Here is a 68,869-nt window from a genome sequence, read left to right as displayed (position 1 = left end):
GCTATTCTCTTTTCTTTCTGCCCGAATGCGGTCAATTGGCACTTGCCAAAGCAAGGTTTCCCAGCACAAACTACAAAGCAGCAGCTCTCTCCTGGCAGAGGAAATCCCATGCAGTGTTGCCCTGGCGAGATAGTGTTGCTACAGTGAGGCCCAGGGAAAACACACTGCCTAGAGAAATCCTAGCAAAGCCCTGTGTTTCCCCACAGGAATGTATGTCCGTTTCAGTTCTTTGCCAGCAACGGAGCTCAGAGGCAACGTCAGATTGTGTGTATCTCAGTGAGAGAAAGAATACTGTGACTTCCCCCGTTCCTCTGACGAAAGCAGTTAGAGGGAGAAAAGCGTCCTTTGCTTTCGCTTTCCCGCAATGAGCTCGACAGATCTGCCCTTCGCGAAGGGCCGTTTTCCCCCGGAGAACTGCCTCGCGGTAGCCCTGTTCTGGAAGTGGAACGAGTATGCAGTGTTAGCGTTCAGCTAATGTGAAGGCTCGCTTTGGCCCAGGGCAAACGAAGCGCCGGGGGAAATCTTAGCAGAGCCCGGCGCCTTTCCAAGGTTCAAAGCGTGGAACTGCAGACTCTTTTGCAAAGAAGAGAGCGCCCAGGCAACAGCAGCCTGCACGTTTCTCAGTGAAAGGGAGAACTCCCTGACTTCATCCAGTCCTCTGAGCAAAGCAGGCAGAAGGAGAGAAACTTTCTTTCCTTCCTCTTTCCTGCAACGAATTCCTCATTTGCTCTTGCAAACGCAAGGCTTCTTCTGAAAAACTACGTCACGGTGCAGGGATCCTTCCAGAGGAGCAACGACATAGTTTTAGCCGGAAGGGCTTGACAGAGCAGCCGGAGAGAAAAGGCCTCTTGCTATTCTCTTTTCTTTCTGCCCGAATGCGGTCAATTGGCACTTGCCAAAGCAAGGTTTCCCAGCACAAACTACAAAGCAGCAGCTCTCTCCTGGCAGAGGAAATCCCATGCAGTGTTGCCCTGGCGAGATAGTGTTGCTACAGTGAGGCCCAGGGAAAACACACTGCCTAGAGAAATCCTAGCAAAGCCCTGTGTTTCCCCACAGGAATGTATGTCCGTTTCAGTTCTTTGCCAGCAACGGAGCTCAGAGGCAACGTCAGATTGTGTGTATCTCAGTGAGAGAAAGAACACTGTGACTTCCCCCGTTCCTCTGACGAAAGCAGTTAGAGGGAGAAAAGCGTCCTTTGCTTTCGCTTTCCCGCAATGAGCTCGACAGATCTGCCCTTCGCGAAGGGCCATTTTCCCCCGGAGAACTGCCTCGCGGTAGCCCTGTTCTGGAAGTGGAACGAGTATGCAGTGTTAGCGTTCAGCTAATGTGAAGGCTCGCTTTGGCCCAGGGCAAACGAAGCGCCGGGGGAAATCTTAGCAGAGCCCGGCGCCTTTCCACGGTTCAAAGCGTGGAACTGCAGACTCTTTTGCAAAGAAGAGAGCGCCCAGGCAACAGCAGCCTGCACGTTTCTCAGTGAAAGGGAGAACTCCCTGACTTCATCCAGTCCTCTGAGCAAAGCAGGCAGAAGGAGAGAAACTTTCTTTCCTTCCTCTTTCCTGCAACGAATTCCTCATTTGCTCTTGCAAATGCAAGGCTTCTTCTGAAAAGCTACGTCACGTTGCAGGGATTCTTCCAGAGGAGCAACGACATAGTTTTAGCCGGAAGGGCTTGGCAGAGCAGCCGGAGAGAAAAGGCCTCTTGCTATTCTCTTTTCTTTCTGCCCGAATGCGGTCAATTGGCACTTGCCAAAGCAAGGTTTCCCAGCACAAACTACAAAGCAGCAGCTCTCTCCTGGCAGAGGAAATCCCATGCAGTGTTGCCCTGGCGAGATAGTGTTGCTACAGTGAGGCCCAGGGAAAACACACTGCCTAGAGAAATCCTAGCAAAGCCCTGTGTTTCCCCACAGGAATGTATGTCCGTTTCAGTTCTTTGCCAGCAACGGAGCTCAGAGGCAACGTCAGATTGTGTGTATCTCAGTGAGAGAAAGAACACTGTGACTTCCCCCGTTCCTCTGACGAAAGCAGTTAGAGGGAGAAAAGCGTCCTTTGCTTTCGCTTTCCCGCAATGAGCTCGACAGATCTGCCCTTCGCGAAGGGCCGTTTTCCCCCGGAGAACTGCCTCGCGGTAGCCCTGTTCTGGAAGTGGAACGAGTATGCAGTGTTAGCGTTCAGCTAATGTGAAGGCTCGCTTTGGCCCAGGGCAAACGAAGCGCCGGGGGAAATCTTAGCAGAGCCCGGCGCCTTTCCACGGTTCAAAGCGTGGAACTGCAGACTCTTTTGCAAAGAAGAGAGCGCCCAGGCAACAGCAGCCTGCACGTTTCTCAGTGAAAGGGAGAACTCCCTGACTTCATCCAGTCCTCTGAGCAAAGCAGGCAGAAGGAGAGAAACTTTCTTTCCTTCCTCTTTCCTGCAACGAATTCCTCATTTGCTCTTGCAAACGCAAGGCTTCTTCTGAAAAACTACGTCACGGTGCAGGGATCCTTCCAGAGGAGCAACGACATAGTTTTAGCCGGAAGGGCTTGGCAGAGCAGCCGGGGAGAAAAGGCCTCTTGCTATTCTCTTTTCTTTCTGCCCGAATGCGGTCAATTGGCACTTGCCAAAGCAAGGTTTCCCAGCACAAACTACAAAGCAGCAGCTCTCTCCTGGCAGAGGAAATCCCATGCAGTGTTGCCCTGGCGAGATAGTGTTGCTACAGTGAAGCCCAGGGAAAACACACTGCCTAGAGAAATCCTAGCAAAGCCCTGTGTTTCCCCACAGGAATGTATGTCCGTTTCAGTTCTTTGCCAGCAACGGAGCTCAGAGGCAACGTCAGATTGTGTGTATCTCAGTGAGAGAAAGAACACTGTGACTTCCCCCGTTCCTCTGACGAAAGCAGTTAGAGGGAGAAAAGCGTCCTTTGCTTTCGCTTTCCCGCAATGAGCTCCACAGATCTGCCCTTCGCGAAGGGCCGTTTTCCCCCGGAGAACTGCCTCGCGGTAGCCCTGTTCTGGAAGTGGAACGAGTATGCAGTGTTAGCGTTCAGCTAATGTGAAGGCTCGCTTTGGCCCAGGGCAAACGAAGCGCTGGGGAAATCTTAGCAGAGCCCGGCGCCTTTCCAAGGTTCAAAGCGTGGAACTGCAGACTCTTTTGCAAAGAAGAGAGCGCCCAGGCAACAGCAGCCTGCACGTTTCTCAGTGAAAGGGAGAACTCCCTGACTTCATCCAGTCCTCTGAGCAAAGCAGGCAGAAGGAGAGAAACTTTCTTTCCTTCCTCTTTCCTGCAACGAATTCCTCTATTGCTCTTGCAAACGCAAGACTTCTTCTGAAAAACTACGTCACGGTGCAGGGATTCTTCCAGAGGAGCAACGACATAGTTTTAGCTGGAAGGGCTTGGCAGAGCAGCCGGGGAGAAAAGGCCTCTTGCTATTCTCTTTTCTTTCTGCCCGAATGCGGTCAATTGGCACTTGCCAAAGCAAGGTTTCCCAGCACAAACTACAAAGCAGCAGCTCTCTCCTGGCAGAGGAAATCCCATGCAGTGTTGCCCTGGCGAGATAGTGTTGCTACAGTGAGGCCCAGGGAAAACACACTGCCTAGAGAAATCCTAGCAAAGCCCTGTGTTTCCCCACAGGAATGTATGTCCGTTTCAGTTCTTTGCCAGCAACGGAGCTCAGAGGCAACGTCAGATTGTGTGTATCTCAGTGAGAGAAAGAATACTGTGACTTCCCCCGTTCCTCTGACGAAAGCAGTTAGAGGGAGAAAAGCGTCCTTTGCTTTCGCTTTCCCGCAATGAGCTCGACAGATCTGCCCTTCGCGAAGGGCCGTTTTCCCCCGGAGAACTGCCTCGCCGTAGCCCTGTTCTGGAAGTGGAACGAGTATGCAGTGTTAGCGTTCAGCTAATGTGAAGGCTCGCTTTGGCCCAGGGCAAACGAAGCGCCGGGGGAAATCTTAGCAGAGCCCGGCGCCTTTCCAAGGTTCAAAGCGTGGAACTGCAGACTCTTTTGCAAAGAAGAGAGCGCCCAGGCAACAGCAGCCTGCACGTTTCTCAGTGAAAGGGAGAACTCCCTGACTTCATCCAGTCCTCTGAGCAAAGCAGGCAGAAGGAGAGAAACTTTCTTTCCTTCCTCTTTCCTGCAACGAATTCCTCATTTGCTCTTGCAAACGCAAGGCTTCTTCTGAAAAACTACGTCACGGTGCAGGGATCCTTCCAGAGGAGCAACGACATAGTTTTAGCCGGAAGGGCTTGGCAGAGCAGCCGGAGAGAAAAGGCCTCTTGCTATTCTCTTTTCTTTCTGCCCGAATGCGGTCAATTGGCACTTGCCAAAGCAAGGTTTCCCAGCACAAACTACAAAGCAGCAGCTCTCTCCTGGCAGAGGAAATCCCATGCAGTGTTGCCCTGGCGAGATAGTGTTGCTACAGTGAGGCCCAGGGAAAACACACTGCCTAGAGAAATCCTAGCAAAGCCCTGTGTTTCCCCACAGGAATGTATGTCCGTTTCAGTTCTTTGCCAGCAACGGAGCTCAGAGGCAACGTCAGATTGTGTGTATCTCAGTGAGAGAAAGAACACTGTGACTTCCCCCGTTCCTCTGACGAAAGCAGTTAGAGGGAGAAAAGCGTCCTTTGCTTTCGCTTTCCCGCAATGAGCTCCACAGATCTGCCCTTCGCGAAGGGCCATTTTCCCCCGGAGAACTGCCTCGCGGTAGCCCTGTTCTGGAAGTGGAACGAGTATGCAGTGTTAGCGTTCAGCTAATGTGAAGGCTCGCTTTGGCCCAGGGCAAACGAAGCGCCGGGGGAAATCTTAGCAGAGCCCGGCGCCTTTCCACGGTTCAAAGCGTGGAACTGCAGACTCTTTTGCAAAGAAGAGAGCGCCCAGGCAACAGCAGCCTGCACGTTTCTCAGTGAAAGGGAGAACTCCCTGACTTCATCCAGTCCTCTGAGCAAAGCAGGCAGAAGGAGAGAAACTTTCTTTCCTTCCTCTTTCCTGCAACGAATTCCTCATTTGCTCTTGCAAACGCAAGGCTTCTTCTGAAAAACTACGTCACGGTGCAGGGATCCTTCCAGAGGAGCAACGACATAGTTTTAGCCGGAAGGGCTTGGCAGAGCAGCCGGGGAGAAAAGGCCTCTTGCTATTCTCTTTTCTTTCTGCCCGAATGCGGTCAATTGGCACTTGCCAAAGCAAGGTTTCCCAGCACAAACTACAAAGCAGCAGCTCTCTCCTGGCAGAGGAAATCCCATGCAGTGTTGCCCTGGCGAGATAGTGTTGCTACAGTGAGGCCCAGGGAAAACACACTGCCTAGAGAAATCCTAGCAAAGCCCTGTGTTTCCCCACAGGAATGTATGTCCGTTTCAGTTCTTTGCCAGCAACGGAGCTCAGAGGCAACGTCAGATTGTGTGTATCTCAGTGAGAGAAAGAACACTGTGACTTCCCCCGTTCCTCTGACGAAAGCAGTTAGAGGGAGAAAAGCGTCCTTTGCTTTCGCTTTCCCGCAATGAGCTCGACAGATCTGCCCTTCGCGAAGGGCCGTTTTCCCCCGGAGAACTGCCTCGCGGTAGCCCTGTTCTGGAAGTGGAACGAGTATGCAGTGTTAGCGTTCAGCTAATGTGAAGGCTCGCTTTGGCCCAGGGCAAACGAAGCGCCGGGGGAAATCTTAGCAGAGCCCGGCGCCTTTCCACGGTTCAAAGCGTGGAACTGCAGACTCTTTTGCAAAGAAGAGAGCGCCCAGGCAACAGCAGCCTGCACGTTTCTCAGTGAAAGGGAGAACTCCCTGACTTCATCCAGTCCTCTGAGCAAAGCAGGCAGAAGGAGAGAAACTTTCTTTCCTTCCTCTTTCCTGCAACGAATTCCTCATTTGCTCTTGCAAACGCAAGGCTTCTTCTGAAAAACTACGTCACGGTGCAGGGATCCTTCCAGAGGAGCAACGACATAGTTTTAGCCGGAAGGGCTTGGCAGAGCAGCCGGGGAGAAAAGGCCTCTTGCTATTCTCTTTTCTTTCTGCCCGAATGCGGTCAATTGGCACTTGCCAAAGCAAGGTTTCCCAGCACAAACTACAAAGCAGCAGCTCTCTCCTGGCAGAGGAAATCCCATGCAGTGTTGCCCTGGCGAGATAGTGTTGCTACAGTGAGGCCCAGGGAAAACACACTGCCTAGAGAAATCCTAGCAAAGCCCTGTGTTTCCCCACAGGAATGTATGTCCGTTTCAGTTCTTTGCCAGCAACGGAGCTCAGAGGCAACGTCAGATTGTGTGTATCTCAGTGAGAGAAAGAATACTGTGACTTCCCCCGTTCCTCTGACGAAAGCAGTTAGAGGGAGAAAAGCGTCCTTTGCTTTCGCTTTCCCGCAATGAGCTCGACAGATCTGCCCTTCGCGAAGGGCCGTTTTCCCCCGGAGAACTGCCTCGCCGTAGCCCTGTTCTGGAAGTGGAACGAGTATGCAGTGTTAGCGTTCAGCTAATGTGAAGGCTCGCTTTGGCCCAGGGCAAACGAAGCGCCGGGGGAAATCTTAGCAGAGCCCGGCGCCTTTCCAAGGTTCAAAGCGTGGAACTGCAGACTCTTTTGCAAAGAAGAGAGCGCCCAGGCAACAGCAGCCTGCACGTTTCTCAGTGAAAGGGAGAACTCCCTGACTTCATCCAGTCCTCTGAGCAAAGCAGGCAGAAGGAGAGAAACTTTCTTTCCTTCCTCTTTCCTGCAACGAATTCCTCATTTGCTCTTGCAAACGCAAGGCTTCTTCTGAAAAACTACGTCACGGTGCAGGGATCCTTCCAGAGGAGCAACGACATAGTTTTAGCCGGAAGGGCTTGACAGAGCAGCCGGAGAGAAAAGGCCTCTTGCTATTCTCTTTTCTTTCTGCCCGAATGCGGTCAATTGGCACTTGCCAAAGCAAGGTTTCCCAGCACAAACTACAAAGCAGCAGCTCTCTCCTGGCAGAGGAAATCCCATGCAGTGTTGCCCTGGCGAGATAGTGTTGCTACAGTGAGGCCCAGGGAAAACACACTGCCTAGAGAAATCCTAGCAAAGCCCTGTGTTTCCCCACAGGAATGTATGTCCGTTTCAGTTCTTTGCCAGCAACGGAGCTCAGAGGCAACGTCAGATTGTGTGTATCTCAGTGAGAGAAAGAACACTGTGACTTCCCCCGTTCCTCTGACGAAAGCAGTTAGAGGGAGAAAAGCGTCCTTTGCTTTCGCTTTCCCGCAATGAGCTCCACAGATCTGCCCTTCGCGAAGGGCCATTTTCCCCCGGAGAACTGCCTCGCGGTAGCCCTGTTCTGGAAGTGGAACGAGTATGCAGTGTTAGCGTTCAGCTAATGTGAAGGCTCGCTTTGGCCCAGGGCAAACGAAGCGCCGGGGGAAATCTTAGCAGAGCCCGGCGCCTTTCCACGGTTCAAAGCGTGGAACTGCAGACTCTTTTGCAAAGAAGAGAGCGCCCAGGCAACAGCAGCCTGCACGTTTCTCAGTGAAAGGGAGAACTCCCTGACTTCATCCAGTCCTCTGAGCAAAGCAGGCAGAAGGAGAGAAACTTTCTTTCCTTCCTCTTTCCTGCAACGAATTCCTCATTTGCTCTTGCAAATGCAAGGCTTCTTCTGAAAAGCTACGTCACGTTGCAGGGATTCTTCCAGAGGAGCAACGACATAGTTTTAGCCGGAAGGGCTTGGCAGAGCAGCCGGAGAGAAAAGGCCTCTTGCTATTCTCTTTTCTTTCTGCCCGAATGCGGTCAATTGGCACTTGCCAAAGCAAGGTTTCCCAGCACAAACTACAAAGCAGCAGCTCTCTCCTGGCAGAGGAAATCCCATGCAGTGTTGCCCTGGCGAGATAGTGTTGCTACAGTGAGGCCCAGGGAAAACACACTGCCTAGAGAAATCCTAGCAAAGCCCTGTGTTTCCCCACAGGAATGTATGTCCGTTTCAGTTCTTTGCCAGCAACGGAGCTCAGAGGCAACGTCAGATTGTGTGTATCTCAGTGAGAGAAAGAATACTGTGACTTCCCCCGTTCCTCTGACGAAAGCAGTTAGAGGGAGAAAAGCGTCCTTTGCTTTCGCTTTCCCGCAATGAGCTCGACAGATCTGCCCTTCGCGAAGGGCCGTTTTCCCCCGGAGAACTGCCTCGCCGTAGCCCTGTTCTGGAAGTGGAACGAGTATGCAGTGTTAGCGTTCAGCTAATGTGAAGGCTCGCTTTGGCCCAGGGCAAACGAAGCGCCGGGGGAAATCTTAGCAGAGCCCGGCGCCTTTCCAAGGTTCAAAGCGTGGAACTGCAGACTCTTTTGCAAAGAAGAGAGCGCCCAGGCAACAGCAGCCTGCACGTTTCTCAGTGAAAGGGAGAACTCCCTGACTTCATCCAGTCCTCTGAGCAAAGCAGGCAGAAGGAGAGAAACTTTCTTTCCTTCCTCTTTCCTGCAACGAATTCCTCATTTGCTCTTGCAAACGCAAGGCTTCTTCTGAAAAACTACGTCACGGTGCAGGGATCCTTCCAGAGGAGCAACGACATAGTTTTAGCCGGAAGGGCTTGACAGAGCAGCCGGAGAGAAAAGGCCTCTTGCTATTCTCTTTTCTTTCTGCCCGAATGCGGTCAATTGGCACTTGCCAAAGCAAGGTTTCCCAGCACAAACTACAAAGCAGCAGCTCTCTCCTGGCAGAGGAAATCCCATGCAGTGTTGCCCTGGCGAGATAGTGTTGCTACAGTGAGGCCCAGGGAAAACACACTGCCTAGAGAAATCCTAGCAAAGCCCTGTGTTTCCCCACAGGAATGTATGTCCGTTTCAGTTCTTTGCCAGCAACGGAGCTCAGAGGCAACGTCAGATTGTGTGTATCTCAGTGAGAGAAAGAACACTGTGACTTCCCCCGTTCCTCTGACGAAAGCAGTTAGAGGGAGAAAAGCGTCCTTTGCTTTCGCTTTCCCGCAATGAGCTCCACAGATCTGCCCTTCGCGAAGGGCCATTTTCCCCCGGAGAACTGCCTCGCGGTAGCCCTGTTCTGGAAGTGGAACGAGTATGCAGTGTTAGCGTTCAGCTAATGTGAAGGCTCGCTTTGGCCCAGGGCAAACGAAGCGCCGGGGGAAATCTTAGCAGAGCCCGGCGCCTTTCCACGGTTCAAAGCGTGGAACTGCAGACTCTTTTGCAAAGAAGAGAGCGCCCAGGCAACAGCAGCCTGCACGTTTCTCAGTGAAAGGGAGAACTCCCTGACTTCATCCAGTCCTCTGAGCAAAGCAGGCAGAAGGAGAGAAACTTTCTTTCCTTCCTCTTTCCTGCAACGAATTCCTCATTTGCTCTTGCAAACGCAAGGCTTCTTCTGAAAAACTACGTCACGGTGCAGGGATCCTTCCAGAGGAGCAACGACATAGTTTTAGCCGGAAGGGCTTGGCAGAGCAGCCGGGGAGAAAAGGCCTCTTGCTATTCTCTTTTCTTTCTGCCCGAATGCGGTCAATTGGCACTTGCCAAAGCAAGGTTTCCCAGCACAAACTACAAAGCAGCAGCTCTCTCCTGGCAGAGGAAATCCCATGCAGTGTTGCCCTGGCGAGATAGTGTTGCTACAGTGAGGCCCAGGGAAAACACACTGCCTAGAGAAATCCTAGCAAAGCCCTGTGTTTCCCCACAGGAATGTATGTCCGTTTCAGTTCTTTGCCAGCAACGGAGCTCAGAGGCAACGTCAGATTGTGTGTATCTCAGTGAGAGAAAGAACACTGTGACTTCCCCCGTTCCTCTGACGAAAGCAGTTAGAGGGAGAAAAGCGTCCTTTGCTTTCGCTTTCCCGCAATGAGCTCGACAGATCTGCCCTTCGCGAAGGGCCGTTTTCCCCCGGAGAACTGCCTCGCGGTAGCCCTGTTCTGGAAGTGGAACGAGTATGCAGTGTTAGCGTTCAGCTAATGTGAAGGCTCGCTTTGGCCCAGGGCAAACGAAGCGCCGGGGGAAATCTTAGCAGAGCCCGGCGCCTTTCCACGGTTCAAAGCGTGGAACTGCAGACTCTTTTGCAAAGAAGAGAGCGCCCAGGCAACAGCAGCCTGCACGTTTCTCAGTGAAAGGGAGAACTCCCTGACTTCATCCAGTCCTCTGAGCAAAGCAGGCAGAAGGAGAGAAACTTTCTTTCCTTCCTCTTTCCTGCAACGAATTCCTCATTTGCTCTTGCAAACGCAAGGCTTCTTCTGAAAAACTACGTCACGGTGCAGGGATCCTTCCAGAGGAGCAACGACATAGTTTTAGCCGGAAGGGCTTGGCAGAGCAGCCGGGGAGAAAAGGCCTCTTGCTATTCTCTTTTCTTTCTGCCCGAATGCGGTCAATTGGCACTTGCCAAAGCAAGGTTTCCCAGCACAAACTACAAAGCAGCAGCTCTCTCCTGGCAGAGGAAATCCCATGCAGTGTTGCCCTGGCGAGATAGTGTTGCTACAGTGAGGCCCAGGGAAAACACACTGCCTAGAGAAATCCTAGCAAAGCCCTGTGTTTCCCCACAGGAATGTATGTCCGTTTCAGTTCTTTGCCAGCAACGGAGCTCAGAGGCAACGTCAGATTGTGTGTATCTCAGTGAGAGAAAGAACACTGTGACTTCCCCCGTTCCTCTGACGAAAGCAGTTAGAGGGAGAAAAGCGTCCTTTGCTTTCGCTTTCCCGCAATGAGCTCCACAGATCTGCCCTTCGCGAAGGGCCGTTTTCCCCCGGAGAACTGCCTCGCGGTAGCCCTGTTCTGGAAGTGGAACGAGTATGCAGTGTTAGCGTTCAGCTAATGTGAAGGCTCGCTTTGGCCCAGGGCAAACGAAGCGCCGGGGGAAATCTTAGCAGAGCCCGGCGCCTTTCCACGGTTCAAAGCGTGGAACTGCAGACTCTTTTGCAAAGAAGAGAGCGCCCAGGCAACAGCAGCCTGCACGTTTCTCAGTGAAAGGGAGAACTCCCTGACTTCATCCAGTCCTCTGAGCAAAGCAGGCAGAAGGAGAGAAACTTTCTTTCCTTCCTCTTTCCTGCAACGAATTCCTCATTTGCTCTTGCAAACGCAAGGCTTCTTCTGAAAAACTACGTCACGGTGCAGGGATCCTTCCAGAGGAGCAACGACATAGTTTTAGCCGGAAGGGCTTGGCAGAGCAGCCGGGGAGAAAAGGCCTCTTGCTATTCTCTTTTCTTTCTGCCCGAATGCGGTCAATTGGCACTTGCCAAAGCAAGGTTTCCCAGCACAAACTACAAAGCAGCAGCTCTCTCCTGGCAGAGGAAATCCCATGCAGTGTTGCCCTGGCGAGATAGTGTTGCTACAGTGAAGCCCAGGGAAAACACACTGCCTAGAGAAATCCTAGCAAAGCCCTGTGTTTCCCCACAGGAATGTATGTCCGTTTCAGTTCTTTGCCAGCAACGGAGCTCAGAGGCAACGTCAGATTGTGTGTATCTCAGTGAGAGAAAGAACACTGTGACTTCCCCCGTTCCTCTGACGAAAGCAGTTAGAGGGAGAAAAGCGTCCTTTGCTTTCGCTTTCCCGCAATGAGCTCGACAGATCTGCCCTTCGCGAAGGGCCGTTTTCCCCCGGAGAACTGCCTCGCGGTAGCCCTGTTCTGGAAGTGGAACGAGTATGCAGTGTTAGCGTTCAGCTAATGTGAAGGCTCGCTTTGGCCCAGGGCAAACGAAGCGCCGGGGGAAATCTTAGCAGAGCCCGGCGCCTTTCCAAGGTTCAAAGCGTGGAACTGCAGACTCTTTTGCAAAGAAGAGAGCGCCCAGGCAACAGCAGCCTGCACGTTTCTCAGTGAAAGGGAGAACTCCCTGACTTCATCCAGTCCTCTGAGCAAAGCAGGCAGAAGGAGAGAAACTTTCTTTCCTTCCTCTTTCCTGCAACGAATTCCTCTATTGCTCTTGCAAACGCAAGACTTCTTCTGAAAAACTACGTCACGGTGCAGGGATTCTTCCAGAGGAGCAACGACATAGTTTTAGCTGGAAGGGCTTGGCAGAGCAGCCGGGGAGAAAAGGCCTCTTGCTATTCTCTTTTCTTTCTGCCCGAATGCGGTCAATTGGCACTTGCCAAAGCAAGGTTTCCCAGCACAAACTACAAAGCAGCAGCTCTCTCCTGGCAGAGGAAATCCCATGCAGTGTTGCCCTGGCGAGATAGTGTTGCTACAGTGAGGCCCAGGGAAAACACACTGCCTAGAGAAATCCTAGCAAAGCCCTGTGTTTCCCCACAGGAATGTATGTCCGTTTCAGTTCTTTGCCAGCAACGGAGCTCAGAGGCAACGTCAGATTGTGTGTATCTCAGTGAGAGAAAGAATACTGTGACTTCCCCCGTTCCTCTGACGAAAGCAGTTAGAGGGAGAAAAGCGTCCTTTGCTTTCGCTTTCCCGCAATGAGCTCGACAGATCTGCCCTTCGCGAAGGGCCGTTTTCCCCCGGAGAACTGCCTCGCCGTAGCCCTGTTCTGGAAGTGGAACGAGTATGCAGTGTTAGCGTTCAGCTAATGTGAAGGCTCGCTTTGGCCCAGGGCAAACGAAGCGCCGGGGGAAATCTTAGCAGAGCCCGGCGCCTTTCCAAGGTTCAAAGCGTGGAACTGCAGACTCTTTTGCAAAGAAGAGAGCGCCCAGGCAACAGCAGCCTGCACGTTTCTCAGTGAAAGGGAGAACTCCCTGACTTCATCCAGTCCTCTGAGCAAAGCAGGCAGAAGGAGAGAAACTTTCTTTCCTTCCTCTTTCCTGCAACGAATTCCTCATTTGCTCTTGCAAACGCAAGGCTTCTTCTGAAAAACTACGTCACGGTGCAGGGATCCTTCCAGAGGAGCAACGACATAGTTTTAGCCGGAAGGGCTTGACAGAGCAGCCGGAGAGAAAAGGCCTCTTGCTATTCTCTTTTCTTTCTGCCCGAATGCGGTCAATTGGCACTTGCCAAAGCAAGGTTTCCCAGCACAAACTACAAAGCAGCAGCTCTCTCCTGGCAGAGGAAATCCCATGCAGTGTTGCCCTGGCGAGATAGTGTTGCTACAGTGAGGCCCAGGGAAAACACACTGCCTAGAGAAATCCTAGCAAAGCCCTGTGTTTCCCCACAGGAATGTATGTCCGTTTCAGTTCTTTGCCAGCAACGGAGCTCAGAGGCAACGTCAGATTGTGTGTATCTCAGTGAGAGAAAGAACACTGTGACTTCCCCCGTTCCTCTGACGAAAGCAGTTAGAGGGAGAAAAGCGTCCTTTGCTTTCGCTTTCCCGCAATGAGCTCCACAGATCTGCCCTTCGCGAAGGGCCATTTTCCCCCGGAGAACTGCCTCGCGGTAGCCCTGTTCTGGAAGTGGAACGAGTATGCAGTGTTAGCGTTCAGCTAATGTGAAGGCTCGCTTTGGCCCAGGGCAAACGAAGCGCCGGGGGAAATCTTAGCAGAGCCCGGCGCCTTTCCACGGTTCAAAGCGTGGAACTGCAGACTCTTTTGCAAAGAAGAGAGCGCCCAGGCAACAGCAGCCTGCACGTTTCTCAGTGAAAGGGAGAACTCCCTGACTTCATCCAGTCCTCTGAGCAAAGCAGGCAGAAGGAGAGAAACTTTCTTTCCTTCCTCTTTCCTGCAACGAATTCCTCATTTGCTCTTGCAAACGCAAGGCTTCTTCTGAAAAACTACGTCACGGTGCAGGGATCCTTCCAGAGGAGCAACGACATAGTTTTAGCCGGAAGGGCTTGACAGAGCAGCCGGAGAGAAAAGGCCTCTTGCTATTCTCTTTTCTTTCTGCCCGAATGCGGTCAATTGGCACTTGCCAAAGCAAGGTTTCCCAGCACAAACTACAAAGCAGCAGCTCTCTCCTGGCAGAGGAAATCCCATGCAGTGTTGCCCTGGCGAGATAGTGTTGCTACAGTGAGGCCCAGGGAAAACACACTGCCTAGAGAAATCCTAGCAAAGCCCTGTGTTTCCCCACAGGAATGTATGTCCGTTTCAGTTCTTTGCCAGCAACGGAGCTCAGAGGCAACGTCAGATTGTGTGTATCTCAGTGAGAGAAAGAACACTGTGACTTCCCCCGTTCCTCTGACGAAAGCAGTTAGAGGGAGAAAAGCGTCCTTTGCTTTCGCTTTCCCGCAATGAGCTCCACAGATCTGCCCTTCGCGAAGGGCCGTTTTCCCCCGGAGAACTGCCTCGCGGTAGCCCTGTTCTGGAAGTGGAACGAGTATGCAGTGTTAGCGTTCAGCTAATGTGAAGGCTCGCTTTGGCCCAGGGCAAACGAAGCGCCGGGGGAAATCTTAGCAGAGCCCGGCGCCTTTCCACGGTTCAAAGCGTGGAACTGCAGACTCTTTTGCAAAGAAGAGAGCGCCCAGGCAACAGCAGCCTGCACGTTTCTCAGTGAAAGGGAGAACTCCCTGACTTCATCCAGTCCTCTGAGCAAAGCAGGCAGAAGGAGAGAAACTTTCTTTCCTTCCTCTTTCCTGCAACAAATTCCTCATTTGCTCTTGCAAACGCAAGGCTTCTTCTGAAAAACTACGTCACGGTGCAGGGATCCTTCCAGAGGAGCAACGACATAGTTTTAGCTGGAAGGGCTTGGCAGAGCAGCCTGGGAGAAAAGGCCTCTTGCTATTCTCTTTTGTTTCTGCCCGAATGCGGTCAATTGGCACTTGCCAAAGCAAGGTTTCCCAGCACAAACTACAAAGCAGCAGCTCTCTCCTGGCAGAGGAAATCCCATGCAGTGTTGCCCTGGCGAGATAGTGTTGCTACAGTGAGGCCCAGGGAAAACACACTGCCTAGAGAAATCCTAGCAAAGCCCTGTGTTTCCCCACAGGAATGTATGTCCGTTTCAGTTCTTTGCCAGCAACGGAGCTCAGAGGCAACGTCAGATTGTGTGTATCTCAGTGAGAGAAAGAATACTGTGACTTCCCCCGTTCCTCTGACGAAAGCAGTTAGAGGGAGAAAAGCGTCCTTTGCTTTCGCTTTCCCGCAATGAGCTCGACAGATCTGCCCTTCGCGAAGGGCCGTTTTCCCCCGGAGAACTGCCTCGCCGTAGCCCTGTTCTGGAAGTGGAACGAGTATGCAGTGTTAGCGTTCAGCTAATGTGAAGGCTCGCTTTGGCCCAGGGCAAACGAAGCGCCGGGGGAAATCTTAGCAGAGCCCGGCGCCTTTCCAAGGTTCAAAGCGTGGAACTGCAGACTCTTTTGCAAAGAAGAGAGCGCCCAGGCAACAGCAGCCTGCACGTTTCTCAGTGAAAGGGAGAACTCCCTGACTTCATCCAGTCCTCTGAGCAAAGCAGGCAGAAGGAGAGAAACTTTCTTTCCTTCCTCTTTCCTGCAACGAATTCCTCATTTGCTCTTGCAAACGCAAGGCTTCTTCTGAAAAACTACGTCACGGTGCAGGGATCCTTCCAGAGGAGCAACGACATAGTTTTAGCCGGAAGGGCTTGACAGAGCAGCCGGAGAGAAAAGGCCTCTTGCTATTCTCTTTTCTTTCTGCCCGAATGCGGTCAATTGGCACTTGCCAAAGCAAGGTTTCCCAGCACAAACTACAAAGCAGCAGCTCTCTCCTGGCAGAGGAAATCCCATGCAGTGTTGCCCTGGCGAGATAGTGTTGCTACAGTGAGGCCCAGGGAAAACACACTGCCTAGAGAAATCCTAGCAAAGCCCTGTGTTTCCCCACAGGAATGTATGTCCGTTTCAGTTCTTTGCCAGCAACGGAGCTCAGAGGCAACGTCAGATTGTGTGTATCTCAGTGAGAGAAAGAACACTGTGACTTCCCCCGTTCCTCTGACGAAAGCAGTTAGAGGGAGAAAAGCGTCCTTTGCTTTCGCTTTCCCGCAATGAGCTCCACAGATCTGCCCTTCGCGAAGGGCCATTTTCCCCCGGAGAACTGCCTCGCGGTAGCCCTGTTCTGGAAGTGGAACGAGTATGCAGTGTTAGCGTTCAGCTAATGTGAAGGCTCGCTTTGGCCCAGGGCAAACGAAGCGCCGGGGGAAATCTTAGCAGAGCCCGGCGCCTTTCCACGGTTCAAAGCGTGGAACTGCAGACTCTTTTGCAAAGAAGAGAGCGCCCAGGCAACAGCAGCCTGCACGTTTCTCAGTGAAAGGGAGAACTCCCTGACTTCATCCAGTCCTCTGAGCAAAGCAGGCAGAAGGAGAGAAACTTTCTTTCCTTCCTCTTTCCTGCAACGAATTCCTCATTTGCTCTTGCAAACGCAAGGCTTCTTCTGAAAAACTACGTCACGGTGCAGGGATCCTTCCAGAGGAGCAACGACATAGTTTTAGCCGGAAGGGCTTGACAGAGCAGCCGGAGAGAAAAGGCCTCTTGCTATTCTCTTTTCTTTCTGCCCGAATGCGGTCAATTGGCACTTGCCAAAGCAAGGTTTCCCAGCACAAACTACAAAGCAGCAGCTCTCTCCTGGCAGAGGAAATCCCATGCAGTGTTGCCCTGGCGAGATAGTGTTGCTACAGTGAGGCCCAGGGAAAACACACTGCCTAGAGAAATCCTAGCAAAGCCCTGTGTTTCCCCACAGGAATGTATGTCCGTTTCAGTTCTTTGCCAGCAACGGAGCTCAGAGGCAACGTCAGATTGTGTGTATCTCAGTGAGAGAAAGAACACTGTGACTTCCCCCGTTCCTCTGACGAAAGCAGTTAGAGGGAGAAAAGCGTCCTTTGCTTTCGCTTTCCCGCAATGAGCTCCACAGATCTGCCCTTCGCGAAGGGCCGTTTTCCCCCGGAGAACTGCCTCGCGGTAGCCCTGTTCTGGAAGTGGAACGAGTATGCAGTGTTAGCGTTCAGCTAATGTGAAGGCTCGCTTTGGCCCAGGGCAAACGAAGCGCCGGGGGAAATCTTAGCAGAGCCCGGCGCCTTTCCACGGTTCAAAGCGTGGAACTGCAGACTCTTTTGCAAAGAAGAGAGCGCCCAGGCAACAGCAGCCTGCACGTTTCTCAGTGAAAGGGAGAACTCCCTGACTTCATCCAGTCCTCTGAGCAAAGCAGGCAGAAGGAGAGAAACTTTCTTTCCTTCCTCTTTCCTGCAACAAATTCCTCATTTGCTCTTGCAAACGCAAGGCTTCTTCTGAAAAACTACGTCACGGTGCAGGGATCCTTCCAGAGGAGCAACGACATAGTTTTAGCTGGAAGGGCTTGGCAGAGCAGCCTGGGAGAAAAGGCCTCTTGCTATTCTCTTTTGTTTCTGCCCGAATGCGGTCAATTGGCACTTGCCAAAGCAAGGTTTCCCAGCACAAACTACAAAGCAGCAGCTCTCTCCTGGCAGAGGAAATCCCATGCAGTGTTGCCCTGGCGAGATAGTGTTGCTACAGTGAGGCCCAGGGAAAACACACTGCCTAGAGAAATCCTAGCAAAGCCCTGTGTTTCCCCACAGGAATGTATGTCCGTTTCAGTTCTTTGCCAGCAACGGAGCTCAGAGGCAACGTCAGATTGTGTGTATCTCAGTGAGAGAAAGAACACTGTGACTTCCCCCGTTCCTCTGACGAAAGCAGTTAGAGGGAGAAAAGCGTCCTTTGCTTTCGCTTTCCCGCAATGAGCTCGACAGATCTGCCCTTCGCGAAGGGCCGTTTTCCCCCGGAGAACTGCCTCGCGGTAGCCCTGTTCTGGAAGTGGAACGAGTATGCAGTGTTAGCGTTCAGCTAATGTGAAGGCTCGCTTTGGCCCAGGGCAAACGAAGCGCTGGGGAAATCTTAGCAGAGCCCGGCGCCTTTCCAAGGTTCAAAGCGTGGAACTGCAGACTCTTTTGCAAAGAAGAGAGCGCCCAGGCAACAGCAGCCTGCACGTTTCTCAGTGAAAGGGAGAACTCCCTGACTTCATCCAGTCCTCTGAGCAAAGCAGGCAGAAGGAGAGAAACTTTCTTTCCTTCCTCTTTCCTGCAACGAATTCCTCATTTGCTCTTGCAAACGCAAGGCTTCTTCTGAAAAACTACGTCACGGTGCAGGGATCCTTCCAGAGGAGCAACGACATAGTTTTAGCCGGAAGGGCTTGACAGAGCAGCCGGAGAGAAAAGGCCTCTTGCTATTCTCTTTTCTTTCTGCCCGAATGCGGTCAATTGGCACTTGCCAAAGCAAGGTTTCCCAGCACAAACTACAAAGCAGCAGCTCTCTCCTGGCAGAGGAAATCCCATGCAGTGTTGCCCTGGCGAGATAGTGTTGCTACAGTGAGGCCCAGGGAAAACACACTGCCTAGAGAAATCCTAGCAAAGCCCTGTGTTTCCCCACAGGAATGTATGTCCGTTTCAGTTCTTTGCCAGCAACGGAGCTCAGAGGCAACGTCAGATTGTGTGTATCTCAGTGAGAGAAAGAACACTGTGACTTCCCCCGTTCCTCTGACGAAAGCAGTTAGAGGGAGAAAAGCGTCCTTTGCTTTCGCTTTCCCGCAATGAGCTCCACAGATCTGCCCTTCGCGAAGGGCCGTTTTCCCCCGGAGAACTGCCTCGCGGTAGCCCTGTTCTGGAAGTGGAACGAGTATGCAGTGTTAGCGTTCAGCTAATGTGAAGGCTCGCTTTGGCCCAGGGCAAACGAAGCGCTGGGGAAATCTTAGCAGAGCCCGGCGCCTTTCCAAGGTTCAAAGCGTGGAACTGCAGACTCTTTTGCAAAGAAGAGAGCGCCCAGGCAACAGCAGCCTGCACGTTTCTCAGTGAAAGGGAGAACTCCCTGACTTCATCCAGTCCTCTGAGCAAAGCAGGCAGAAGGAGAGAAACTTTCTTTCCTTCCTCTTTCCTGCAACGAATTCCTCTATTGCTCTTGCAAACGCAAGGCTTCTTCTGAAAAACTACGTCACGGTGCAGGGATTCTTCCAGAGGAGCAACGACATAGTTTTAGCCGGAAGGGCTTGGCAGAGCAGCCGGGGAGAAAAGGCCTCTTGCTATTCTCTTTTCTTTCTGCCCGAATGCGGTCAATTGGCACTTGCCAAAGCAAGGTTTCCCAGCACAAACTACAAAGCAGCAGCTCTCTCCTGGCAGAGGAAATCCCATGCAGTGTTGCCCTGGCGAGATAGTGTTGCTACAGTGAGGCCCAGGGAAAACACACTGCCTAGAGAAATCCTAGCAAAGCCCTGTGTTTCCCCACAGGAATGTATGTCCGTTTCAGTTCTTTGCCAGCAACGGAGCTCAGAGGCAACGTCAGATTGTGTGTATCTCAGTGAGAGAAAGAATACTGTGACTTCCCCCGTTCCTCTGACGAAAGCAGTTAGAGGGAGAAAAGCGTCCTTTGCTTTCGCTTTCCCGCAATGAGCTCCACAGATCTGCCCTTCGCGAAGGGCCGTTTTCCCCCGGAGAACTGCCTCGCGGTAGCCCTGTTCTGGAAGTGGAACGAGTATGCAGTGTTAGCGTTCAGCTAATGTGAAGGCTCGCTTTGGCCCAGGGCAAACGAAGCGCCGGGGGAAATCTTAGCAGAGCCCGGCGCCTTTCCACGGTTCAAAGCGTGGAACTGCAGACTCTTTTGCAAAGAAGAGAGCGCCCAGGCAACAGCAGCCTGCACGTTTCTCAGTGAAAGGGAGAACTCCCTGACTTCATCCAGTCCTCTGAGCAAAGCAGGCAGAAGGAGAGAAACTTTCTTTCCTTCCTCTTTCCTGCAACAAATTCCTCATTTGCTCTTGCAAACGCAAGGCTTCTTCTGAAAAACTACGTCACGGTGCAGGGATCCTTCCAGAGGAGCAACGACATAGTTTTAGCTGGAAGGGCTTGGCAGAGCAGCCTGGGAGAAAAGGCCTCTTGCTATTCTCTTTTGTTTCTGCCCGAATGCGGTCAATTGGCACTTGCCAAAGCAAGGTTTCCCAGCACAAACTACAAAGCAGCAGCTCTCTCCTGGCAGAGGAAATCCCATGCAGTGTTGCCCTGGCGAGATAGTGTTGCTACAGTGAGGCCCAGGGAAAACACACTGCCTAGAGAAATCCTAGCAAAGCCCTGTGTTTCCCCACAGGAATGTATGTCCGTTTCAGTTCTTTGCCAGCAACGGAGCTCAGAGGCAACGTCAGATTGTGTGTATCTCAGTGAGAGAAAGAACACTGTGACTTCCCCCGTTCCTCTGACGAAAGCAGTTAGAGGGAGAAAAGCGTCCTTTGCTTTCGCTTTCCCGCAATGAGCTCGACAGATCTGCCCTTCGCGAAGGGCCGTTTTCCCCCGGAGAACTGCCTCGCGGTAGCCCTGTTCTGGAAGTGGAACGAGTATGCAGTGTTAGCGTTCAGCTAATGTGAAGGCTCGCTTTGGCCCAGGGCAAACGAAGCGCTGGGGAAATCTTAGCAGAGCCCGGCGCCTTTCCAAGGTTCAAAGCGTGGAACTGCAGACTCTTTTGCAAAGAAGAGAGCGCCCAGGCAACAGCAGCCTGCACGTTTCTCAGTGAAAGGGAGAACTCCCTGACTTCATCCAGTCCTCTGAGCAAAGCAGGCAGAAGGAGAGAAACTTTCTTTCCTTCCTCTTTCCTGCAACGAATTCCTCATTTGCTCTTGCAAACGCAAGGCTTCTTCTGAAAAACTACGTCACGGTGCAGGGATCCTTCCAGAGGAGCAACGACATAGTTTTAGCCGGAAGGGCTTGACAGAGCAGCCGGAGAGAAAAGGCCTCTTGCTATTCTCTTTTCTTTCTGCCCGAATGCGGTCAATTGGCACTTGCCAAAGCAAGGTTTCCCAGCACAAACTACAAAGCAGCAGCTCTCTCCTGGCAGAGGAAATCCCATGCAGTGTTGCCCTGGCGAGATAGTGTTGCTACAGTGAGGCCCAGGGAAAACACACTGCCTAGAGAAATCCTAGCAAAGCCCTGTGTTTCCCCACAGGAATGTATGTCCGTTTCAGTTCTTTGCCAGCAACGGAGCTCAGAGGCAACGTCAGATTGTGTGTATCTCAGTGAGAGAAAGAACACTGTGACTTCCCCCGTTCCTCTGACGAAAGCAGTTAGAGGGAGAAAAGCGTCCTTTGCTTTCGCTTTCCCGCAATGAGCTCCACAGATCTGCCCTTCGCGAAGGGCCGTTTTCCCCCGGAGAACTGCCTCGCGGTAGCCCTGTTCTGGAAGTGGAACGAGTATGCAGTGTTAGCGTTCAGCTAATGTGAAGGCTCGCTTTGGCCCAGGGCAAACGAAGCGCTGGGGAAATCTTAGCAGAGCCCGGCGCCTTTCCAAGGTTCAAAGCGTGGAACTGCAGACTCTTTTGCAAAGAAGAGAGCGCCCAGGCAACAGCAGCCTGCACGTTTCTCAGTGAAAGGGAGAACTCCCTGACTTCATCCAGTCCTCTGAGCAAAGCAGGCAGAAGGAGAGAAACTTTCTTTCCTTCCTCTTTCCTGCAACGAATTCCTCTATTGCTCTTGCAAACGCAAGGCTTCTTCTGAAAAACTACGTCACGGTGCAGGGATTCTTCCAGAGGAGCAACGACATAGTTTTAGCCGGAAGGGCTTGGCAGAGCAGCCGGGGAGAAAAGGCCTCTTGCTATTCTCTTTTCTTTCTGCCCGAATGCGGTCAATTGGCACTTGCCAAAGCAAGGTTTCCCAGCACAAACTACAAAGCAGCAGCTCTCTCCTGGCAGAGGAAATCCCATGCAGTGTTGCCCTGGCGAGATAGTGTTGCTACAGTGAGGCCCAGGGAAAACACACTGCCTAGAGAAATCCTAGCAAAGCCCTGTGTTTCCCCACAGGAATGTATGTCCGTTTCAGTTCTTTGCCAGCAACGGAGCTCAGAGGCAACGTCAGATTGTGTGTATCTCAGTGAGAGAAAGAATACTGTGACTTCCCCCGTTCCTCTGACGAAAGCAGTTAGAGGGAGAAAAGCGTCCTTTGCTTTCGCTTTCCCGCAATGAGCTCCACAGATCTGCCCTTCGCGAAGGGCCGTTTTCCCCCGGAGAACTGCCTCGCCGTAGCCCTGTTCTGGAAGTGGAACGAGTATGCAGTGTTAGCGTTCAGCTAATGTGAAGGCTCGCTTTGGCCCAGGGCAAACGAAGCGCTGGGGAAATCTTAGCAGAGCCCGGCGCCTTTCCAAGGTTCAAAGCGTGGAACTGCAGACTCTTTTGCAAAGAAGAGAGCGCCCAGGCAACAGCAGCCTGCACGTTTCTCAGTGAAAGGGAGAACTCCCTGACTTCATCCAGTCCTCTGAGCAAAGCAGGCAGAAGGAGAGAAACTTTCTTTCCTTCCTCTTTCCTGCAACGAATTCCTCATTTGCTCTTGCAAACGCAAGGCTTCTTCTGAAAAACTACGTCACGGTGCAGGGATCCTTCCAGAGGAGCAACGACATAGTTTTAGCCGGAAGGGCTTGACAGAGCAGCCGGAGAGAAAAGGCCTCTTGCTATTCTCTTTTCTTTCTGCCCGAATGCGGTCAATTGGCACTTGCCAAAGCAAGGTTTCCCAGCACAAACTACAAAGCAGCAGCTCTCTCCTGGCAGAGGAAATCCCATGCAGTGTTGCCCTGGCGAGATAGTGTTGCTACAGTGAGGCCCAGGGAAAACACACTGCCTAGAGAAATCCTAGCAAAGCCCTGTGTTTCCCCACAGGAATGTATGTCCGTTTCAGTTCTTTGCCAGCAACGGAGCTCAGAGGCAACGTCAGATTGTGTGTATCTCAGTGAGAGAAAGAACACTGTGACTTCCCCCGTTCCTCTGACGAAAGCAGTTAGAGGGAGAAAAGCGTCCTTTGCTTTCGCTTTCCCGCAATGAGCTCCACAGATCTGCCCTTCGCGAAGGGCCGTTTTCCCCCGGAGAACTGCCTCGCGGTAGCCCTGTTCTGGAAGTGGAACGAGTATGCAGTGTTAGCGTTCAGCTAATGTGAAGGCTCGCTTTGGCCCAGGGCAAACGAAGCGCTGGGGAAATCTTAGCAGAGCCCGGCGCCTTTCCAAGGTTCAAAGCGTGGAACTGCAGACTCTTTTGCAAAGAAGAGAGCGCCCAGGCAACAGCAGGCTGCACGTTTCTCAGTGAAAGGGAGAACTCCCTGACTTCATCCAGTCCTCTGAGCAAAGCAGGCAGAAGGAGAGAAACTTTCTTTCCTTCCTCTTTCCTGCAACGAATTCCTCTATTGCTCTTGCAAACGCAAGGCTTCTTCTGAAAAACTACGTCACGGTGCAGGGATTCTTCCAGAGGAGCAACGACATAGTTTTAGCCGGAAGGGCTTGGCAGAGCAGCCGGGGAGAAAAGGCCTCTTGCTATTCTCTTTTCTTTCTGCCCGAATGCGGTCAATTGGCACTTGCCAAAGCAAGGTTTCCCAGCACAAACTACAAAGCAGCAGCTCTCTCCTGGCAGAGGAAATCCCATGCAGTGTTGCCCTGGCGAGATAGTGTTGCTACAGTGAGGCCCAGGGAAAACACACTGCCTAGAGAAATCCTAGCAAAGCCCTGTGTTTCCCCACAGGAATGTATGTCCGTTTCAGTTCTTTGCCAGCAACGGAGCTCAGAGGCAACGTCAGATTGTGTGTATCTCAGTGAGAGAAAGAATACTGTGACTTCCCCCGTTCCTCTGACGAAAGCAGTTAGAGGGAGAAAAGCGTCCTTTGCTTTCGCTTTCCCGCAATGAGCTCGACAGATCTGCCCTTCGCGAAGGGCCGTTTTCCCCCGGAGAACTGCCTCGCCGTAGCCCTGTTCTGGAAGTGGAACGAGTATGCAGTGTTAGCGTTCAGCTAATGTGAAGGCTCGCTTTGGCCCAGGGCAAACGAAGCGCTGGGGAAATCTTAGCAGAGCCCGGCGCCTTTCCAAGGTTCAAAGCGTGGAACTGCAGACTCTTTTGCAAAGAAGAGAGCGCCCAGGCAACAGCAGCCTGCACGTTTCTCAGTGAAAGGGAGAACTCCCTGACTTCATCCAGTCCTCTGAGCAAAGCAGGCAGAAGGAGAGAAACTTTCTTTCCTTCCTCTTTCCTGCAACGAATTCCTCATTTGCTCTTGCAAACGCAAGGCTTCTTCTGAAAAACTACGTCACGGTGCAGGGATCCTTCCAGAGGAGCAACGACATAGTTTTAGCCGGAAGGGCTTGACAGAGCAGCCGGAGAGAAAAGGCCTCTTGCTATTCTCTTTTCTTTCTGCCCGAATGCGGTCAATTGGCACTTGCCAAAGCAAGGTTTCCCAGCACAAACTACAAAGCAGCAGCTCTCTCCTGGCAGAGGAAATCCCATGCAGTGTTGCCCTGGCGAGATAGTGTTGCTACAGTGAGGCCCAGGGAAAACACACTGCCTAGAGAAATCCTAGCAAAGCCCTGTGTTTCCCCACAGGAATGTATGTCCGTTTCAGTTCTTTGCCAGCAACGGAGCTCAGAGGCAACGTCAGATTGTGTGTATCTCAGTGAGAGAAAGAACACTGTGACTTCCCCCGTTCCTCTGACGAAAGCAGTTAGAGGGAGAAAAGCGTCCTTTGCTTTCGCTTTCCCGCAATGAGCTCGACAGATCTGCCCTTCGCGAAGGGCCGTTTTCCCCCGGAGAACTGCCTCGCGGTAGCCCTGTTCTGGAAGTGGAACGAGTATGCAGTGTTAGCGTTCAGCTAATGTGAAGGCTCGCTTTGGCCCAGGGCAAACGAAGCGCTGGGGAAATCTTAGCAGAGCCCGGCGCCTTTCCAAGGTTCAAAGCGTGGAACTGCAGACTCTTTTGCAAAGAAGAGAGCGCCCAGGCAACAGCAGCCTGCACGTTTCTCAGTGAAAGGGAGAACTCCCTGACTTCATCCAGTCCTCTGAGCAAAGCAGGCAGAAGGAGAGAAACTTTCTTTCCTTCCTCTTTCCTGCAACGAATTCCTCTATTGCTCTTGCAAACGCAAGGCTTCTTCTGAAAAACTACGTCACGGTGCAGGGATTCTTCCAGAGGAGCAACGACATAGTTTTAGCCGGAAGGGCTTGGCAGAGCAGCCGGGGAGAAAAGGCCTCTTGCTATTCTCTTTTCTTTCTGCCCGAATGCGGTCAATTGGCACTTGCCAAAGCAAGGTTTCCCAGCACAAACTACAAAGCAGCAGCTCTCTCCTGGCAGAGGAAATCCCATGCAGTGTTGCCCTGGCGAGATAGTGTTGCTACAGTGAGGCCCAGGGAAAACACACTGCCTAGAGAAATCCTAGCAAAGCCCTGTGTTTCCCCACAGGAATGTATGTCCGTTTCAGTTCTTTGCCAGCAACGGAGCTCAGAGGCAACGTCAGATTGTGTGTATCTCAGTGAGAGAAAGAATACTGTGACTTCCCCCGTTCCTCTGACGAAAGCAGTTAGAGGGAGAAAAGCGTCCTTTGCTTTCGCTTTCCCGCAATGAGCTCGACAGATCTGCCCTTCGCGAAGGGCCGTTTTCCCCCGGAGAACTGCCTCGCGGTAGCCCTGTTCTGGAAGTGGAACGAGTATGCAGTGTTAGCGTTCAGCTAATGTGAAGGCTCGCTTTGGCCCAGGGCAAACGAAGCGCTGGGGAAATCTTAGCAGAGCCCGGCGCCTTTCCAAGGTTCAAAGCGTGGAACTGCAGACTCTTTTGCAAAGAAGAGAGCGCCCAGGCAACAGCAGCCTGCACGTTTCTCAGTGAAAGGGAGAACTCCCTGACTTCATCCAGTCCTCTGAGCAAAGCAGGCAGAAGGAGAGAAACTTTCTTTCCTTCCTCTTTCCTGCAACGAATTCCTCATTTGCTCTTGCAAACGCAAGGCTTCTTCTGAAAAACTACGTCACGGTGCAGGGATCCTTCCAGAGGAGCAACGACATAGTTTTAGCCGGAAGGGCTTGACAGAGCAGCCGGAGAGAAAAGGCCTCTTGCTATTCTCTTTTCTTTCTGCCCGAATGCGGTCAATTGGCACTTGCCAAAGCAAGGTTTCCCAGCACAAACTACAAAGCAGCAGCTCTCTCCTGGCAGAGGAAATCCCATGCAGTGTTGCCCTGGCGAGATAGTGTTGCTACAGTGAGGCCCAGGGAAAACACACTGCCTAGAGAAATCCTAGCAAAGCCCTGTGTTTCCCCACAGGAATGTATGTCCGTTTCAGTTCTTTGCCAGCAACGGAGCTCAGAGGCAACGTCAGATTGTGTGTATCTCAGTGAGAGAAAGAACACTGTGACTTCCCCCGTTCCTCTGACGAAAGCAGTTAGAGGGAGAAAAGCGTCCTTTGCTTTCGCTTTCCCGCAATGAGCTCCACAGATCTGCCCTTCGCGAAGGGCCATTTTCCCCCGGAGAACTGCCTCGCGGTAGCCCTGTTCTGGAAGTGGAACGAGTATGCAGTGTTAGCGTTCAGCTAATGTGAAGGCTCGCTTTGGCCCAGGGCAAACGAAGCGCCGGGGGAAATCTTAGCAGAGCCCGGCGCCTTTCCACGGTTCAAAGCGTGGAACTGCAGACTCTTTTGCAAAGAAGAGAGCGCCCAGGCAACAGCAGCCTGCACGTTTCTCAGTGAAAGGGAGAACTCCCTGACTTCATCCAGTCCTCTGAGCAAAGCAGGCAGAAGGAGAGAAACTTTCTTTCCTTCCTCTTTCCTGCAACGAATTCCTCATTTGCTCTTGCAAACGCAAGGCTTCTTCTGAAAAACTACGTCACGGTGCAGGGATCCTTCCAGAGGAGCAACGACATAGTTTTAGCCGGAAGGGCTTGGCAGAGCAGCCGGGGAGAAAAGGCCTCTTGCTATTCTCTTTTCTTTCTGCCCGAATGCGGTCAATTGGCACTTGCCAAAGCAAGGTTTCCCAGCACAAACTACAAAGCAGCAGCTCTCTCCTGGCAGAGGAAATCCCATGCAGTGTTGCCCTGGCGAGATAGTGTTGCTACAGTGAGGCCCAGGGAAAACACACTGCCTAGAGAAATCCTAGCAAAGCCCTGTGTTTCCCCACAGGAATGTATGTCCGTTTCAGTTCTTTGCCAGCAACGGAGCTCAGAGGCAACGTCAGATTGTGTGTATCTCAGTGAGAGAAAGAACACTGTGACTTCCCCCGTTCCTCTGACGAAAGCAGTCAGAGGGAGAAAAGCGTCCTTTGCTTTCGCTTTCCCGCAATGAGCTCCACAGATCTGCCCTTCGCGAAGGGCCGTTTTCCCCCGGAGAACTGCCTCGCGGTAGCCCTGTTCTGGAAGTGGAACGAGTATGCAGTGTTAGCGTTCAGCTAATGTGAAGGCTCGCTTTGGCCCAGGGCAAACGAAGCGCCGGGGGAAATCTTAGCAGAGCCCGGCGCCTTTCCAAGGTTCAAAGCGTGGAACTGCAGACTCTTTTGCAAAGAAGAGAGCGCCCAGGCAACAGCAGCCTGCACGTTTCTCAGTGAAAGGGAGAACTCCCTGACTTCATCCAGTCCTCTGAGCAAAGCAGGCAGAAGGAGAGAAACTTTCTTTCCTTCCTCTTTCCTGCAACGAATTCCTCATTTGCTCTTGCAAACGCAAGGCTTCTTCTGAAAAGCTACGTCACGTTGCAGGGATTCTTCCAGAGGAGCAACGACATAGTTTTAGCTGGAAGGGCTTGGCAGAGCAGCCGGAGAGAAAAGGCCTCTTGCTATTCTCTTTTCTTTCTGCCCGAATGCGGTCAATTGGCACTTGCCAAAGCAAGGTTTCCCAGCACAAACTACAAAGCAGCAGCTCTCTCCTGGCAGAGGAAATCCCATGCAGTGTTGCCCTGGCGAGATAGTGTTGCTACAGTGAGGCCCAGGGAAAACACACTGCCTAGAGAAATCCTAGCAAAGCCCTGTGTTTCCCCACAGGAATGTATGTCCGTTTCAGTTCTTTGCCAGCAACGGAGCTCAGAGGCAACGTCAGATTGTGTGTATCTCAGTGAGAGAAAGAACACTGTGACTTCCCCCGTTCCTCTGACGAAAGCAGTTAGAGGGAGAAAAGCGTCCTTTGCTTTCGCTTTCCCGCAATGAGCTCCACAGATCTGCCCTTCGCGAAGGGCCGTTTTCCCCCGGAGAACTGCCTCGCGGTAGCCCTGTTCTGGAAGTGGAACGAGTATGCAGTGTTAGCGTTCAGCTAATGTGAAGGCTCGCTTTGGCCCAGGGCAAACGAAGCGCCGGGGGAAATCTTAGCAGAGCCCGGCGCCTTTCCATGGTTCAAAGCGTGGAACTGCAGACTCTTTTGCAAAGAAGAGAGCGCCCAGGCAACAGCAGCCTGCACGTTTCTCAGTGAAAGGGAGAACTCCCTGACTTCATCCAGTCCTCTGAGCAAAGCAGGCAGAAGGAGAGAAACTTTCTTTCCTTCCTCTTTCCTGCAACGAATTCCTCATTTGCTCTTGCAAACGCAAGGCTTCTTCTGAAAAACTACGTCACGGTGCAGGGATCCTTCCAGAGGAGCAACGACATAGTTTTAGCCGGAAGGGCTTTACAGAGCAGCCGGAGAGAAAAGGCCTCTTGCTATTCTCTTTTCTTTCTGCCCGAATGCGGTCAATTGGCACTTGCCAAAGCAAGGTTTCCCAGCACAAACTACAAAGCAGCAGCTCTCTCCTGGCAGAGGAAATCCCATGCAGTGTTGCCCTGGCGAGATAGTGTTGCTACAGTGAGGCCCAGGGAAAACACACTGCCTAGAGAAATCCTAGCAAAGCCCTGTGTTTCCCCACAGGAATGTATGTCCGTTTCAGTTCTTTGCCAGCAACGGAGCTCAGAGGCAACGTCAGATTGTGTGTATCTCAGTGAGAGAAAGAACACTGTGACTTCCCCCGTTCCTCTGACGAAAGCAGTTAGAGGGAGAAAAGCGTCCTTTGCTTTCGCTTTCCCGCAATGAGCTCCACAGATCTGCCCTTCGCGAAGGGCCGTTTTCCCCCGGAGAACTGCCTCGCGGTAGCCCTGTTCTGGAAGTGGAACGAGTATGCAGTGTTAGCGTTCAGCTAATGTGAAGGCTCGCTTTGGCCCAGGGCAAACGAAGCGCCGGGGGAAATCTTAGCAGAGCCCGGCGCCTTTCCACGGTTCAAAGCGTGGAACTGCAGACTCTTTTGCAAAGAAGAGAGCGCCCAGGCAACAGCAGCCTGCACGTTTCTCAGTGAAAGGGAGAACTCCCTGACTTCATCCAGTCCTCTGAGCAAAGCAGGCAGAAGGAGAGAAACTTTCTTTCCTTCCTCTTTCCTGCAACAAATTCCTCATTTGCTCTTGCAAACGCAAGGCTTCTTCTGAAAAACTACGTCACGGTGCAGGGATCCTTCCAGAGGAGCAACGACATAGTTTTAGCTGGAAGGGCTTGGCAGAGCAGCCTGGGAGAAAAGGCCTCTTGCTATTCTCTTTTGTTTCTGCCCGAATGCGGTCAATTGGCACTTGCCAAAGCAAGGTTTCCCAGCACAAACTACAAAGCAGCAGCTCTCTCCTGGCAGAGGAAATCCCATGCAGTGTTGCCCTGGCGAGATAGTGTTGCTACAGTGAGGCCCAGGGAAAACACACTGCCTAGAGAAATCCTAGCAAAGCCCTGTGTTTCCCCACAGGAATGTATGTCCGTTTCAGTTCTTTGCCAGCAACGGAGCTCAGAGGCAACGTCAGATTGTGTGTATGTCAGTGAGAGAAAGAACACTGTGACTTCCCCCGTTCCTCTGACGAAAGCAGTTAGAGGGAGAAAAGCGTCCTTTGCTTTCGCTTTCCCGCAATGAGCTCGACAGATCTGCCCTTCGCGAAGGGCCGTTTTCCCCCGGAGAACTGCCTCGCGGTAGCCCTGTTCTGGAAGTGGAACGAGTATGCAGTGTTAGCGTTCAGCTAATGTGAAGGCTCGCTTTGGCCCAGGGCAAACGAAGCGCTGGGGAAATCTTAGCAGAGCCCGGCGCCTTTCCAAGGTTCAAAGCGTGGAACTGCAGACTCTTTTGCAAAGAAGAGAGCGCCCAGGCAACAGCAGCCTGCACGTTTCTCAGTGAAAGGGAGAACTCCCTGACTTCATCCAGTCCTCTGAGCAAAGCAGGCAGAAGGAGAGAAACTTTCTTTCCTTCCTCTTTCCTGCAACGAATTCCTCATTTGCTCTTGCAAACGCAAGGCTTCTTCTGAAAAACTACGTCACGGTGCAGGGATCCTTCCAGAGGAGCAACGACATAGTTTTAGCCGGAAGGGCTTGGCAGAGCAGCCGGGGAGAAAAGGCCTCTTGCTATTCTCTTTTCTTTCTGCCCGAATGCGGTCAATTGGCACTTGCCAAAGCAAGGTTTCCCAGCACAAACTACAAAGCAGCAGCTCTCTCCTGGCAGAGGAAATCCCATGCAGTGTTGCCCTGGCGAGATAGTGTTGCTACAGTGAGGCCCAGGGAAAACACACTGCCTAGAGAAATCCTAGCAAAGCCCTGTGTTTCCCCACAGGAATGTATGTCCGTTTCAGTTCTTTGCCAGCAACGGAGCTCAGAGGCAACGTCAGATTGTGTGTATCTCAGTGAGAGAAAGAACACTGTGACTTCCCCCGTTCCTCTGACGAAAGCAGTTAGAGGGAGAAAAGCGTCCTTTGCTTTCGCTTTCCCGCAATGAGCTCGACAGATCTGCCCTTCGCGAAGGGCCGTTTTCCCCCGGAGAACTGCCTCGCGGTAGCCCTGTTCTGGAAGTGGAACGAGTATGCAGTGTTAGCGTTCAGCTAATGTGAAGGCTCGCTTTGGCCCAGGGCAAACGAAGCGCCGGGGGAAATCTTAGCAGAGCCCGGCGCCTTTCCACGGTTCAAAGCGTGGAACTGCAGACTCTTTTGCAAAGAAGAGAGCGCCCAGGCAACAGCAGCCTGCACGTTTCTCAGTGAAAGGGAGAACTCCCTGACTTCATCCAGTCCTCTGAGCAAAGCAGGCAGAAGGAGAGAAACTTTCTTTCCTTCCTCTTTCCTGCAACGAATTCCTCATTTGCTCTTGCAAACGCAAGGCTTCTTCTGAAAAACTACGTCACGGTGCAGGGATCCTTCCAGAGGAGCAACGACATAGTTTTAGCCGGAAGGGCTTGGCAGAGCAGCCGGGGAGAAAAGGCCTCTTGCTATTCTCTTTTCTTTCTGCCCGAATGCGGCCAATTGGCACTTGCCAAAGCAAGGTTTCCCAGCACAAACTACAAAGCAGCAGCTCTCTCCTGGCAGAGGAAATCCCATGCAGTGTTGCCCTGGCGAGATAGTGTTGCTACAGTGAGGCCCAGGGAAAACACACTGCCTAGAGAAATCCTAGCAAAGCCCTGTGTTTCCCCACAGGAATGTATGTCCGTTTCAGTTCTTTGCCAGCAACGGAGCTCAGAGGCAACGTCAGATTGTGTGTATCTCAGTGAGAGAAAGAACACTGTGACTTCCCCCGTTCCTCTGACGAAAGCAGTTAGAGGGAGAAAAGCGTCCTTTGCTTTCGCTTTCCCGCAATGAGCTCCACAGATCTGCCCTTCGCGAAGGGCCGTTTTCCCCCGGAGAACTGCCTCGCGGTAGCCCTGTTCTGGAAGTGGAACGAGTATGCAGTGTTAGCGTTCAGCTAATGTGAAGGCTCGCTTTGGCCCAGGGCAAACGAAGCGCCGGGGGAAATCTTAGCAGAGCCCGGCGCCTTTCCAAGGTTCAAAGCGTGGAACTGCAGACTCTTTTGCAAAGAAGAGAGCGCCCAGGCAACAGCAGCCTGCACGTTTCTCAGTGAAAGGGAGAACTCCCTGACTTCATCCAGTCCTCTGAGCAAAGCAGGCAGAAGGAGAGAAACTTTCTTTCCTTCCTCTTTCCTGCAACGAATTCCTCATTTGCTCTTGCAAACGCAAGGCTTCTTCTGAAAAGCTACGTCACGTTGCAGGGATTCTTCCAGAGGAGCAACGACATAGTTTTAGCTGGAAGGGCTTGGCAGAGCAGCCGGAGAGAAAAGGCCTCTTGCTATTCTCTTTTCTTTCTGCCCGAATGCGGTCAATTGGCACTTGCCAAAGCAAGGTTTCCCAGCACAAACTACAAAGCAGCAGCTCTCTCCTGGCAGAGGAAATCCCATGCAGTGTTGCCCTGGCGAGATAGTGTTGCTACAGTGAGGCCCAGGGAAAACACACTGCCTAGAGAAATCCTAGCAAAGCCCTGTGTTTCCCCACAGGAATGTATGTCCGTTTCAGTTCTTTGCCAGCAACGGAGCTCAGAGGCAACGTCAGATTGTGTGTATCTCAGTGAGAGAAAGAACACTGTGACTTCCCCCGTTCCTCTGACGAAAGCAGTTAGAGGGAGAAAAGCGTCCTTTGCTTTCGCTTTCCCGCAATGAGCTCCACAGATCTGCCCTTCGCGAAGGGCCGTTTTCCCCCGGAGAACTGCCTCGCGGTAGCCCTGTTCTGGAAGTGGAACGAGTATGCAGTGTTAGCGTTCAGCTAATGTGAAGGCTCGCTTTGGCCCAGGGCAAACGAAGCGCCGGGGGAAATCTTAGCAGAGCCCGGCGCCTTTCCATGGTTCAAAGCGTGGAACTGCAGACTCTTTTGCAAAGAAGAGAGCGCCCAGGCAACAGCAGCCTGCACGTTTCTCAGTGAAAGGGAGAACTCCCTGACTTCATCCAGTCCTCTGAGCAAAGCAGGCAGAAGGAGAGAAACTTTCTTTCCTTCCTCTTTCCTGCAACGAATTCCTCATTTGCTCTTGCAAACGCAAGGCTTCTTCTGAAAAACTACGTCACGGTGCAGGGATCCTTCCAGAGGAGCAACGACATAGTTTTAGCCGGAAGGGCTTTACAGAGCAGCCGGAGAGAAAAGGCCTCTTGCTATTCTCTTTTCTTTCTGCCCGAATGCGGTCAATTGGCACTTGCCAAAGCAAGGTTTCCCAGCACAAACTACAAAGCAGCAGCTCTCTCCTGGCAGAGGAAATCCCATGCAGTGTTGCCCTGGCGAGATAGTGTTGCTACAGTGAGGCCCAGGGAAAACACACTGCCTAGAGAAATCCTAGCAAAGCCCTGTGTTTCCCCACAGGAATGTATGTCCGTTTCAGTTCTTTGCCAGCAACGGAGCTCAGAGGCAACGTCAGATTGTGTGTATCTCAGTGAGAGAAAGAACACTGTGACTTCCCCCGTTCCTCTGACGAAAGCAGTTAGAGGGAGAAAAGCGTCCTTTGCTTTCGCTTTCCCGCAATGAGCTCCACAGATCTGCCCTTCGCGAAGGGCCGTTTTCCCCCGGAGAACTGCCTCGCGGTAGCCCTGTTCTGGAAGTGGAACGAGTATGCAGTGTTAGCGTTCAGCTAATGTGAAGGCTCGCTTTGGCCCAGGGCAAACGAAGCGCCGGGGGAAATCTTAGCAGAGCCCGGCGCCTTTCCACGGTTCAAAGCGTGGAACTGCAGACTCTTTTGCAAAGAAGAGAGCGCCCAGGCAACAGCAGCCTGCACGTTTCTCAGTGAAAGGGAGAACTCCCTGACTTCATCCAGTCCTCTGAGCAAAGCAGGCAGAAGGAGAGAAACTTTCTTTCCTTCCTCTTTCCTGCAACAAATTCCTCATTTGCTCTTGCAAACGCAAGGCTTCTTCTGAAAAACTACGTCACGGTGCAGGGATCCTTCCAGAGGAGCAACGACATAGTTTTAGCTGGAAGGGCTTGGCAGAGCAGCCTGGGAGAAAAGGCCTCTTGCTATTCTCTTTTGTTTCTGCCCGAATGCGGTCAATTGGCACTTGCCAAAGCAAGGTTTCCCAGCACAAACTACAAAGCAGCAGCTCTCTCCTGGCAGAGGAAATCCCATGCAGTGTTGCCCTGGCGAGATAGTGTTGCTACAGTGAGGCCCAGGGAAAACACACTGCCTAGAGAAATCCTAGCAAAGCCCTGTGTTTCCCCACAGGAATGTATGTCCGTTTCAGTTCTTTGCCAGCAACGGAGCTCAGAGGCAACGTCAGATTGTGTGTATGTCAGTGAGAGAAAGAACACTGTGACTTCCCCCGTTCCTCTGACGAAAGCAGTTAGAGGGAGAAAAGCGTCCTTTGCTTTCGCTTTCCCGCAATGAGCTCGACAGATCTGCCCTTCGCGAAGGGCCGTTTTCCCCCGGAGAACTGCCTCGCGGTAGCCCTGTTCTGGAAGTGGAACGAGTATGCAGTGTTAGCGTTCAGCTAATGTGAAGGCTCGCTTTGGCCCAGGGCAAACGAAGCGCTGGGGAAATCTTAGCAGAGCCCGGCGCCTTTCCAAGGTTCAAAGCGTGGAACTGCAGACTCTTTTGCAAAGAAGAGAGCGCCCAGGCAACAGCAGCCTGCACGTTTCTCAGTGAAAGGGAGAACTCCCTGACTTCATCCAGTCCTCTGAGCAAAGCAGGCAGAAGGAGAGAAACTTTCTTTCCTTCCTCTTTCCTGCAACGAATTCCTCATTTGCTCTTGCAAACGCAAGGCTTCTTCTGAAAAACTACGTCACGGTGCAGGGATCCTTCCAGAGGAGCAACGACATAGTTTTAGCCGGAAGGGCTTGACAGAGCAGCCGGAGAGAAAAGGCCTCTTGCTATTCTCTTTTCTTTCTGCCCGAATGCGGTCAATTGGCACTTGCCAAAGCAAGGTTTCCCAGCACAAACTACAAAGCAGCAGCTCTCTCCTGGCAGAGGAAATCCCATGCAGTGTTGCCCTGGCGAGATAGTGTTGCTACAGTGAGGCCCAGGGAAAACACACTGCCTAGAGAAATCCTAGCAAAGCCCTGTGTTTCCCCACAGGAATGTATGTCCGTTTCAGTTCTTTGCCAGCAACGGAGCTCAGAGGCAACGTCAGATTGTGTGTATCTCAGTGAGAGAAAGAACACTGTGACTTCCCCCGTTCCTCTGACGAAAGCAGTTAGAGGGAGAAAAGCGTCCTTTGCTTTCGCTTTCCCGCAATGAGCTCCACAGATCTGCCCTTCGCGAAGGGCCGTTTTCCCCCGGAGAACTGCCTCGCGGTAGCCCTGTTCTGGAAGTGGAACGAGTATGCAGTGTTAGCGTTCAGCTAATGTGAAGGCTCGCTTTGGCCCAGGGCAAACGAAGCGCTGGGGAAATCTTAGCAGAGCCCGGCGCCTTTCCAAGGTTCAAAGCGTGGAACTGCAGACTCTTTTGCAAAGAAGAGAGCGCCCAGGCAACAGCAGCCTGCACGTTTCTCAGTGAAAGGGAGAACTCCCTGACTTCATCCAGTCCTCTGAGCAAAGCAGGCAGAAGGAGAGAAACTTTCTTTCCTTCCTCTTTCCTGCAACGAATTCCTCTATTGCTCTTGCAAACGCAAGGCTTCTTCTGAAAAACTACGTCACGGTGCAGGGATTCTTCCAGAGGAGCAACGACATAGTTTTAGCCGGAAGGGCTTGGCAGAGCAGCCGGGGAGAAAAGGCCTCTTGCTATTCTCTTTTCTTTCTGCCCGAATGCGGTCAATTGGCACTTGCCAAAGCAAGGTTTCCCAGCACAAACTACAAAGCAGCAGCTCTCTCCTGGCAGAGGAAATCCCATGCAGTGTTGCCCTGGCGAGATAGTGTTGCTACAGTGAGGCCCAGGGAAAACACACTGCCTAGAGAAATCCTAGCAAAGCCCTGTGTTTCCCCACAGGAATGTATGTCCGTTTCAGTTCTTTGCCAGCAACGGAGCTCAGAGGCAACGTCAGATTGTGTGTATCTCAGTGAGAGAAAGAATACTGTGACTTCCCCCGTTCCTCTGACGAAAGCAGTTAGAGGGAGAAAAGCGTCCTTTGCTTTCGCTTTCCCGCAATGAGCTCGACAGATCTGCCCTTCGCGAAGGGCCGTTTTCCCCCGGAGAACTGCCTCGCCGTAGCCCTGTTCTGGAAGTGGAACGAGTATGCAGTGTTAGCGTTCAGCTAATGTGAAGGCTCGCTTTGGCCCAGGGCAAACGAAGCGCTGGGGAAATCTTAGCAGAGCCCGGCGCCTTTCCAAGGTTCAAAGCGTGGAACTGCAGACTCTTTTGCAAAGAAGAGAGCGCCCAGGCAACAGCAGCCTGCACGTTTCTCAGTGAAAGGGAGAACTCCCTGACTTCATCCAGTCCTCTGAGCAAAGCAGGCAGAAGGAGAGAAACTTTCTTTCCTTCCTCTTTCCTGCAACGAATTCCTCATTTGCTCTTGCAAACGCAAGGCTTCTTCTGAAAAACTACGTCACGGTGCAGGGATCCTTCCAGAGGAGCAACGACATAGTTTTAGCCGGAAGGGCTTGACAGAGCAGCCGGAGAGAAAAGGCCTCTTGCTATTCTCTTTTCTTTCTGCCCGAATGCGGTCAATTGGCACTTGCCAAAGCAAGGTTTCCCAGCACAAACTACAAAGCAGCAGCTCTCTCCTGGCAGAGGAAATCCCATGCAGTGTTGCCCTGGCGAGATAGTGTTGCTACAGTGAGGCCCAGGGAAAACACACTGCCTAGAGAAATCCTAGCAAAGCCCTGTGTTTCCCCACAGGAATGTATGTCCGTTTCAGTTCTTTGCCAGCAACGGAGCTCAGAGGCAACGTCAGATTGTGTGTATCTCAGTGAGAGAAAGAACACTGTGACTTCCCCCGTTCCTCTGACGAAAGCAGTTAGAGGGAGAAAAGCGTCCTTTGCTTTCGCTTTCCCGCAATGAGCTCCACAGATCTGCCCTTCGCGAAGGGCCGTTTTCCCCCGGAGAACTGCCTCGCGGTAGCCCTGTTCTGGAAGTGGAACGAGTATGCAGTGTTAGCGTTCAGCTAATGTGAAGGCTCGCTTTGGCCCAGGGCAAACGAAGCGCTGGGGAAATCTTAGCAGAGCCCGGCGCCTTTCCAAGGTTCAAAGCGTGGAACTGCAGACTCTTTTGCAAAGAAGAGAGCGCCCAGGCAACAGCAGCCTGCACGTTTCTCAGTGAAAGGGAGAACTCCCTGACTTCATCCAGTCCTCTGAGCAAAGCAGGCAGAAGGAGAGAAACTTTCTTTCCTTCCTCTTTCCTGCAACGAATTCCTCTATTGCTCTTGCAAACGCAAGGCTTCTTCTGAAAAACTACGTCACGGTGCAGGGATTCTTCCAGAGGAGCAACGACATAGTTTTAGCCGGAAGGGCTTGGCAGAGCAGCCGGGGAGAAAAGGCCTCTTGCTATTCTCTTTTCTTTCTGCCCGAATGCGGTCAATTGGCACTTGCCAAAGCAAGGTTTCCCAGCACAAACTACAAAGCAGCAGCTCTCTCCTGGCAGAGGAAATCCCATGCAGTGTTGCCCTGGCGAGATAGTGTTGCTACAGTGAGGCCCAGGGAAAACACACTGCCTAGAGAAATCCTAGCAAAGCCCTGTGTTTCCCCACAGGAATGTATGTCCGTTTCAGTTCTTTGCCAGCAACGGAGCTCAGAGGCAACGTCAGATTGTGTGTATCTCAGTGAGAGAAAGAATACTGTGACTTCCCCCGTTCCTCTGACGAAAGCAGTTAGAGGGAGAAAAGCGTCCTTTGCTTTCGCTTTCCCGCAATGAGCTCGACAGATCTGCCCTTCGCGAAGGGCCGTTTTCCCCCGGAGAACTGCCTCGCCGTAGCCCTGTTCTGGAAGTGGAACGAGTATGCAGTGTTAGCGTTCAGCTAATGTGAAGGCTCGCTTTGGCCCAGGGCAAACGAAGCGCTGGGGAAATCTTAGCAGAGCCCGGCGCCTTTCCAAGGTTCAAAGCGTGGAACTGCAGACTCTTTTGCAAAGAAGAGAGCGCCCAGGCAACAGCAGCCTGCACGTTTCTCAGTGAAAGGGAGAACTCCCTGACTTCATCCAGTCCTCTGAGCAAAGCAGGCAGAAGGAGAGAAACTTTCTTTCCTTCCTCTTTCCTGCAACGAATTCCTCATTTGCTCTTGCAAACGCAAGGCTTCTTCTGAAAAACTACGTCACGGTGCAGGGATCCTTCCAGAGGAGCAACGACATAGTTTTAGCCGGAAGGGCTTGACAGAGCAGCCGGAGAGAAAAGGCCTCTTGCTATTCTCTTTTCTTTCTGCCCGAATGCGGTCAATTGGCACTTGCCAAAGCAAGGTTTCCCAGCACAAACTACAAAGCAGCAGCTCTCTCCTGGCAGAGGAAATCCCATGCAGTGTTGCCCTGGCGAGATAGTGTTGCTACAGTGAGGCCCAGGGAAAACACACTGCCTAGAGAAATCCTAGCAAAGCCCTGTGTTTCCCCACAGGAATGTATGTCCGTTTCAGTTCTTTGCCAGCAACGGAGCTCAGAGGCAACGTCAGATTGTGTGTATCTCAGTGAGAGAAAGAACACTGTGACTTCCCCCGTTCCTCTGACGAAAGCAGTTAGAGGGAGAAAAGCGTCCTTTGCTTTCGCTTTCCCGCAATGAGCTCGACAGATCTGCCCTTCGCGAAGGGCCGTTTTCCCCCGGAGAACTGCCTCGCGGTAGCCCTGTTCTGGAAGTGGAACGAGTATGCAGTGTTAGCGTTCAGCTAATGTGAAGGCTCGCTTTGGCCCAGGGCAAACGAAGCGCTGGGGAAATCTTAGCAGAGCCCGGCGCCTTTCCAAGGTTCAAAGCGTGGAACTGCAGACTCTTTTGCAAAGAAGAGAGCGCCCAGGCAACAGCAGCCTGCACGTTTCTCAGTGAAAGGGAGAACTCCCTGACTTCATCCAGTCCTCTGAGCAAAGCAGGCAGAAGGAGAGAAACTTTCTTTCCTTCCTCTTTCCTGCAACGAATTCCTCTATTGCTCTTGCAAACGCAAGGCTTCTTCTGAAAAACTACGTCACGGTGCAGGGATTCTTCCAGAGGAGCAACGACATAGTTTTAGCCGGAAGGGCTTGGCAGAGCAGCCGGGGAGAAAAGGCCTCTTGCTATTCTCTTTTCTTTCTGCCCGAATGCGGTCAATTGGCACTTGCCAAAGCAAGGTTTCCCAGCACAAACTACAAAGCAGCAGCTCTCTCCTGGCAGAGGAAATCCCATGCAGTGTTGCCCTGGCGAGATAGTGTTGCTACAGTGAGGCCCAGGGAAAACACACTGCCTAGAGAAATCCTAGCAAAGCCCTGTGTTTCCCCACAGGAATGTATGTCCGTTTCAGTTCTTTGCCAGCAACGGAGCTCAGAGGCAACGTCAGATTGTGTGTATCTCAGTGAGAGAAAGAATACTGTGACTTCCCCCGTTCCTCTGACGAAAGCAGTTAGAGGGAGAAAAGCGTCCTTTGCTTTCGCTTTCCCGCAATGAGCTCGACAGATCTGCCCTTCGCGAAGGGCCGTTTTCCCCCGGAGAACTGCCTCGCGGTAGCCCTGTTCTGGAAGTGGAACGAGTATGCAGTGTTAGCGTTCAGCTAATGTGAAGGCTCGCTTTGGCCCAGGGCAAACGAAGCGCTGGGGAAATCTTAGCAGAGCCCGGCGCCTTTCCAAGGTTCAAAGCGTGGAACTGCAGACTCTTTTGCAAAGAAGAGAGCGCCCAGGCAACAGCAGCCTGCACGTTTCTCAGTGAAAGGGAGAACTCCCTGACTTCATCCAGTCCTCTGAGCAAAGCAGGCAGAAGGAGAGAAACTTTCTTTCCTTCCTCTTTCCTGCAACGAATTCCTCTATTGCTCTTGCAAACGCAAGGCTTCTTCTGAAAAACTACGTCACGGTGCAGGGATTCTTCCAGAGGAGCAACGACATAGTTTTAGCTGGAAGGGCTTGGCAGAGCAGCCGGGGAGAAAAGGCCTCTTGCTATTCTCTTTTCTTTCTGCCCGAATGCGGTCAATTGGCACTTGCCAAAGCAAGGTTTCCCAGCACAAACTACAAAGCAGCAGCTCTCTCCTGGCAGAGGAAATCCCATGCAGTGTTGCCCTGGCGAGATAGTGTTGCTACAGTGAGGCCCAGGGAAAACACACTGCCTAGAGAAATCCTAGCAAAGCCCTGTGTTTCCCCACAGGAATGTATGTCCGTTTCAGTTCTTTGCCAGCAACGGAGCTCAGAGGCAACGTCAGATTGTGTGTATCTCAGTGAGAGAAAGAATACTGTGACTTCCCCCGTTCCTCTGACGAAAGCAGTTAGAGGGAGAAAAGCGTCCTTTGCTTTCGCTTTCCCGCAATGAGCTCGACAGATCTGCCCTTCGCGAAGGGCCGTTTTCCCCCGGAGAACTGCCTCGCCGTAGCCCTGTTCTGGAAGTGGAACGAGTATGCAGTGTTAGCGTTCAGCTAATGTGAAGGCTCGCTTTGGCCCAGGGCAAACGAAGCGCCGGGGGAAATCTTAGCAGAGCCCGGCGCCTTTCCAAGGTTCAAAGCGTGGAACTGCAGACTCTTTTGCAAAGAAGAGAGCGCCCAGGCAACAGCAGCCTGCAATTTCTCAGTGAAAGGGTGAACTCCCTGACTTCATCCAGTCCTCTGAGCAAAGCAGGCAGAAGGAGAGAAACTTTCTTTCCTTCCTCTTTCCTGCAACGAATTCCTCATTTGCTCTTGCAAACGCAAGGCTTCTTCTGAAAAACTACGTCACGGTGCAGGGATCCTTTCAGAGGAGCAACGACATAGTTTTAGCTGGAAGGGCTTGGCAGAGCAGCCGGGGAGAAAAGGCCTCTTGCTATTCTCTTTTCTTTCTGCCCGAATGCGGTCAATTGGCACTTGCCAAAGCAAGGTTTCCCAGCACAAACTACAAAGCAGCAGCTCTCTCCTGGCAGAGGAAATCCCATGCAGTGTTGCCCTGGCGAGATAGTGTTGCTACAGTGAGGCCCAGGGAAAACACACTGCCTAGAGAAATCCTAGCAAAGCCCTGTGTTTCCCCACAGGAATGTATGTCCGTTTCAGTTCTTTGCCAGCAACGGAGCTCAGAGGCAACGTCAGATTGTGTGTATCTCAGTGAGAGAAAGAACACTGTGACTTCCCCCGTTCCTCTGACGAAAGCAGTTAGAGGGAGAAAAGCGTCCTTTGCTTTCGCTTTCCCGCAATGAGCTCGACAGATCTGCCCTTCGCGAAGGGCCGTTTTCCCCCGGAGAACTGCCTCGCGGTAGCCCTGTTCTGGAAGTGGAACGAGTATGCAGTGTTAGCGTTCAGCTAATGTGAAGGCTCGCTTTGGCCCAGGGCAAACGAAGCGCCGGGGGAAATCTTAGCAGAGCCCGGCCCCTTTCCACGGTTCAAAGCGTGGAACTGCAGACTCTTTTGCAAAGAAGAGAGCGCCCAGGCAACAGCAGCCTGCAATTTCTCAGTGAAAGGGTGAACTCCCTGACTTCATCCAGTCCTCTGAGCAAAGCAGGCAGAAGGAGAGAAACTTTCTTTCCTTCCTCTTTCCTGCAACGAATTCCTCATTTGCTCTTGCAAACGCAAGGCTTCTTCTGAAAAACTACGTCACGGTGCAGGGATCCTTCCAGAGGAGCAACGACATAGTTTTAGCCGGAAGGGCTTGGCAGAGCAGCCGGGGAGAAAAGGCCTCTTGCTATTCTCTTTTGTTTCTGCCCGAATGCGGTCAATTGGCACTTGCCAAAGCAAGGTTTCCCAGCACAAACTACAAAGCAGCAGCTCTCTCCTGGCAGAGGAAATCCCATGCAGTGTTGCCCTGGCGAGATAGTGTTGCTACAGTGAGGCCCAGGGAAAACACACTGCCTAGAGAAATCCTAGCAAAGCCCTGTGTTTCCCCACAGGAATGTATGTCCGTTTCAGTTCTTTGCCAGCAACGGAGCTCAGAGGCAACGTCAGATTGTGTGTATCTCAGTGAGAGAAAGAACACTGTGACTTCCCCCGTTCCTCTGACGAAAGCAGTTAGAGGGAGAAAAGCGTCCTTTGCTTTCGCTTTCCCGCAATGAGCTCGACAGATCTGCCCTTCGCGAAGGGCCGTTTTCCCCCGGAGAACTGCCTCGCGGTAGCCCTGTTCTGGAAGTGGAACGAGTATGCAGTGTTAGCGTTCAGCTAATGTGAAGGCTCGCTTTGGCCCAGGGCAAACGAAGCGCCGGGGGAAATCTTAGCAGAGCCCGGCGCCTTTCCACGGTTCAAAGCGTGGAACTGCAGACTCTTTTGCAAAGAAGAGAGCGCCCAGGCAACAGCAGCCTGCACGTTTCTCAGTGAAAGGGAGAACTCCCTGACTTCATCCAGTCCTCTGAGCAAAGCAGGCAGAAGGAGAGAAACTTTCTTTCCTTCCTCTTTCCTGCAACGAATTCCTCATTTGCTCTTGCAAACGCAAGGCTTCTTCTGAAAAACTACGTCACGGTGCAGGGATCCTTCCAGAGGAGCAACGACATAGTTTTAGCTGGAAGGGCTTGGCAGAGCAGCCGGGGAGAAAAGGCCTCTTGCTATTCTCTTTTCTTTCTGCCCGAATGCGGTCAATTGGCACTTGCCAAAGCAAGGTTTCCCAGCACAAACTACAAAGCAGCAGCTCTCTCCTGGCAGAGGAAATCCCATGCAGTGTTGCCCTGGCGAGATAGTGTTGCTACAGTGAGGCCCAGGGAAAACACACTGCCTAGAGAAATCCTAGCAAAGCCCTGTGTTTCCCCACAGGAATGTATGTCCGTTTCAGTTCTTTGCCAGCAACGGAGCTCAGAGGCAACGTCAGATTGTGTGTATCTCAGTGAGAGAAAGAACACTGTGACTTCCCCCGTTCCTCTGACGAAAGCAGTTAGAGGGAGAAAAGCGTCCTTTGCTTTCGCTTTCCCGCAATGAGCTCCACAGATCTGCCCTTCGCGAAGGGCCGTTTTCCCCCGGAGAACTGCCTCGCGGTAGCCCTGTTCTGGAAGTGGAACGAGTATGCAGTGTTAGCGTTCAGCTAATGTGAAGGCTCGCTTTGGCCCAGGGCAAACGAAGCGCTGGGGAAATCTTAGCAGAGCCCGGCGCCTTTCCAAGGTTCAAAGCGTGGAACTGCAGACTCTTTTGCAAAGAAGAGAGCGCCCAGGCAACAGCAGCCTGCACGTTTCTCAGTGAAAGGGAGAACTCCCTGACTTCATCCAGTCCTCTGAGCAAAGCAGGCAGAAGGAGAGAAACTTTCTTTCCTTCCTCTTTCCTGCAACGAATTCCTCTATTGCTCTTGCAAACGCAAGGCTTCCTCTGAAAAACTACGTCACGGTGCAGGGATTCTTCCAGAGGAGCAACGACATAGTTTTAGCTGGAAGGGCTTGGCAGAGCAGCCGGGGAGAAAAGGCCTCTTGCTATTCTCTTTTCTTTCTGCCCGAATGCGGTCAATTGACACTTGCCAAAGCAAGGTTTCCCAGCACAAACTACAAAGCAGCAGCTCTCTCCTGGCAGAGGAAATCCCATGCAGTGTTGCCCTGGCGAGATAGTGTTGCTACAGTGAGGCCCAGGGAAAACACACTGCCTAGAGAAATCCTAGCAAAGCCCTGTGTTTCCCCACAGGAATGTATGTCCGTTTCAGTTCTTTGCCAGCAACGGAGCTCAGAGGCAACGTCAGATTGTGTGTATCTCAGTGAGAGAAAGAACACTGTGACTTCCCCCGTTCCTCTGACGAAAGCAGTTAGAGGGAGAAAAGCGTCCTTTGCTTTCGCTTTCCCGCAATGAGCTCGACAGATCTGCCCTTCGCGAAGGGCCGTTTTCCCCCGGAGAACTGCCTCGCGGTAGCCCTGTTCTGGAAGTGGAACGAGTATGCAGTGTTAGCGTTCAGCTAATGTGAAGGCTCGCTTTGGCCCAGGGCAAACGAAGCGCTGGGGAAATCTTAGCAGAGCCCGGCGCCTTTCCAAGGTTCAAAGCGTGGAACTGCAGACTCTTTTGCAAAGAAGAGAGCGCCCAGGCAACAGCAGCCTGCACGTTTCTCAGTGAAAGGGAGAACTCCCTGACTTCATCCAGTCCTCTGAGCAAAGCAGGCAGAAGGAGAGAAACTTTCTTTCCTTCCTCTTTCCTGCAACGAATTCCTCTATTGCTCTTGCAAACGCAAGGCTTCTTCTGAAAAACTACGTCACGGTGCAGGGATTCTTCCAGAGGAGCAACGACATAGTTTTAGCTGGAAGGGCTTGGCAGAGCAGCCGGGGAGAAAAGGCCTCTTGCTATTCTCTTTTGTTTCTGCCCGAATGCGGTCAATTGGCACTTGCCAAAGCAAGGTTTCCCAGCACAAACTACAAAGCAGCAGCTCTCTCCTGGCAGAGGAAATCCCATGCAGTGTTGCCCTGGCGAGATAGTGTTGCTACAGTGAGGCCCAGGGAAAACACACTGCCTAGAGAAATCCTAGCAAAGCCCTGTGTTTCCCCACAGGAATGTATGTCCGTTTCAGTTCTTTGCCAGCAACGGAGCTCAGAGGCAACGTCAGATTGTGTGTATCTCAGTGAGAGAAAGAATACTGTGACTTCCCCCGTTCCTCTGACGAAAGCAGTTAGAGGGAGAAAAGCGTCCTTTGCTTTCGCTTTCCCGCAATGAGCTCGACAGATCTGCCCTTCGCGAAGGGCCGTTTTCCCCCGGAGAACTGCCTCGCCGTAGCCCTGTTCTGGAAGTGGAACGAGTATGCAGTGTTAGCGTTCAGCTAATGTGAAGGCTCGCTTTGGCCCAGGGCAAACGAAGCGCCGGGGGAAATCTTAGCAGAGCCCGGCGCCTTTCCAAGGTTCAAAGCGTGGAACTGCAGACTCTTTTGCAAAGAAGAGAGCGCCCAGGCAACAGCAGCCTGCACGTTTCTCAGTGAAAGGGAGAACTCCCTGACTTCATCCAGTCCTCTGAGCAAAGCAGGCAGAAGGAGAGAAACTTTCTTTCCTTCCTCTTTCCTGCAACGAATTCCTCATTTGCTCTTGCAAACGCAAGGCTTCTTCTGAAAAACTACGTCACGGTGCAGGGATCCTTCCAGAGGAGCAACGACATAGTTTTAGCCGGAAGGGCTTGACAGAGCAGCCGGAGAGAAAAGGCCTCTTGCTATTCTCTTTTCTTTCTGCCCGAATGCGGTCAATTGGCACTTGCCAAAGCAAGGTTTCCCAGCACAAACTACAAAGCAGCAGCTCTCTCCTGGCAGAGGAAATCCCATGCAGTGTTGCCCTGGCGAGATAGTGTTGCTACAGTGAGGCCCAGGGAAAACACACTGCCTAGAGAAATCCTAGCAAAGCCCTGTGTTTCCCCACAGGAATGTATGTCCGTTTCAGTTCTTTGCCAGCAACGGAGCTCAGAGGCAACGTCAGATTGTGTGTATCTCAGTGAGAGAAAGAACACTGTGACTTCCCCCGTTCCTCTGACGAAAGCAGTTAGAGGGAGAAAAGCGTCCTTTGCTTTCGCTTTCCCGCAATGAGCTCCACAGATCTGCCCTTCGCGAAGGGCCGTTTTCCCCCGGAGAACTGCCTCGCGGTAGCCCTGTTCTGGAAGTGGAACGAGTATGCAGTGTTAGCGTTCAGCTAATGTGAAGGCTCGCTTTGGCCCAGGGCAAACGAAGCGCCGGGGGAAATCTTAGCAGAGCCCGGCGCCTTTCCACGGTTCAAAGCGTGGAACTGCAGACTCTTTTGCAAAGAAGAGAGCGCCCAGGCAACAGCAGCCTGCACGTTTCTCAGTGAAAGGGAGAACTCCCTGACTTCATCCAGTCCTCTGAGCAAAGCAGGCAGAAGGAGAGAAACTTTCTTTCCTTCCTCTTTCCTGCAACGAATTCCTCATTTGCTCTTGCAAACGCAAGGCTTCTTCTGAAAAACTACGTCACGGTGCAGGGATCCTTCCAGAGGAGCAACGACATAGTTTTAGCTGGAAGGGCTTGGCAGAGCAGCCTGGGAGAAAAGGCCTCTTGCTATTCTCTTTTGTTTCTGCCCGAATGCGGTCAATTGGCACTTGCCAAAGCAAGGTTTCCCAGCACAAACTACAAAGCAGCAGCTCTCTCCTGGCAGAGGAAATCCCATGCAGTGTTGCCCTGGCGAGATAGTGTTGCTACAGTGAGGCCCAGGGAAAACACACTGCCTAGAGAAATCCTAGCAAAGCCCTGTGTTTCCCCACAGGAATGTATGTCCGTTTCAGTTCTTTGTCAGCAACGGAGCTCAGAGGCAACGTCAGATTGTGTGTATCTCAGTGAGAGAAAGAACACTGTGACTTCCCCCGTTCCTCTGACGAAAGCAGTTAGAGGGAGAAAAGCGTCCTTTGCTTTCGCTTTCCCGCAATGAGCTCGACAGATCTGCCCTTCGCGAAGGGCCGTTTTCCCCCGGAGAACTGCCTCGCGGTAGCCCTGTTCTGGAAGTGGAACGAGTATGCAGTGTTAGCGTTCAGCTAATGTGAAGGCTCGCTTTGGCCCAGGGCAAACGAAGCGCTGGGGAAATCTTAGCAGAGCCCGGCGCCTTTCCAAGGTTCAAAGCGTGGAACTGCAGACTCTTTTGCAAAGAAGAGAGCGCCCAGGCAACAGCAGCCTGCACGTTTCTCAGTGAAAGGGAGAACTCCCTGACTTCATCCAGTCCTCTGAGCAAAGCAGGCAGAAGGAGAGAAACTTTCTTTCCTTCCTCTTTCCTGCAACGAATTCCTCATTTGCTCTTGCAAACGCAAGGCTTCTTCTGAAAAACTACGTCACGGTGCAGGGATCCTTCCAGAGGAGCAACGACATAGTTTTAGCCGGAAGGGCTTGACAGAGCAGCCGGAGAGAAAAGGCCTCTTGCTATTCTCTTTTCTTTCTGCCCGAATGCGGTCAATTGGCACTTGCCAAAGCAAGGTTTCCCAGCACAAACTACAAAGCAGCAGCTCTCTCCTGGCAGAGGAAATCCCATGCAGTGTTGCCCTGGCGAGATAGTGTTGCTACAGTGAGGCCCAGGGAAAACACACTGCCTAGAGAAATCCTAGCAAAGCCCTGTGTTTCCCCACAGGAATGTATGTCCGTTTCAGTTCTTTGCCAGCAACGGAGCTCAGAGGCAACGTCAGATTGTGTGTATCTCAGTGAGAGAAAGAACACTGTGACTTCCCCCGTTCCTCTGACGAAAGCAGTTAGAGGGAGAAAAGCGTCCTTTGCTTTCGCTTTCCCGCAATGAGCTCCACAGATCTGCCCTTCGCGAAGGGCCGTTTTCCCCCGGAGAACTGCCTCGCGGTAGCCCTGTTCTGGAAGTGGAACGAGTATGCAGTGTTAGCGTTCAGCTAATGTGAAGGCTCGCTTTGGCCCAGGGCAAACGAAGCGCTGGGGAAATCTTAGCAGAGCCCGGCGCCTTTCCAAGGTTCAAAGCGTGGAACTGCAGACTCTTTTGCAAAGAAGAGAGCGCCCAGGCAACAGCAGCCTGCACGTTTCTCAGTGAAAGGGAGAACTCCCTGACTTCATCCAGTCCTCTGAGCAAAGCAGGCAGAAGGAGAGAAACTTTCTTTCCTTCCTCTTTCCTGCAACGAATTCCTCTATTGCTCTTGCAAACGCAAGGCTTCTTCTGAAAAACTACGTCACGGTGCAGGGATTCTTCCAGAGGAGCAACGACATAGTTTTAGCCGGAAGGGCTTGGCAGAGCAGCCGGGGAGAAAAGGCCTCTTGCTATTCTCTTTTCTTTCTGCCCGAATGCGGTCAATTGGCACTTGCCAAAGCAAGGTTTCCCAGCACAAACTACAAAGCAGCAGCTCTCTCCTGGCAGAGGAAATCCCATGCAGTGTTGCCCTGGCGAGATAGTGTTGCTACAGTGAGGCCCAGGGAAAACACACTGCCTAGAGAAATCCTAGCAAAGCCCTGTGTTTCCCCACAGGAATGTATGTCCGTTTCAGTTCTTTGCCAGCAACGGAGCTCAGAGGCAACGTCAGATTGTGTGTATCTCAGTGAGAGAAAGAACACTGTGACTTCCCCCGTTCCTCTGACGAAAGCAGTTAGAGGGAGAAAAGCGTCCTTTGCTTTCGCTTTCCCGCAATGAGCTCGACAGATCTGCCCTTCGCGAAGGGCCGTTTTCCCCCGGAGAACTGCCTCGCGGTAGCCCTGTTCTGGAAGTGGAACGAGTATGCAGTGTTAGCGTTCAGCTAATGTGAAGGCTCGCTTTGGCCCAGGGCAAACGAAGCGCCGGGGGAAATCTTAGCAGAGCCCGGCGCCTTTCCACGGTTCAAAGCGTGGAACTGCAGACTCTTTTGCAAAGAAGAGAGCGCCCAGGCAACAGCAGCCTGCACGTTTCTCAGTGAAAGGGAGAACTCCCTGACTTCATCCAGTCCTCTGAGCAAAGCAGGCAGAAGGAGAGAAACTTTCTTTCCTTCCTCTTTCCTGCAACGAATTCCTCATTTGCTCTTGCAAACGCAAGGCTTCTTCTGAAAAACTACGTCACGGTGCAGGGATCCTTCCAGAGGAGCAACGACATAGTTTTAGCCGGAAGGGCTTGGCAGAGCAGCCGGGGAGAAAAGGCCTCTTGCTATTCTCTTTTCTTTCTGCCCGAATGCGGTCAATTGGCACTTGCCAAAGCAAGGTTTCCCAGCACAAACTACAAAGCAGCAGCTCTCTCCTGGCAGAGGAAATCCCATGCAGTGTTGCCCTGGCGAGATAGTGTTGCTACAGTGAGGCCCAGGGAAAACACACTGCCTAGAGAAATCCTAGCAAAGCCCTGTGTTTCCCCACAGGAATGTATGTCCGTTTCAGTTCTTTGCCAGCAACGGAGCTCAGAGGCAACGTCAGATTGTGTGTATCTCAGTGAGAGAAAGAACACTGTGACTTCCCCCGTTCCTCTGACGAAAGCAGTTAGAGGGAGAAAAGCGTCCTTTGCTTTCGCTTTCCCGCAATGAGCTCCACAGATCTGCCCTTCGCGAAGGGCCGTTTTCCCCCGGAGAACTGCCTCGCGGTAGCCCTGTTCTGGAAGTGGAACGAGTATGCAGTGTTAGCGTTCAGCTAATGTGAAGGCTCGCTTTGGCCCAGGGCAAACGAAGCGCCGGGGGAAATCTTAGCAGAGCCCGGCGCCTTTCCACGGTTCAAAGCGTGGAACTGCAGACTCTTTTGCAAAGAAGAGAGCGCCCAGGCAACAGCAGCCTGCACGTTTCTCAGTGAAAGGGAGAACTCCCTGACTTCATCCAGTCCTCTGAGCAAAGCAGGCAGAAGGAGAGAAACTTTCTTTCCTTCCTCTTTCCTGCAACGAATTCCTCATTTGCTCTTGCAAACGCAAGGCTTCTTCTGAAAAACTACGTCACGGTGCAGGGATCCTTCCAGAGGAGCAACGACATAGTTTTAGCCGGAAGGGCTTGGCAGAGCAGCCGGGGAGAAAAGGCCTCTTGCTATTCTCTTTTCTTTCTGCCCGAATGCGGTCAATTGGCACTTGCCAAAGCAAGGTTTCCCAGCACAAACTACAAAGCAGCAGCTCTCTCCTGGCAGAGGAAATCCCATGCAGTGTTGCCCTGGCGAGATAGTGTTGCTACAGTGAGGCCCAGGGAAAACACACTGCCTAGAGAAATCCTAGCAAAGCCCTGTGTTTCCCCACAGGAATGTATGTCCGTTTCAGTTCTTTGCCAGCAACGGAGCTCAGAGGCAACGTCAGATTGTGTGTATCTCAGTGAGAGAAAGAACACTGTGACTTCCCCCGTTCCTCTGACGAAAGCAGTTAGAGGGAGAAAAGCGTCCTTTGCTTTCGCTTTCCCGCAATGAGCTCCACAGATCTGCCCTTCGCGAAGGGCCGTTTTCCCCCGGAGAACTGCCTCGCGGTAGCCCTGTTCTGGAAGTGGAACGAGTATGCAGTGTTAGCGTTCAGCTAATGTGAAGGCTCGCTTTGGCCCAGGGCAAACGAAGCGCTGGGGAAATCTTAGCAGAGCCCGGCGCCTTTCCAAGGTTCAAAGCGTGGAACTGCAGACTCTTTTGCAAAGAAGAGAGCGCCCAGGCAACAGCAGCCTGCACGTTTCTCAGTGAAAGGGAGAACTCCCTGACTTCATCCAGTCCTCTGAGCAAAGCAGGCAGAAGGAGAGAAACTTTCTTTCCTTCCTCTTTCCTGCAACGAATTCCTCTATTGCTCTTGCAAACGCAAGGCTTCTTCTGAAAAACTACGTCACGGTGCAGGGATTCTTCCAGAGGAGCAACGACATAGTTTTAGCTGGAAGGGCTTGGCAGAGCAGCCGGGGAGAAAAGGCCTCTTGCTATTCTCTTTTGTTTCTGCCCGAATGCGGTCAATTGGCACTTGCCAAAGCAAGGTTTCCCAGCACAAACTACAAAGCAGCAGCTCTCTCCTGGCAGAGGAAATCCCATGCAGTGTTGCCCTGGCGAGATAGTGTTGCTACAGTGAGGCCCAGGGAAAACACACTGCCTAGAGAAATCCTAGCAAAGCCCTGTGTTTCCCCACAGGAATGTATGTCCGTTTCAGTTCTTTGCCAGCAACGGAGCTCAGAGGCAACGTCAGATTGTGTGTATCTCAGTGAGAGAAAGAATACTGTGACTTCCCCCGTTCCTCTGACGAAAGCAGTTAGAGGGAGAAAAGCGTCCTTTGCTTTCGCTTTCCCGCAATGAGCTCGACAGATCTGCCCTTCGCGAAGGGCCGTTTTCCCCCGGAGAACTGCCTCGCCGTAGCCCTGTTCTGGAAGTGGAACGAGTATGCAGTGTTAGCGTTCAGCTAATGTGAAGGCTCGCTTTGGCCCAGGGCAAACGAAGCGCCGGGGGAAATCTTAGCAGAGCCCGGCGCCTTTCCAAGGTTCAAAGCGTGGAACTGCAGACTCTTTTGCAAAGAAGAGAGCGCCCAGGCAACAGCAGCCTGCACGTTTCTCAGTGAAAGGGAGAACTCCCTGACTTCATCCAGTCCTCTGAGCAAAGCAGGCAGAAGGAGAGAAACTTTCTTTCCTTCCTCTTTCCTGCAACGAATTCCTCATTTGCTCTTGCAAACGCAAGGCTTCTTCTGAAAAACTACGTCACGGTGCAGGGATCCTTCCAGAGGAGCAACGACATAGTTTTAGCCGGAAGGGCTTGACAGAGCAGCCGGAGAGAAAAGGCCTCTTGCTATTCTCTTTTCTTTCTGCCCGAATGCGGTCAATTGGCACTTGCCAAAGCAAGGTTTCCCAGCACAAACTACAAAGCAGCAGCTCTCTCCTGGCAGAGGAAATCCCATGCAGTGTTGCCCTGGCGAGATAGTGTTGCTACAGTGAGGCCCAGGGAAAACACACTGCCTAGAGAAATCCTAGCAAAGCCCTGTGTTTCCCCACAGGAATGTATGTCCGTTTCAGTTCTTTGCCAGCAACGGAGCTCAGAGGCAACGTCAGATTGTGTGTATCTCAGTGAGAGAAAGAACACTGTGACTTCCCCCGTTCCTCTGACGAAAGCAGTTAGAGGGAGAAAAGCGTCCTTTGCTTTCGCTTTCCCGCAATGAGCTCCACAGATCTGCCCTTCGCGAAGGGCCGTTTTCCCCCGGAGAACTGCCTCGCGGTAGCCCTGTTCTGGAAGTGGAACGAGTATGCAGTGTTAGCGTTCAGCTAATGTGAAGGCTCGCTTTGGCCCAGGGCAAACGAAGCGCCGGGGGAAATCTTAGCAGAGCCCGGCGCCTTTCCACGGTTCAAAGCGTGGAACTGCAGACTCTTTTGCAAAGAAGAGAGCGCCCAGGCAACAGCAGCCTGCACGTTTCTCAGTGAAAGGGAGAACTCCCTGACTTCATCCAGTCCTCTGAGCAAAGCAGGCAGAAGGAGAGAAACTTTCTTTCCTTCCTCTTTCCTGCAACGAATTCCTCATTTGCTCTTGCAAACGCAAGGCTTCTTCTGAAAAACTACGTCACGGTGCAGGGATCCTTCCAGAGGAGCAACGACATAGTTTTAGCTGGAAGGGCTTGGCAGAGCAGCCTGGGAGAAAAGGCCTCTTGCTATTCTCTTTTGTTTCTGCCCGAATGCGGTCAATTGGCACTTGCCAAAGCAAGGTTTCCCAGCACAAACTACAAAGCAGCAGCTCTCTCCTGGCAGAGGAAATCCCATGCAGTGTTGCCCTGGCGAGATAGTGTTGCTACAGTGAGGCCCAGGGAAAACACACTGCCTAGAGAAATCCTAGCAAAGCCCTGTGTTTCCCCACAGGAATGTATGTCCGTTTCAGTTCTTTGCCAGCAACGGAGCTCAGAGGCAACGTCAGATTGTGTGTATGTCAGTGAGAGAAAGAACACTGTGACTTCCCCCGTTCCTCTGACGAAAGCAGTTAGAGGGAGAAAAGCGTCCTTTGCTTTCGCTTTCCCGCAATGAGCTCGACAGATCTGCCCTTCGCGAAGGGCCGTTTTCCCCCGGAGAACTGCCTCGCGGTAGCCCTGTTCTGGAAGTGGAACGAGTATGCAGTGTTAGCGTTCAGCTAATGTGAAGGCTCGCTTTGGCCCAGGGCAAACGAAGCGCTGGGGAAATCTTAGCAGAGCCCGGCGCCTTTCCAAGGTTCAAAGCGTGGAACTGCAGACTCTTTTGCAAAGAAGAGAGCGCCCAGGCAACAGCAGCCTGCACGTTTCTCAGTGAAAGGGAGAACTCCCTGACTTCATCCAGTCCTCTGAGCAAAGCAGGCAGAAGGAGAGAAACTTTCTTTCCTTCCTCTTTCCTGCAACGAATTCCTCTATTGCTCTTGCAAACGCAAGGCTTCTTCTGAAAAACTACGTCACGGTGCAGGGATTCTTCCAGAGGAGCAACGACATAGTTTTAGCCGGAAGGGCTTGGCAGAGCAGCCGGGGAGAAAAGGCCTCTTGCTATTCTCTTTTCTTTCTGCCCGAATGCGGTCAATTGGCACTTGCCAAAGCAAGGTTTCCCAGCACAAACTACAAAGCAGCAGCTCTCTCCTGGCAGAGGAAATCCCATGCAGTGTTGCCCTGGCGAGATAGTGTTGCTACAGTGAGGCCCAGGGAAAACACACTGCCTAGAGAAATCCTAGCAAAGCCCTGTGTTTCCCCACAGGAATGTATGTCCGTTTCAGTTCTTTGCCAGCAACGGAGCTCAGAGGCAACGTCAGATTGTGTGTATCTCAGTGAGAGAAAGAACACTGTGACTTCCCCCGTTCCTCTGACGAAAGCAGTTAGAGGGAGAAAAGCGTCCTTTGCTTTCGCTTTCCCGCAATGAGCTCGACAGATCTGCCCTTCGCGAAGGGCCGTTTTCCCCCGGAGAACTGCCTCGCGGTAGCCCTGTTCTGGAAGTGGAACGAGTATGCAGTGTTAGCGTTCAGCTAATGTGAAGGCTCGCTTTGGCCCAGGGCAAACGAAGCGCCGGGGGAAATCTTAGCAGAGCCCGGCGCCTTTCCACGGTTCAAAGCGTGGAACTGCAGACTCTTTTGCAAAGAAGAGAGCGCCCAGGCAACAGCAGCCTGCACGTTTCTCAGTGAAAGGGAGAACTCCCTGACTTCATCCAGTCCTCTGAGCAAAGCAGGCAGAAGGAGAGAAACTTTCTTTCCTTCCTCTTTCCTGCAACGAATTCCTCATTTGCTCTTGCAAACGCAAGGCTTCTTCTGAAAAACTACGTCACGGTGCAGGGATCCTTCCAGAGGAGCAACGACATAGTTTTAGCCGGAAGGGCTTGGCAGAGCAGCCGGGGAGAAAAGGCCTCTTGCTATTCTCTTTTCTTTCTGCCCGAATGCGGTCAATTGGCACTTGCCAAAGCAAGGTTTCCCAGCACAAACTACAAAGCAGCAGCTCTCTCCTGGCAGAGGAAATCCCATGCAGTGTTGCCCTGGCGAGATAGTGTTGCTACAGTGAGGCCCAGGGAAAACACACTGCCTAGAGAAATCCTAGCAAAGCCCTGTGTTTCCCCACAGGAATGTATGTCCGTTTCAGTTCTTTGCCAGCAACGGAGCTCAGAGGCAACGTCAGATTGTGTGTATCTCAGTGAGAGAAAGAACACTGTGACTTCCCCCGTTCCTCTGACGAAAGCAGTTAGAGGGAGAAAAGCGTCCTTTGCTTTCGCTTTCCCGCAATGAGCTCCACAGATCTGCCCTTCGCGAAGGGCCGTTTTCCCCCGGAGAACTGCCTCGCGGTAGCCCTGTTCTGGAAGTGGAACGAGTATGCAGTGTTAGCGTTCAGCTAATGTGAAGGCTCGCTTTGGCCCAGGGCAAACGAAGCGCCGGGGGAAATCTTAGCAGAGCCCGGCGCCTTTCCACGGTTCAAAGCGTGGAACTGCAGACTCTTTTGCAAAGAAGAGAGCGCCCAGGCAACAGCAGCCTGCACGTTTCTCAGTGAAAGGGAGAACTCCCTGACTTCATCCAGTCCTCTGAGCAAAGCAGGCAGAAGGAGAGAAACTTTCTTTCCTTCCTCTTTCCTGCAACGAATTCCTCATTTGCTCTTGCAAACGCAAGGCTTCTTCTGAAAAACTACGTCACGGTGCAGGGATCCTTCCAGAGGAGCAACGACATAGTTTTAGCCGGAAGGGCTTGGCAGAGCAGCCGGGGAGAAAAGGCCTCTTGCTATTCTCTTTTCTTTCTGCCCGAATGCGGTCAATTGGCACTTGCCAAAGCAAGGTTTCCCAGCACAAACTACAAAGCAGCAGCTCTCTCCTGGCAGAGGAAATCCCATGCAGTGTTGCCCTGGCGAGATAGTGTTGCTACAGTGAGGCCCAGGGAAAACACACTGCCTAGAGAAATCCTAGCAAAGCCCTGTGTTTCCCCACAGGAATGTATGTCCGTTTCAGTTCTTTGCCAGCAACGGAGCTCAGAGGCAACGTCAGATTGTGTGTATCTCAGTGAGAGAAAGAACACTGTGACTTCCCCCGTTCCTCTGACGAAAGCAGTTAGAGGGAGAAAAGCGTCCTTTGCTTTCGCTTTCCCGCAATGAGCTCCACAGATCTGCCCTTCGCGAAGGGCCGTTTTCCCCCGGAGAACTGCCTCGCGGTAGCCCTGTTCTGGAAGTGGAACGAGTATGCAGTGTTAGCGTTCAGCTAATGTGAAGGCTCGCTTTGGCCCAGGGCAAACGAAGCGCTGGGGAAATCTTAGCAGAGCCCGGCGCCTTTCCAAGGTTCAAAGCGTGGAACTGCAGACTCTTTTGCAAAGAAGAGAGCGCCCAGGCAACAGCAGCCTGCACGTTTCTCAGTGAAAGGGAGAACTCCCTGACTTCATCCAGTCCTCTGAGCAAAGCAGGCAGAAGGAGAGAAACTTTCTTTCCTTCCTCTTTCCTGCAACGAATTCCTCTATTGCTCTTGCAAACGCAAGGCTTCTTCTGAAAAACTACGTCACGGTGCAGGGATTCTTCCAGAGGAGCAACGACATAGTTTTAGCTGGAAGGGCTTGGCAGAGCAGCCGGGGAGAAAAGGCCTCTTGCTATTCTCTTTTGTTTCTGCCCGAATGCGGTCAATTGGCACTTGCCAAAGCAAGGTTTCCCAGCACAAACTACAAAGCAGCAGCTCTCTCCTGGCAGAGGAAATCCCATGCAGTGTTGCCCTGGCGAGATAGTGTTGCTACAGTGAGGCCCAGGGAAAACACACTGCCTAGAGAAATCCTAGCAAAGCCCTGTGTTTCCCCACAGGAATGTATGTCCGTTTCAGTTCTTTGCCAGCAACGGAGCTCAGAGGCAACGTCAGATTGTGTGTATCTCAGTGAGAGAAAGAATACTGTGACTTCCCCCGTTCCTCTGACGAAAGCAGTTAGAGGGAGAAAAGCGTCCTTTGCTTTCGCTTTCCCGCAATGAGCTCGACAGATCTGCCCTTCGCGAAGGGCCGTTTTCCCCCGGAGAACTGCCTCGCCGTAGCCCTGTTCTGGAAGTGGAACGAGTATGCAGTGTTAGCGTTCAGCTAATGTGAAGGCTCGCTTTGGCCCAGGGCAAACGAAGCGCCGGGGGAAATCTTAGCAGAGCCCGGCGCCTTTCCAAGGTTCAAAGCGTGGAACTGCAGACTCTTTTGCAAAGAAGAGAGCGCCCAGGCAACAGCAGCCTGCACGTTTCTCAGTGAAAGGGAGAACTCCCTGACTTCATCCAGTCCTCTGAGCAAAGCAGGCAGAAGGAGAGAAACTTTCTTTCCTTCCTCTTTCCTGCAACGAATTCCTCATTTGCTCTTGCAAACGCAAGGCTTCTTCTGAAAAACTACGTCACGGTGCAGGGATCCTTCCAGAGGAGCAACGACATAGTTTTAGCCGGAAGGGCTTGACAGAGCAGCCGGAGAGAAAAGGCCTCTTGCTATTCTCTTTTCTTTCTGCCCGAATGCGGTCAATTGGCACTTGCCAAAGCAAGGTTTCCCAGCACAAACTACAAAGCAGCAGCTCTCTCCTGGCAGAGGAAATCCCATGCAGTGTTGCCCTGGCGAGATAGTGTTGCTACAGTGAGGCCCAGGGAAAACACACTGCCTAGAGAAATCCTAGCAAAGCCCTGTGTTTCCCCACAGGAATGTATGTCCGTTTCAGTTCTTTGCCAGCAACGGAGCTCAGAGGCAACGTCAGATTGTGTGTATCTCAGTGAGAGAAAGAACACTGTGACTTCCCCCGTTCCTCTGACGAAAGCAGTTAGAGGGAGAAAAGCGTCCTTTGCTTTCGCTTTCCCGCAATGAGCTCCACAGATCTGCCCTTCGCGAAGGGCCGTTTTCCCCCGGAGAACTGCCTCGCGGTAGCCCTGTTCTGGAAGTGGAACGAGTATGCAGTGTTAGCGTTCAGCTAATGTGAAGGCTCGCTTTGGCCCAGGGCAAACGAAGCGCCGGGGGAAATCTTAGCAGAGCCCGGCGCCTTTCCACGGTTCAAAGCGTGGAACTGCAGACTCTTTTGCAAAGAAGAGAGCGCCCAGGCAACAGCAGCCTGCACGTTTCTCAGTGAAAGGGAGAACTCCCTGACTTCATCCAGTCCTCTGAGCAAAGCAGGCAGAAGGAGAGAAACTTTCTTTCCTTCCTCTTTCCTGCAACGAATTCCTCATTTGCTCTTGCAAACGCAAGGCTTCTTCTGAAAAACTACGTCACGGTGCAGGGATCCTTCCAGAGGAGCAACGACATAGTTTTAGCTGGAAGGGCTTGGCAGAGCAGCCTGGGAGAAAAGGCCTCTTGCTATTCTCTTTTGTTTCTGCCCGAATGCGGTCAATTGGCACTTGCCAAAGCAAGGTTTCCCAGCACAAACTACAAAGCAGCAGCTCTCTCCTGGCAGAGGAAATCCCATGCAGTGTTGCCCTGGCGAGATAGTGTTGCTACAGTGAGGCCCAGGGAAAACACACTGCCTAGAGAAATCCTAGCAAAGCCCTGTGTTTCCCCACAGGAATGTATGTCCGTTTCAGTTCTTTGCCAGCAACGGAGCTCAGAGGCAACGTCAGATTGTGTGTATGTCAGTGAGAGAAAGAACACTGTGACTTCCCCCGTTCCTCTGACGAAAGCAGTTAGAGGGAGAAAAGCGTCCTTTGCTTTCGCTTTCCCGCAATGAGCTCGACATATCTGCCCTTCGCGAAGGGCCGTTTTCCCCCGGAGAACTGCCTCGCGGTAGCCCTGTTCTGGAAGTGGAACGAGTATGCAGTGTTAGCGTTCAGCTAATGTGAAGGCTCGCTTTGGCCCAGGGCAAACGAAGCGCTGGGGAAATCTTAGCAGAGCCCGGCGCCTTTCCAAGGTTCAAAGCGTGGAACTGCAGACTCTTTTGCAAAGAAGAGAGCGCCCAGGCAACAGCAGCCTGCACGTTTCTCAGTGAAAGGGAGAACTCCCTGACTTCATCCAGTCCTCTGAGCAAAGCAGGCAGAAGGAGAGAAACTTTCTTTCCTTCCTCTTTCCTGCAACGAATTCCTCATTTGCTCTTGCAAACGCAAGGCTTCTTCTGAAAAACTACGTCACGGTGCAGGGATCCTTCCAGAGGAGCAACGACATAGTTTTAGCCGGAAGGGCTTGGCAGAGCAGCCGGGGAGAAAAGGCCTCTTGCTATTCTCTTTTCTTTCTGCCCGAATGCGGTCAATTGGCACTTGCCAAAGCAAGGTTTCCCAGCACAAACTACAAAGCAGCAGCTCTCTCCTGGCAGAGGAAATCCCATGCAGTGTTGCCCTGGCGAGATAGTGTTGCTACAGTGAGGCCCAGGGAAAACACACTGCCTAGAGAAATCCTAGCAAAGCCCTGTGTTTCCCCACAGGAATGTATGTCCGTTTCAGTTCTTTGCCAGCAACGGAGCTCAGAGGCAACGTCAGATTGTGTGTATCTCAGTGAGAGAAAGAACACTGTGACTTCCCCCGTTCCTCTGACGAAAGCAGTTAGAGGGAGAAAAGCGTCCTTTGCTTTCGCTTTCCCGCAATGAGCTCCACAGATCTGCCCTTCGCGAAGGGCCGTTTTCCCCCGGAGAACTGCCTCGCGGTAGCCCTGTTCTGGAAGTGGAACGAGTATGCAGTGTTAGCGTTCAGCTAATGTGAAGGCTCGCTTTGGCCCAGGGCAAACGAAGCGCCGGGGGAAATCTTAGCAGAGCCCGGCGCCTTTCCACGGTTCAAAGCGTGGAACTGCAGACTCTTTTGCAAAGAAGAGAGCGCCCAGGCAACAGCAGCCTGCACGTTTCTCAGTGAAAGGGAGAACTCCCTGACTTCATCCAGTCCTCTGAGCAAAGCAGGCAGAAGGAGAGAAACTTTCTTTCCTTCCTCTTTCCTGCAACGAATTCCTCATTTGCTCTTGCAAACGCAAGGCTTCTTCTGAAAAACTACGTCACGGTGCAGGGATCCTTCCAGAGGAGCAACGACATAGTTTTAGCCGGAAGGGCTTGGCAGAGCAGCCGGGGAGAAAAGGCCTCTTGCTATTCTCTTTTCTTTCTGCCCGAATGCGGTCAATTGGCACTTGCCAAAGCAAGGTTTCCCAGCACAAACTACAAAGCAGCAGCTCTCTCCTGGCAGAGGAAATCCCATGCAGTGTTGCCCTGGCGAGATAGTGTTGCTACAGTGAGGCCCAGGGAAAACACACTGCCTAGAGAAATCCTAGCAAAGCCCTGTGTTTCCCCACAGGAATGTATGTCCGTTTCAGTTCTTTGCCAGCAACGGAGCTCAGAGGCAACGTCAGATTGTGTGTATCTCAGTGAGAGAAAGAACACTGTGACTTCCCCCGTTCCTCTGACGAAAGCAGTTAGAGGGAGAAAAGCGTCCTTTGCTTTCGCTTTCCCGCAATGAGCTCCACAGATCTGCCCTTCGCGAAGGGCCGTTTTCCCCCGGAGAACTGCCTCGCGGTAGCCCTGTTCTGGAAGTGGAACGAGTATGCAGTGTTAGCGTTCAGCTAATGTGAAGGCTCGCTTTGGCCCAGGGCAAACGAAGCGCTGGGGAAATCTTAGCAGAGCCCGGCGCCTTTCCAAGGTTCAAAGCGTGGAACTGCAGACTCTTTTGCAAAGAAGAGAGCGCCCAGGCAACAGCAGCCTGCACGTTTCTCAGTGAAAGGGAGAACTCCCTGACTTCATCCAGTCCTCTGAGCAAAGCAGGCAGAAGGAGAGAAACTTTCTTTCCTTCCTCTTTCCTGCAACGAATTCCTCTATTGCTCTTGCAAACGCAAGGCTTCTTCTGAAAAACTACGTCACGGTGCAGGGATTCTTCCAGAGGAGCAACGACATAGTTTTAGCTGGAAGGGCTTGGCAGAGCAGCCGGGGAGAAAAGGCCTCTTGCTATTCTCTTTTGTTTCTGCCCGAATGCGGTCAATTGGCACTTGCCAAAGCAAGGTTTCCCAGCACAAACTACAAAGCAGCAGCTCTCTCCTGGCAGAGGAAATCCCATGCAGTGTTGCCCTGGCGAGATAGTGTTGCTACAGTGAGGCCCAGGGAAAACACACTGCCTAGAGAAATCCTAGCAAAGCCCTGTGTTTCCCCACAGGAATGTATGTCCGTTTCAGTTCTTTGCCAGCAACGGAGCTCAGAGGCAACGTCAGATTGTGTGTATCTCAGTGAGAGAAAGAATACTGTGACTTCCCCCGTTCCTCTGACGAAAGCAGTTAGAGGGAGAAAAGCGTCCTTTGCTTTCGCTTTCCCGCAATGAGCTCGACAGATCTGCCCTTCGCGAAGGGCCGTTTTCCCCCGGAGAACTGCCTCGCCGTAGCCCTGTTCTGGAAGTGGAACGAGTATGCAGTGTTAGCGTTCAGCTAATGTGAAGGCTCGCTTTGGCCCAGGGCAAACGAAGCGCCGGGGGAAATCTTAGCAGAGCCCGGCGCCTTTCCAAGGTTCAAAGCGTGGAACTGCAGACTCTTTTGCAAAGAAGAGAGCGCCCAGGCAACAGCAGCCTGCACGTTTCTCAGTGAAAGGGAGAACTCCCTGACTTCATCCAGTCCTCTGAGCAAAGCAGGCAGAAGGAGAGAAACTTTCTTTCCTTCCTCTTTCCTGCAACGAATTCCTCATTTGCTCTTGCAAACGCAAGGCTTCTTCTGAAAAACTACGTCACGGTGCAGGGATCCTTCCAGAGGAGCAACGACATAGTTTTAGCCGGAAGGGCTTGGCAGAGCAGCCGGGGAGAAAAGGCCTCTTGCTATTCTCTTTTCTTTCTGCCCGAATGCGGTCAATTGGCACTTGCCAAAGCAAGGTTTCCCAGCACAAACTACAAAGCAGCAGCTCTCTCCTGGCAGAGGAAATCCCATGCAGTGTTGCCCTGGCGAGATAGTGTTGCTACAGTGAGGCCCAGGGAAAACACACTGCCTAGAGAAATCCTAGCAAAGCCCTGTGTTTCCCCACAGGAATGTATGTCCGTTTCAGTTCTTTGCCAGCAACGGAGCTCAGAGGCAACGTCAGATTGTGTGTATCTCAGTGAGAGAAAGAACACTGTGACTTCCCCCGTTCCTCTGACGAAAGCAGTTAGAGGGAGAAAAGCGTCCTTTGCTTTCGCTTTCCCGCAATGAGCTCCACAGATCTGCCCTTCGCGAAGGGCCGTTTTCCCCCGGAGAACTGCCTCGCGGTAGCCCTGTTCTGGAAGTGGAACGAGTATGCAGTGTTAGCGTTCAGCTAATGTGAAGGCTCGCTTTGGCCCAGGGCAAACGAAGCGCTGGGGAAATCTTAGCAGAGCCCGGCGCCTTTCCAAGGTTCAAAGCGTGGAACTGCAGACTCTTTTGCAAAGAAGAGAGCGCCCAGGCAACAGCAGCCTGCACGTTTCTCAGTGAAAGGGAGAACTCCCTGACTTCATCCAGTCCTCTGAGCAAAGCAGGCAGAAGGAGAGAAACTTTCTTTCCTTCCTCTTTCCTGCAACGAATTCCTCTATTGCTCTTGCAAACGCAAGGCTTCTTCTGAAAAACTACGTCACGGTGCAGGGATTCTTCCAGAGGAGCAACGACATAGTTTTAGCTGGAAGGGCTTGGCAGAGCAGCCGGGGAGAAAAGGCCTCTTGCTATTCTCTTTTGTTTCTGCCCGAATGCGGTCAATTGGCACTTGCCAAAGCAAGGTTTCCCAGCACAAACTACAAAGCAGCAGCTCTCTCCTGGCAGAGGAAATCCCATGCAGTGTTGCCCTGGCGAGATAGTGTTGCTACAGTGAGGCCCAGGGAAAACACACTGCCTAGAGAAATCCTAGCAAAGCCCTGTGTTTCCCCACAGGAATGTATGTCCGTTTCAGTTCTTTGCCAGCAACGGAGCTCAGAGGCAACGTCAGATTGTGTGTATCTCAGTGAGAGAAAGAATACTGTGACTTCCCCCGTTCCTCTGACGAAAGCAGTTAGAGGGAGAAAAGCGTCCTTTGCTTTCGCTTTCCCGCAATGAGCTCGACAGATCTGCCCTTCGCGAAGGGCCGTTTTCCCCCGGAGAACTGCCTCGCCGTAGCCCTGTTCTGGAAGTGGAACGAGTATGCAGTGTTAGCGTTCAGCTAATGTGAAGGCTCGCTTTGGCCCAGGGCAAACGAAGCGCCGGGGGAAATCTTAGCAGAGCCCGGCGCCTTTCCAAGGTTCAAAGCGTGGAACTGCAGACTCTTTTGCAAAGAAGAGAGCGCCCAGGCAACAGCAGCCTGCACGTTTCTCAGTGAAAGGGAGAACTCCCTGACTTCATCCAGTCCTCTGAGCAAAGCAGGCAGAAGGAGAGAAACTTTCTTTCCTTCCTCTTTCCTGCAACGAATTCCTCATTTGCTCTTGCAAACGCAAGGCTTCTTCTGAAAAACTACGTCACGGTGCAGGGATCCTTCCAGAGGAGCAACGACATAGTTTTAGCCGGAAGGGCTTGACAGAGCAGCCGGAGAGAAAAGGCCTCTTGCTATTCTCTTTTCTTTCTGCCCGAATGCGGTCAATTGGCACTTGCCAAAGCAAGGTTTCCCAGCACAAACTACAAAGCAGCAGCTCTCTCCTGGCAGAGGAAATCCCATGCAGTGTTGCCCTGGCGAGATAGTGTTGCTACAGTGAGGCCCAGGGAAAACACACTGCCTAGAGAAATCCTAGCAAAGCCCTGTGTTTCCCCACAGGAATGTATGTCCGTTTCAGTTCTTTGCCAGCAACGGAGCTCAGAGGCAACGTCAGATTGTGTGTATCTCAGTGAGAGAAAGAACACTGTGACTTCCCCCGTTCCTCTGACGAAAGCAGTTAGAGGGAGAAAAGCGTCCTTTGCTTTCGCTTTCCCGCAATGAGCTCCACAGATCTGCCCTTCGCGAAGGGCCGTTTTCCCCCGGAGAACTGCCTCGCGGTAGCCCTGTTCTGGAAGTGGAACGAGTATGCAGTGTTAGCGTTCAGCTAATGTGAAGGCTCGCTTTGGCCCAGGGCAAACGAAGCGCCGGGGGAAATCTTAGCAGAGCCCGGCGCCTTTCCACGGTTCAAAGCGTGGAACTGCAGACTCTTTTGCAAAGAAGAGAGCGCCCAGGCAACAGCAGCCTGCACGTTTCTCAGTGAAAGGGAGAACTCCCTGACTTCATCCAGTCCTCTGAGCAAAGCAGGCAGAAGGAGAGAAACTTTCTTTCCTTCCTCTTTCCTGCAACGAATTCCTCATTTGCTCTTGCAAACGCAAGGCTTCTTCTGAAAAACTACGTCACGGTGCAGGGATCCTTCCAGAGGAGCAACGACATAGTTTTAGCTGGAAGGGCTTGGCAGAGCAGCCTGGGAGAAAAGGCCTCTTGCTATTCTCTTTTGTTTCTGCCCGAATGCGGTCAATTGGCACTTGCCAAAGCAAGGTTTCCCAGCACAAACTACAAAGCAGCAGCTCTCTCCTGGCAGAGGAAATCCCATGCAGTGTTGCCCTGGCGAGATAGTGTTGCTACAGTGAGGCCCAGGGAAAACACACTGCCTAGAGAAATCCTAGCAAAGCCCTGTGTTTCCCCACAGGAATGTATGTCCGTTTCAGTTCTTTGCCAGCAACGGAGCTCAGAGGCAACGTCAGATTGTGTGTATGTCAGTGAGAGAAAGAACACTGTGACTTCCCCCGTTCCTCTGACGAAAGCAGTTAGAGGGAGAAAAGCGTCCTTTGCTTTCGCTTTCCCGCAATGAGCTCGACAGATCTGCCCTTCGCGAAGGGCCGTTTTCCCCCGGAGAACTGCCTCGCGGTAGCCCTGTTCTGGAAGTGGAACGAGTATGCAGTGTTAGCGTTCAGCTAATGTGAAGGCTCGCTTTGGCCCAGGGCAAACGAAGCGCTGGGGAAATCTTAGCAGAGCCCGGCGCCTTTCCAAGGTTCAAAGCGTGGAACTGCAGACTCTTTTGCAAAGAAGAGAGCGCCCAGGCAACAGCAGCCTGCACGTTTCTCAGTGAAAGGGAGAACTCCCTGACTTCATCCAGTCCTCTGAGCAAAGCAGGCAGAAGGAGAGAAACTTTCTTTCCTTCCTCTTTCCTGCAACGAATTCCTCATTTGCTCTTGCAAACGCAAGGCTTCTTCTGAAAAACTACGTCACGGTGCAGGGATCCTTCCAGAGGAGCAACGACATAGTTTTAGCCGGAAGGGCTTGACAGAGCAGCCGGAGAGAAAAGGCCTCTTGCTATTCTCTTTTCTTTCTGCCCGAATGCGGTCAATTGGCACTTGCCAAAGCAAGGTTTCCCAGCACAAACTACAAAGCAGCAGCTCTCTCCTGGCAGAGGAAATCCCATGCAGTGTTGCCCTGGCGAGATAGTGTTGCTACAGTGAGGCCCAGGGAAAACACACTGCCTAGAGAAATCCTAGCAAAGCCCTGTGTTTCCCCACAGGAATGTATGTCCGTTTCAGTTCTTTGCCAGCAACGGAGCTCAGAGGCAACGTCAGATTGTGTGTATCTCAGTGAGAGAAAGAACACTGTGACTTCCCCCGTTCCTCTGACGAAAGCAGTTAGAGGGAGAAAAGCGTCCTTTGCTTTCGCTTTCCCGCAATGAGCTCCACAGATCTGCCCTTCGCGAAGGGCCGTTTTCCCCCGGAGAACTGCCTCGCCGTAGCCCTGTTCTGGAAGTGGAACGAGTATGCAGTGTTAGCGTTCAGCTAATGTGAAGGCTCGCTTTGGCCCAGGGCAAACGAAGCGCTGGGGAAATCTTAGCAGAGCCCGGCGCCTTTCCAAGGTTCAAAGCGTGGAACTGCAGACTCTTTTGCAAAGAAGAGAGCGCCCAGGCAACAGCAGCCTGCACGTTTCTCAGTGAAAGGGAGAACTCCCTGACTTCATCCAGTCCTCTGAGCAAAGCAGGCAGAAGGAGAGAAACTTTCTTTCCTTCCTCTTTCCTGCAACGAATTCCTCTATTGCTCTTGCAAACGCAAGGCTTCTTCTGAAAAACTACGTCACGGTGCAGGGATTCTTCCAGAGGAGCAACGACATAGTTTTAGCCGGAAGGGCTTGGCAGAGCAGCCGGGGAGAAAAGGCCTCTTGCTATTCTCTTTTCTTTCTGCCCGAATGCGGTCAATTGGCACTTGCCAAAGCAAGGTTTCCCAGCACAAACTACAAAGCAGCAGCTCTCTCCTGGCAGAGGAAATCCCATGCAGTGTTGCCCTGGCGAGATAGTGTTGCTACAGTGAGGCCCAGGGAAAACACACTGCCTAGAGAAATCCTAGCAAAGCCCTGTGTTTCCCCACAGGAATGTATGTCCGTTTCAGTTCTTTGCCAGCAACGGAGCTCAGAGGCAACGTCAGATTGTGTGTATCTCAGTGAGAGAAAGAACACTGTGACTTCCCCCGTTCCTCTGACGAAAGCAGTTAGAGGGAGAAAAGCGTCCTTTGCTTTCGCTTTCCCGCAATGAGCTCGACAGATCTGCCCTTCGCGAAGGGCCGTTTTCCCCCGGAGAACTGCCTCGCGGTAGCCCTGTTCTGGAAGTGGAACGAGTATGCAGTGTTAGCGTTCAGCTAATGTGAAGGCTCGCTTTGGCCCAGGGCAAACGAAGCGCCGGGGGAAATCTTAGCAGAGCCCGGCGCCTTTCCACGGTTCAAAGCGTGGAACTGCAGACTCTTTTGCAAAGAAGAGAGCGCCCAGGCAACAGCAGCCTGCACGTTTCTCAGTGAAAGGGAGAACTCCCTGACTTCATCCAGTCCTCTGAGCAAAGCAGGCAGAAGGAGAGAAACTTTCTTTCCTTCCTCTTTCCTGCAACGAATTCCTCATTTGCTCTTGCAAACGCAAGGCTTCTTCTGAAAAACTACGTCACGGTGCAGGGATCCTTCCAGAGGAGCAACGACATAGTTTTAGCCGGAAGGGCTTGGCAGAGCAGCCGGGGAGAAAAGGCCTCTTGCTATTCTCTTTTCTTTCTGCCCGAATGCGGTCAATTGGCACTTGCCAAAGCAAGGTTTCCCAGCACAAACTACAAAGCAGCAGCTCTCTCCTGGCAGAGGAAATCCCATGCAGTGTTGCCCTGGCGAGATAGTGTTGCTACAGTGAGGCCCAGGGAAAACACACTGCCTAGAGAAATCCTAGCAAAGCCCTGTGTTTCCCCACAGGAATGTATGTCCGTTTCAGTTCTTTGCCAGCAACGGAGCTCAGAGGCAACGTCAGATTGTGTGTATCTCAGTGAGAGAAAGAACACTGTGACTTCCCCCGTTCCTCTGACGAAAGCAGTTAGAGGGAGAAAAGCGTCCTTTGCTTTCGCTTTCCCGCAATGAGCTCCACAGATCTGCCCTTCGCGAAGGGCCGTTTTCCCCCGGAGAACTGCCTCGCGGTAGCCCTGTTCTGGAAGTGGAACGAGTATGCAGTGTTAGCGTTCAGCTAATGTGAAGGCTTGCTTTGGCCCAGGGCAAACGAAGCGCCGGGGGAAATCTTAGCAGAGCCCGGCGCCTTTCCACGGTTCAAAGCGTGGAACTGCAGACTCTTTTGCAAAGAAGAGAGCGCCCAGGCAACAGCAGCCTGCACGTTTCTCAGTGAAAGGGAGAACTCCCTGACTTCATCCAGTCCTCTGAGCAAAGCAGGCAGAAGGAGAGAAACTTTCTTTCCTTCCTCTTTCCTGCAACGAATTCCTCATTTGCTCTTGCAAACGCAAGGCTTCTTCTGAAAAACTACGTCACGGTGCAGGGATCCTTCCAGAGGAGCAACGACATAGTTTTAGCCGGAAGGGCTTGGCAGAGCAGCCGGGGAGAAAAGGCCTCTTGCTATTCTCTTTTCTTTCTGCCCGAATGCGGTCAATTGGCACTTGCCAAAGCAAGGTTTCCCAGCACAAACTACAAAGCAGCAGCTCTCTCCTGGCAGAGGAAATCCCATGCAGTGTTGCCCTGGCGAGATAGTGTTGCTACAGTGAGGCCCAGGGAAAACACACTGCCTAGAGAAATCCTAGCAAAGCCCTGTGTTTCCCCACAGGAATGTATGTCCGTTTCAGTTCTTTGCCAGCAACGGAGCTCAGAGGCAACGTCAGATTGTGTGTATGTCAGTGAGAGAAAGAACACTGTGACTTCCCCCGTTCCTCTGACGAAAGCAGTTAGAGGGAGAAAAGCGTCCTTTGCTTTCGCTTTCCCGCAATGAGCTCGACAGATCTGCCCTTCGCGAAGGGCCGTTTTCCCCCGGAGAACTGCCTCGCGGTAGCCCTGTTCTGGAAGTGGAACGAGTATGCAGTGTTAGCGTTCAGCTAATGTGAAGGCTCGCTTTGGCCCAGGGCAAACGAAGCGCTGGGGAAATCTTAGCAGAGCCCGGCGCCTTTCCAAGGTTCAAAGCGTGGAACTGCAGACTCTTTTGCAAAGAAGAGAGCGCCCAGGCAACAGCAGCCTGCACGTTTCTCAGTGAAAGGGAGAACTCCCTGACTTCATCCAGTCCTCTGAGCAAAGCAGGCAGAAGGAGAGAAACTTTCTTTCCTTCCTCTTTCCTGCAACGAATTCCTCATTTGCTCTTGCAAACGCAAGGCTTCTTCTGAAAAACTACGTCACGGTGCAGGGATCCTTCCAGAGGAGCAACGACATAGTTTTAGCCGGAAGGGCTTGACAGAGCAGCCGGAGAGAAAAGGCCTCTTGCTATTCTCTTTTCTTTCTGCCCGAATGCGGTCAATTGGCACTTGCCAAAGCAAGGTTTCCCAGCACAAACTACAAAGCAGCAGCTCTCTCCTGGCAGAGGAAATCCCATGCAGTGTTGCCCTGGCGAGATAGTGTTGCTACAGTGAGGCCCAGGGAAAACACACTGCCTAGAGAAATCCTAGCAAAGCCCTGTGTTTCCCCACAGGAATGTATGTCCGTTTCAGTTCTTTGCCAGCAACGGAGCTCAGAGGCAACGTCAGATTGTGTGTATCTCAGTGAGAGAAAGAACACTGTGACTTCCCCCGTTCCTCTGACGAAAGCAGTTAGAGGGAGAAAAGCGTCCTTTGCTTTCGCTTTCCCGCAATGAGCTCCACAGATCTGCCCTTCGCGAAGGGCCGTTTTCCCCCGGAGAACTGCCTCGCCGTAGCCCTGTTCTGGAAGTGGAACGAGTATGCAGTGTTAGCGTTCAGCTAATGTGAAGGCTCGCTTTGGCCCAGGGCAAACGAAGCGCTGGGGAAATCTTAGCAGAGCCCGGCGCCTTTCCAAGGTTCAAAGCGTGGAACTGCAGACTCTTTTGCAAAGAAGAGAGCGCCCAGGCAACAGCAGCCTGCACGTTTCTCAGTGAAAGGGAGAACTCCCTGACTTCATCCAGTCCTCTGAGCAAAGCAGGCAGAAGGAGAGAAACTTTCTTTCCTTCCTCTTTCCTGCAACGAATTCCTCTATTGCTCTTGCAAACGCAAGGCTTCTTCTGAAAAACTACGTCACGGTGCAGGGATTCTTCCAGAGGAGCAACGACATAGTTTTAGCCGGAAGGGCTTGGCAGAGCAGCCGGGGAGAAAAGGCCTCTTGCTATTCTCTTTTCTTTCTGCCCGAATGCGGTCAATTGGCACTTGCCAAAGCAAGGTTTCCCAGCACAAACTACAAAGCAGCAGCTCTCTCCTGGCAGAGGAAATCCCATGCAGTGTTGCCCTGGCGAGATAGTGTTGCTACAGTGAGGCCCAGGGAAAACACACTGCCTAGAGAAATCCTAGCAAAGCCCTGTGTTTCCCCACAGGAATGTATGTCCGTTTCAGTTCTTTGCCAGCAACGGAGCTCAGAGGCAACGTCAGATTGTGTGTATCTCAGTGAGAGAAAGAACACTGTGACTTCCCCCGTTCCTCTGACGAAAGCAGTTAGAGGGAGAAAAGCGTCCTTTGCTTTCGCTTTCCCGCAATGAGCTCGACAGATCTGCCCTTCGCGAAGGGCCGTTTTCCCCCGGAGAACTGCCTCGCGGTAGCCCTGTTCTGGAAGTGGAACGAGTATGCAGTGTTAGCGTTCAGCTAATGTGAAGGCTCGCTTTGGCCCAGGGCAAACGAAGCGCCGGGGGAAATCTTAGCAGAGCCCGGCGCCTTTCCACGGTTCAAAGCGTGGAACTGCAGACTCTTTTGCAAAGAAGAGAGCGCCCAGGCAACAGCAGCCTGCACGTTTCTCAGTGAAAGGGAGAACTCCCTGACTTCATCCAGTCCTCTGAGCAAAGCAGGCAGAAGGAGAGAAACTTTCTTTCCTTCCTCTTTCCTGCAACGAATTCCTCATTTGCTCTTGCAAACGCAAGGCTTCTTCTGAAAAACTACGTCACGGTGCAGGGATCCTTCCAGAGGAGCAACGACATAGTTTTAGCCGGAAGGGCTTGGCAGAGCAGCCGGGGAGAAAAGGCCTCTTGCTATTCTCTTTTCTTTCTGCCCGAATGCGGTCAATTGGCACTTGCCAAAGCAAGGTTTCCCAGCACAAACTACAAAGCAGCAGCTCTCTCCTGGCAGAGGAAATCCCATGCAGTGTTGCCCTGGCGAGATAGTGTTGCTACAGTGAGGCCCAGGGAAAACACACTGCCTAGAGAAATCCTAGCAAAGCCCTGTGTTTCCCCACAGGAATGTATGTCCGTTTCAGTTCTTTGCCAGCAACGGAGCTCAGAGGCAACGTCAGATTGTGTGTATCTCAGTGAGAGAAAGAACACTGTGACTTCCCCCGTTCCTCTGACGAAAGCAGTTAGAGGGAGAAAAGCGTCCTTTGCTTTCGCTTTCCCGCAATGAGCTCCACAGATCTGCCCTTCGCGAAGGGCCGTTTTCCCCCGGAGAACTGCCTCGCGGTAGCCCTGTTCTGGAAGTGGAACGAGTATGCAGTGTTAGCGTTCAGCTAATGTGAAGGCTTGCTTTGGCCCAGGGCAAACGAAGCGCCGGGGGAAATCTTAGCAGAGCCCGGCGCCTTTCCACGGTTCAAAGCGTGGAACTGCAGACTCTTTTGCAAAGAAGAGAGCGCCCAGGCAACAGCAGCCTGCACGTTTCTCAGTGAAAGGGAGAACTCCCTGACTTCATCCAGTCCTCTGAGCAAAGCAGGCAGAAGGAGAGAAACTTTCTTTCCTTCCTCTTTCCTGCAACGAATTCCTCATTTGCTCTTGCAAACGCAAGGCTTCTTCTGAAAAACTACGTCACGGTGCAGGGATCCTTCCAGAGGAGCAACGACATAGTTTTAGCCGGAAGGGCTTGGCAGAGCAGCCGGGGAGAAAAGGCCTCTTGCTATTCTCTTTTCTTTCTGCCCGAATGCGGTCAATTGGCACTTGCCAAAGCA

The sequence above is a fragment of the Elephas maximus genome, chromosome 14 (assembly GCF_024166365.1).
Source record: "Elephas maximus indicus isolate mEleMax1 chromosome 14, mEleMax1 primary haplotype, whole genome shotgun sequence".
NCBI classification, from domain to species: domain Eukaryota; kingdom Metazoa; phylum Chordata; class Mammalia; order Proboscidea; family Elephantidae; genus Elephas; species Elephas maximus.
This window is presented reverse-complemented; position numbering follows the sequence as displayed.